Source organism: Talpa occidentalis, unplaced genomic scaffold, assembly GCF_014898055.3.
Source record: "Talpa occidentalis isolate TD23 unplaced genomic scaffold, MPIMG_talOcc4v2.1 talOcc4.12, whole genome shotgun sequence".
Classification (NCBI taxonomy): domain Eukaryota; kingdom Metazoa; phylum Chordata; class Mammalia; order Eulipotyphla; family Talpidae; genus Talpa; species Talpa occidentalis.
This window is the reverse complement of record NW_023601212.1, coordinates 8,333,591-8,396,854: the sequence shown is the minus strand read 5'-3', so window position 1 is coordinate 8,396,854 and position 63,264 is coordinate 8,333,591. Positions and strand designations below refer to the sequence as shown.

Here is a 63,264-nt window from a genome sequence, read left to right as displayed (position 1 = left end):
GGATTGCTTCACAGTACGGTACTTAACCCCTTGCGTCACCAGGGAGGCCCCGGAACTGGTCTTGAAACATTCTGAGAAACCTTTAACTAAGTCTCTTACCGGGTCTGCCAATGAGGTGAAAGGTGTCTTGAGCATGTGAATTTTTCACCTTTGGAAATGTGGGTTTTACCTCTGCCCTGGCCTGGGTAGAGGGTGGGGGAGCATGGCCCAAACAACATCACATCCGTCAGGTGTGCTGGACTTCCCTCCTGCAGGCAATGTGATGTGTAAATATTTCATGTATTTTCCTGTTTTTCTCCCACAACTCTAGGCAGTCTCTGCCATTATTCTCTTCAAGGTCCAAGGGACTCTGGAGATCAGAGAGGTTAAGGAATCTATCCAAGTTCACACAGTAACTCAATCTTTTAGACTCTATTGGGTTGCTTTTTTTTTAAGATTTATTTATGCATACAAGAACTGGGGTGCAGGCCAGAGGTGTGGGGGGCAAAAGGATTCACCAGAGACAGAGAAGGGAACAGAACAGGTAGATTTGCTGAAATACACTGCCGAGGGGAGCGGCAGGCAAGTCAGGAGAGGTCTGCTGCGCCATGTGGGTATCTTATCTCCATGGCCGGGGATCGAACTCGTGCTGCAATGGCTGCAGACAGCTTCATAGACAGCATTTTAACCCCTTGAGCCCTTGAGCCACCAGGGAGGCCCTCCATTAGGTTTTTAAAACCTAATCTACGTGGGCATTTTTTTGGTGGGGGAGGGGAGAAGGTAGGGACTGAGGAGTGAGGGTCAGAACAAATCTTTGCTTATCTCATTCTGTTTTCATTCCAGGAACAGGAGTGGGCATGGAGGCAGGGGTATGCCATCCTGGCTTTCTCAGGATGGACCCACCACCAGTCCTTCTGGCAGGATCCGGATGCCATATCCTTGCTGATTGTCCCTCTCTGGGCCTCGGTTTCTCCAAATGCAAGATGGAAATCATATAATCCCTGCTTTTTCTAAGGGTGTGGTAAGGGTTATGCCAATCTCTCAAGAGTTCCTTGCTCTTTCTGAGCTAGGTTATCAACTGTGGAGAAATGGTGTGGGATATCTGAGGCTGAGTGGAGATGGTGATGGTCCGGGTGGGGCGGGGAAGGGAATTAAATCACCCCTGCTCTGGTTAAGTGGGCAGAATTTGGTGGGGGGGGTGAGGGTGGGGGCAGGGAGTTAAGACCATTTAGGATAAGGCCCGAACTTCAGTTATCTGCAGGAATCCAAGCACAATCGGGAAGCCTGCAAATGGTGTTTCTATTTGGTCCTCCAGTGCCAAGGGTGATGGCTGGGTGGTTTAAGGAAGGAAGCAGGGTTCTGTCCCAGGCAGGGTCGTTAGAGCAAAGTCCCAGGTTCCACCCTCACCCTGGACCCACTGGCCCCTCCCTCAGTCCTTCCCACTTACTGGGGGAGCTGGTTTCAGGCTGCAAGTCCTGGGGCTATCACTTCCCTTCTGGGGGTTGACTGGGTTTCCCCTTGAAGTCAAATTATTATTACAAAAGCCGATTCAACTCGTTTGGGAGTTGAAAGGCGCTTTTAATATGTTGTGTGAAAAAAAAAAATGTTGTGTGAAGAGGCAATAAAGAAGTAAGGGGGAAAGCTTTGAAGTCTCAGAACAGACTGGGTCCCTTCACCGAGGCAGTGGAAGTTTCCTGTCTGTAAGGCGGTGGTGGTAATAATGACAATAACGATAAATAATAATAACTGTAATGGGATTAGATGCTAGAATGGAGGTAAACAGGACCAGGACAGAGCCAGTCCCTGGAAAAGCACTCAAGACACGGGAGGGAAAGCAGGTGCCCGTTCACCCCGTCCAAGGGAACGAGGAAGGGGAAACTGAGGCCGGGGCGCACCCCTCGCGGGCACCCGCCGGCCCTCCCCGGGCGCCTACTGTGTGCAGCGGCCGCGCGCCGGGCCGGGCCGGGCCGGGCCGGGCTGTTCTCACCGCTCGTCCCACCCCCGGCCCCGGCCCCGGCCCCGGCCCTCTCCCACGGCCGGGAGGAAGTGGGAGAAACGGACAGGGGAAAAAGTTGGGCTGAGCCGAGCCCTCCCCGCTGCCCACCTCCGCCCTCGGAGTCCCGCAGCCCCCGGCCGGCGGCCCGCGCCGCCCGGGCATCCGGGGTCGGTCCCCGGCCCGCCCAGCACCCCGCGCCCGGGTGGGGGAGCGCGGAGAGCCGGGAAAACAACCGCCCAGCGCGCTCCTCGCCAACCCCTTCCCCCGCGACGCCCCTGGCGCGGCGGGCGGAGGCGACTCCTTTATATAATCGCGGGCGGGCAGGTTGGCGGCTCCTCGAGGGACCCCGGAGCCCGCGGGCCCGACCCGACCCGCCCCCCGAAAACCCGCCCCCGCGGCCCCGCGCGGCCGGGCACCCGGAGGCCCGCGCCCGCCCCGGCCCCGCCCGCCCCCCGCCGCCGGGCAGCTGCGACCCACGCCCGCGCCGGTCCTCGCGGCGCGCACGGCCCTCCCCGCCCCCGCTGCCATCCTGCCACGCCCCGGGCGGCGGGGGCAAAGCCCGGGCCCCCCCGCGCCCGCCCCTGCGCAGAGGCTGGGGGCCTGTTTATCTGGAGGCCCCCACCCCCTCTCCACCCCGGGGGGCCCGCTCCCCCCTTCGCCCCGGGGAGCGCTGGGGCCAGATAAGCTGGCAAGCTGGCACGGCGCCGCGCGGCGGGGCGGAGAGGTCAGAGGCGGGGGGGCGCGCCGGGGGCGGGCTGGACCCCCCCCTAACTTGACAAAACCTAATAACAGCCCGGTCTCCCCCGCGCAGCGGGCGAAGCCCCACGGGAGGGCAGAGACGTGGCAAGAGGGGACCTGCCGAGCCTGTTCTGGCCTCCGAGGCCCGTGGGGGGGGCGGGCCGGGCGTGGGGGGGCCGGCGGCTGCGGCACCTTTAAGACAAGGGAGGACCCCTCTTGCCCTCGGAGAAACCAGGAAGGGAGTCGCGAGCATCATACGGGGCTTTGGCTGTACTGTACAGTTACTGTAGGGCAGTGACGCCGCGCCGCGGAGCGAGGAGCGGAGCGGGGAGCCGAGCGCGAGCGAGCGCCGCGGACCCCGGAGGCGAGCGGCCGAGCAGCCCCGTCCCGACCCCGGGCCCCGGCCCCGCGCGCCCCGGCCCGGCCCGGCCCCGCGAGGTGAGTCGGCGGCCGGCGCGGCCCCCAGCCCCGGGTGCAGGGCGGGGACCGGCCAGGGGCGCAGCGCCCACCCGTGCCCTCCCGGGGAGACCCGGGGAGCCGGGGACGTTCCGCAAGTTTCGGAGGTGGGGGTGGCTGGCAGCTGCCCGGAGGCTGGAGGCACCCTGGATCCCGAGCGCAGGGAGGGGGCGCCGCCCGGGAAGGGGGATTGGGGGCGAAGTGCATGGGCTTGTGCGCCAGCTCCCCCCGCCCCCCACGCCCGGTGCATGGCTTTTTGGGGCTCCCAGGCGCGCGGGGAGCGGGGGAGGGGAAGCGGGGCTGCATTGAGGGTGGGGGGGAGCCGGCGTGGGGAGATAGGGGGGCGCGTCGCGTGCTAAGTTTGCAGCTGGGTACTGGGGGCGCTCTCGCCCCCAGGGGCCTATTCGGTGCTGCGTGCATACGTTGGAGTTGGCCGGGATTGAGATCCGTGGGGGATGGGGGGGGAGGGGGCTGAAAAAACAGGGAGGGGGGCTTTGCAAGGGGGGGGAAGGGGTGGGGTGTCCGAGTGGGCGGGCGCGACCGCGAGGGCCTCTGGGCGTCGTAGTTCCCCCGCCGCTGGCGGCCGGCAGGTGGCTGGATGTGTGGACTACAATTCCCAGGGTGCCCCGCGGCGGCGGCCCGCCGCGGCCCGCGGGTAGGGGCGGTGCGGAGGAGGGGCGGTGAGCGGCGGGCCGGAGAGCCAGTAGATGTGGGCCGATCGCGCGGCGCGGCGCGGGGGCGGGCCCAGCCGGTCCGGAGGCGGGGCCTGCAGCCCGGCTCCCCTCGCCGGGGGCTGGTGGCGGTCCCCGGCTTCCGGCTGCGCGGCCCGCAGGCCGGCCCCCTCCCCGCCCCGGGGCCCCTCCCCGCCTGGTTGTGTAACCGTCCCCAGCCCCCCTCCCCTTGGCCCCCCGTCCCGGGGGGGTGTCACCCACCCGGCCCTTCCCGGGGAGGGCGGCGGCCAGGGCGGCCGCGCGGCGCAGGCGAGCCCGGGGATGCGCGGCCTAGTGCAGGCCGGGCCCGGGCGTGGGGGAGGCGGGCGGGCGGACCCAGATCCGGGGTAATTTGCATCGCCCTCCCCCCAGTCCGGGTGGGGATTGGCCGCCGGCGGCGGGGGGTGGCGCGGGGCCAGGCTCACTGCCGCCTCCCGGCCCCTCGGAGGGAGCCAGCCCTGCCGCAGCCTTCGCCGCCGCCGCCGCCGCCACCGGGGCCGGGCCCCTCGCCGTCGCCCCGGGAAGGAGGTAGGAGCCCCCCGCGCGCGGCGCGGCCCGGGGCCGGGGCGGGGACCGCGCTCTGCGGCCGGGGCGGGGGAGGGGGCCGCTTCCTGCCCCCGCCCGGGCCTGACTCAGCCCTGGGTGGGGGGACCGGCCTGTCCCTCGCCGGCCCCGCGCGGCCGCCCGGCCCCGGGCCCCAGGGGGAAGTGGGGGAGCACTTTTCTGTCCCGCTCGCGCCCCCAGAGCGCGTGACCCCGTCTCCTCTGGCCCGGACCCCCCTCCTTCCCCTTGACGCCACCACCACGTGCGAACCCTGAGCCCGGGCGGTGGAGGGCCGAGCTGGTGGGAATCCGGTCCCCTCCCTTGCTCTTCCTCCGGGGAACCGGCCCCTTCCCCCAGCCCCGGGCCCGGAGGCGGGCAGGGGCTAAGCGGAGCTCTCGGGCCGCTGCATCCCCGGACCCAGGCTTTTTGCGTGTTCTGGGAGGCGCTGCCCGCGCTCCCTGGCGGGCGAGTCCGTGGACCGCAGCGGGAGACTGCTGTCCAAGCAGGCCCGGGCACCCAGTCGGCGCCCACTAAATGTTTGGGGAATGCAGCCAGCAGTTGGCAGAGTGGCAGGGGCAGGCAGGCACTCCTCTCTCCCCAGAACTGGCAGCGGAAGTGAGAGAGGTGTTGGTGCCCCTTCCCCGGGCGTGCCCACCTGGCTCACCCATGGGTGGCGGGTTTGGTTTGCTCCTCCCTCTCTGCCAGCTGCCACTGGAGCAGGGCCTGCGGGAGAGGGCTCAGGGATTCCATGTCAGCCCCCCCAACAGGGCTAAGACACAACCATGAGTGTACCGCTCGGGACTGCGGGCCTCCCCAGCACCAGCTGATTACTTCCTATTGGCAAAACTGGTCTTGGGAGAGGCTCCAGGGAGTCCAGTTTGGGGCCAAGGCTGGGCCAGACTGCTACCCAGGCCTTGAGGGCTCCAGGCAGGGGACAGTTTCCCCCTGGGGTCACCCCCAGTGGGGCGCCTAGAGCACGCCCAGCCTGGCATTTATCTGCTGGGCTCGGGGCTCTGTTTACCACCAGCCATTGCTGTGGAGACGGGAGCCCAGGGTGGGGGGAGGGGGCAGGAGCCCATGGCAAGCCCTGGGATCCGCATGCCTAATGAAGGAAAGAAGAGCCACCAGGACACTGAAATTTTAATTCATGGGTCACTTTGGGGGGGTGTTTATTATTCAGTCCTGATTGGCTGTGGGGTGGCCAGTTAGCACCCTGGCCTGGGCCAGGAGCCACGCACCTCTCAGCAGAGGCTCTGGGAGAGACAGCAGTGGCTGCAGGGAGCCTGAGTGCCCTTTTTCCTGTGCAGAAGACTGGGACTGAGCACAGCTCATTCTTTACCTAGTTGGGAAGGTTCTTGGGGCAGTAGCTGGTTCTGGTGTTTGCTTTCTTTCTTTCCTTGTACTTGGGGTCTGCTGACCCATAGCAGATTCAAACTGGTAGAAGGTCCCACTGCCATATGAGGAAACCGAGGCCCCCAGGAAAGCCAAACACAAGAGTGACCCTCAGAGCAAGTTCTGTGTTGGGCAGGGGAGACTGAGGCCCAGGGACAAGCAGAGAGCAGCCTAAGGTCACCCCGCTGGAGCTCAGCCTGACCCCTATGGTCCTGTCTCCCCCCTTGGTTGTGTCCAAAGTCCTCCCTGTGGTCTCAGCTGAGAGGCACCTGCCCACTTGTCTTCCAGAGGGCCCAGAGTTTGATGCAGGCACCTGTCAGCCAAATGGAGGCTCCCTAGGGATTATCAAACTCTGTGCAAAGAGGACAGCAAGACTCAGAGAGGGCTGACCAGGTAACCAAGGTCACACAGCGTGAGCCCCACCTGCCTCCCAGCCTTCAGTGACCCTGACTGGCAGGCACGTCCATGTTGTTAACGCCGTCTCTGAGCCATACTTCTGTACCTTCGCCCCCAGAGACAGGCAGGGCTCTGGGTTTTATGACCCATTATACCTGAGGAGACTGAGGTAAACCTCACAAAAACCAAGACTCAGGTCCAGTCCTTCTAAAGCAGAGCCAGACCCAGGGGGTGGTACACTGGGTTTTTCAGTGCCTGCCCACTTAACTCTGACCTTGGACAAGCCCCTTGGTCTCCAAGAGCCTGAGCGACCTTCCCACACCTGTAAAATGGGGTTATAGGGTCCGCTCAAGGGTGCCTGCAGATCTGTCTACTTGTGTTCTCCTTCAGTCCCTTGAGGAGGAAGTACCGGCATGGGCTCAGGGCACACGGCAGGTATTCTGTGCGTTGGTCTGAGACACTCAGCACCTCCTACCTGTCACCTTGTGCTCCAGGCATCTGCCTGATAGAACATAAAATGCCCTGCAGCAGCTCTGGGCAGCAGAGACCAGAGGAACAGGCTTGGGTGGAGGCTAGTGTGGTTCAGTCCCAACCAGGCCTGCACTTCCACCTGAGGCCCACCTAGGAAGGTCACATCCCTTCTGCCAACCTCTATTTTCCATCAGTGCAATAGGGAGATAACCTTCAGGCCCCATAGTGTCTTCCTGAAGGTTTGCTTAGTGGTCCCCCAGGAAAGCTTGTTGAGTGACTATGCAGTGTCAGGGCCTAAGGGAGCCGTTCTGCATCTCTGTCTTGATGACCCAAGGGGTCGAGGCCCTTGCTTTGAGTTCATAGATGTCAGCTGGACTTGAGCCCTGTGCCGGGCTCCCTGTGTTACCCCTGGCAAACCCTTCCCCTTTCTGGGCCACTAATAAGCCATCTTCAACCCTCAGGCCCCTTGGGTGGGAGATTTAGTTCCTGGCTCCTATATAGGGGAAGTTTGTGGGGCCAGGGAGGGAGGAGTCCTGGGAGGACTAGTTAGGCAGGACCAAGCCAGATAACCTACGTTCAAACCCAGCTCTGCTGTGTGACCCTGGGCAGGTTGCTTCCCTATTCTGAGCCTCAGTTTTCTGCCTGTAAAGTGAGGGAATGATTACAAACCTTCCCTCCCAGAGCTGTTGGGATTGATGGGTGACATGTTTCTCTTGAGATGATCTCGACCAGGTCCTATAAGCCCCGCTGAGGAGCAGCCTTTGCCCTTGGGCCCCTGGTCCCTAGTTCAGAGCCCCAAAGCTCGGAAAGTATCCTGTTGCGAATCTGGCACTGGTGCGGAGCATGGCCAAAGAACCAGCCCCTCCATCTGTCCCCCCAGCAGGTTGTGGATGGCCACTCTGTGGAAGCGTCCCCACCCACGCCTTTCTGGTTTGACTGGAAAACAAGGCCGGGTCCCACCTCCCATCAAGATGTGTTTAATGGGAGAGAACTGGCTGGGTTTGTGGGCACAGGTCACTGGAGCCCCAGTGGGCTGAGTGCTCCTTTGTCTGGGCCTTCCAGGCTGAGCCCTCCACCTGCTCGGGCTAGGGGCGGAGGTACTGCAGGTGCCTCCAGGTGACAAACAGACCTCAGGGGAGGGAGGGGACCTGCTGGAGTTGAGAGGAGCAGCCTCCTAAAGGTCACCCAGGGCTCTCCTGGGACTCTGGGATATGCAGGTGTCGCCTAAGCTAAGGGTGGGGTAACAGTGATGGATTCTTTAAAGACTAGCTTTGCTTACCCCTGGTGATGGGAAGCTCATTCCTCTAGCTCCACCATAAATGTCTCCACAGAGCTTCCTCTTGGAACTTGGTGTTGGTCTGAACTTCCTGACTCATAACAGCATTCAGAGTGTGGGAAAAGGGTGGGCCTCAACCCCACCCATGAGTTTGGGGTCAGAAGGGATCCCCATGACCTCATCCTCCTTCCACCCCTCACATACTTCCCACTGGACCTTTGGCCTTTCTGCCTCTGGCCCTTTAAGGCCCTGGCAGGAAGCCCCTCCCCATTTAGGGCAATAAATGGACATGTAAAATGGCCGAGGACCCGTTCCGTCCACGTCTGGACCTACACCCAGAGGGAGCCCTTGCAGGGGACTGACAAACCCACTCTGGGCTGTTGCTGTTACCCCCACCCCCACCCCCACCCAATTCGGACTCTGCATCCTGTTCCATTAAACCCCAGGCCAGAGACTGGGCCAGGCGGGGATTGGCACCAGGTCAGGGCGGGGTAACCCAGCAGGACCAACCTTGCAACACAGGCTGGGAGGGGGCGGGGGCAGCTGGGTGCGGGCCTAACAGCCACACCTGGGCACCAAACTTGCTGTGTGACCTTGGGCCGACCGCCCACCCTCTCTGGGCTTGTTTTTTTCCCTTCCAGATGACGGCTCTGCTCTCTTGTCTTCCCTCTGGGGTCCTACCGCCCACTTCCTTGGCACATATGAGGTGGGAAGGAGGTCGAGTTCCTGGAATAGCATTTGTTGGTGAAGTGTCCAGCTCCTCCATCCACGAGAGAAGTGAACAGTGGTTGGGCCTCTGGGTTCTGGTGCTGGCACACAGAAGGGCCTCGGGCAAAGTTTGCTGAATAGATAAGTGTGGGCCTCTTGGCCTAGGGCAGCCCCAGCCCCTTGGCTACCATCCTGAGCCCCCAAGGAAACGGAGGCATGGAGGCTCTTGCCCAAGGTCATGCAGCAAGCAAAGGGGAGAGCCAGTTCAAGCTGGACCGCCCCGCATGGCACATAGTAGGTGGCAGGAGCCCGTCCTCTGGTTTCCTTTTATCCTCTTTTTGCTTTGTGAGCTATGTATGTGGAGGGGTCTTAACCCCTCATTAAGTTGCCCCCCCCACTTCTCCAGGAAGGCACCAGGTGGCAATTACCTGCCTACCCCCAGTGGCTACCCTTTCTTCTCCCTGAGGAGTGTGGGTGGGAGGAGGCCCAGCCCCAATGCTCACCTTGCATCTGACCTTGGGGAGGCTTCTGGAAATGTAGCCTTTTCCTTCCTATCCCTTTCTCCTAGCACCCACCTCCAGGCTTTTGTCTCTACTGTTCCTCATGCCCAGGGCTTCCCAGAATCCCAAGGTCTGTCCTGCATGACACCTGCTGCTTCTGGGGCCAGGTCAGGGCAGTCCTGACCTCACCAGCAAGTGTCCTTGGCAGTTGAGTGGTGGCAGCTCAGGTAGAGGGGTCTGCGTCTCTGCTTGGTCCGCCGCCTAGCCTGAGTCTGAGCACCTCTCTGAGCCTCTTTTCATATGAAAATGAAGGCACCCTGTTAGTTCCCAGAAGTCCCGGACCACAGAGGAGACAGACCCTCAGGAGAGCCAAAAGTAGACCTGAGTTCTGCTGTCTCAGAAAGCAGCTGCAGCGAATGATCCTAGGTTAGATCAGAGGTGGGCCTGGCCCTCCCTGGTATTGGGTGTGCCAGCCAGCTCTGGGTGGGGCCGGGTGTGGGCTTTCTCCAGCACAAAACTCTTTGGTCTTTGGCTCAACGGGTAGCTCATTTTGCTTTGTCCCTACTGTGTGCAGCTCTGCAGAGAAAATTGGGTGTGGGGGAGCCTGGCCGTGGCCCTGAGGGAGGAGGGCACCCACTTCCAGCCCAGGAGGAGCCTGCCGAGGCCTGCCCCTCGGCCGCAGTGTCAGCATCCAACAGCCCTGGAAATCCCACGGAGGGAGAACAGAGCGGGGGCAGGGCTGTGATGAAAGACGGCCCCTTGGGTGTGGGCCTGAGCCCAGGAGACCCTGGCTGTTCAGGGTGGGGCTTCTGGAAGAGAGACGTTTCTTTGGATAGGCATTACCCAGGAAACCACCACCTCAGGGGGCATTGAGTAGGTTCAGGTGCAGGTCTGGCCTCTTAAGGCAAAAGGAGCCACCAGCTCTGTGGGCTAGAAGATGCTGTGGTGCACAGTGGGTGCTTTTATTTTTTTAAAGATTTATTTATGCATACAGGAGCTGGGGTGTAGGCCAGTGGTACGGGAGCAAGAGGATTCACCAGAGACAGAGTGGGGAGCAGAACAGGCAGATCCACTGAAATACACTGCTGAGGGGAGCAGAGACAGGAGAGGTCTGCTGTGCCACATGGGTCACTTCCCTGGCGGGGGATTGAACTCATGCCGCAGTGGCTGGCAATAGCTTGATAACATTGTATCTTTAACCCTTGGGCCACCAGGGTGGCCCCCACAGTGGGTGCATTTTACTACCTGCCCCTCACAGGGTCTCCTGCCTCAGAGGGGGGGCCCCGAGAGGTTGGGGTGGGGGCACAGTGGACGGGTGTGGCAGGCAGGTGGCATGTGTTCCTGGATAAAGGGTGTGGGTCATGTGTCTACAGAGCCAGTTTCCAGGGCAAGGAAGAGGGGAGGGGCAGCCTGTGGGTCAACCTTGCTGGATGCTCTTGGCCAGAATTCTAGTTGTCTCTGGGCCTTGATTTTCTCATCTGCGAAATGGGAAGTCATGCTACTGTCCTTGGCTGGCACTTCCCCAGGCCTGGCCTCTTCAGGAAGGGTCTCAGAATTATCTGGGGAAATACAGGCCTTGGGTAGGAGAGGAGAGAGACATGGACTATCAGACCCATTTAGTCCTGTGCAGCAGGCCCAGCTCACCTAGCATGGAGACCCAGGCCCAGAACTTAGGGCGGCGTAATGGGTTAGGTTTGAGGTCCAAGTTTGCTTCTTCCTTCCCCTGGTGACTTCTGGCAGGCTGGAGTCTGGGCATCTTCATCTTTTTAAGTAGGACTCCAGCAGCCAGCGGAGGGGTAATCAGCTGGATCATCTCAGGTTCTGACCTGGAGGCCCCCAGAGACATTTCCAGGTTTGAGAGAACCTGGAGATGGCTATCTTGGGGCACTGGTCACCTGGGTCAGAGGTCTCTGCTGTGCCTGGGGCAAGAAGGGGCTGAGACCAGTCTGATCGAGAGCCCCATCTGCCCCTGAGGCCCAGGGCCAGACAGCAGATGGTGGCAGGGGGTGGCAGTCACCATAGAGGCCTCCTTCGAGGCTTCCAGTAGCTAGGCCTCAGATGGAGTCGTCTCCCCTCCCAGCAGCCACATCTGAGCCAAACCCCCCCCTCCCACCATAGAGGGCTTGTGGTGGGGGTGGGGGGGTGTTAGCAGCTGGTGTGGTTGGCGGGAAGGAGGGCAGGCCGCAGAGAGAGGCGTCCTGGGAAGTGTAGTGCAGCCTGAGTGGCACACAAAGGCTTCTGTGTCCGCCCTGAAGCCTGGACCCTGCACCCTGGGCTTAGGATAGTCCTTTCCTGGCTTTGGGTCTATGCCCAGCTCCCTTGAGGGGCTGGCCACTTGTGTCCAACTCAAGGCATAGCAGGAGGGGTCCTGCCGGAGAGAGCTGGGCTGGGCTACGGTGATGCTGGGGGTCTCGGGGTCCTTGGAAGGCCCAGATTGGGGCCTATCCCTGGAGACAGCCAGCTGGCCGCCCCGACCTAGAAGAACGTGGGCTGTGTTGGGTGGCTTGGGGCCCACGGGCTCCCCTGAGAGGGTAGAGGGGTGGGGACAGGAGCCAGGGTTGCACAAGTGCCAAAGTGGGTGGATGAGTCACAGCCCAGAAGGCGGAAGAAAGGATGTGGCGCGAGAGGGGTAGAACAGACAGCTGGATTCCCCCCAGCCCAGCATTTCTAAAGACCTCTGCCCATTTAACAGATGGGGAGACTGAGCCCCCCAAGTGACAGGGCCTTGTCCTGGGCAGACCAGCATGGCCAGAGTGACTAGAGAGTTGGGGAGGGGCTTCCTGGAGGGTCCGTGTGTAAGCACCATGTGGACAGGAGGCTTCGAACCTCTGTTCTTCCTTGGGGGATCAGCCTGGGCAGGCAGGAAGGTCGTTCCCCCATTACTCACTGCCTGGGTCCTGGGGTCTTTCCGGGGCAAGAAAGAATTTGTTTTACGGAGGTACTGGTGTCATCCCACCAGGGCACACCACAGCCCCAGTGGCCCCGGCCATGTCCCCAGGTCTTGGCTGAGCCCCCTCCTGCTGAATCTGAGTCTCCCAAGAGACCCTGACCCCACCAGGAGGCAGGAGTGAGGGACAGGCCTAGGTACCAGGTGGGGATGGATATGGCTCTTGGGTCAGATGCCCTGGGTTTGAGTCGTGCACATACAGCCCACCTCCCTGAGCCGATGGTCCCGCCTCTCCAGAAGAGACGGTGCTGTGGGGGCTCGGGTATGCCGGTGCACGGAGGGGAGGGCAGAATCCTGCCTTCAGACCCATGAGAAAACAAGTTTTGTTTTCTGGGTATTTATTGAGCACCTTCTTTGGAATCCCAGGCTACCTCAAGTAGCTCCTTGGATGGGCACCCTTGCGGGCCCTCTAGTGGCAGAGAGGGTGCTGGTGTGGCGTCTCCAGCACCCAGCGTGGGTTTTGCCGGCTAATATTGGGATAAGGTAGCATCAGACTCGGTGCTCAGTTGGGGAAGCAGGCTCGAGGAGGAGTGGCGGGGAGTGGACCGCCTTGGGGCACAGCCGGGGAAACGGGCTGGGGTGCTACTTCCAGAGATCCTCTCAGCTCACCACCGCCCCTTCCTCCCCGGCGCCGCAGGTCTCAGCGCGGAAGATGGCCGGCGGCGTGGACGGCCCCATTGGGATCCCGTTCCCCGACCACAGCAGTGACATCCTGAGTGGGCTCAATGAGCAGCGGACGCAAGGCCTGCTGTGCGACGTGGTGATCCTGGTGGAGGGCCGTGAGTTCCCCACCCACCGATCCGTGCTGGCGGCCTGCAGCCAGTACTTCAAGAAGCTCTTCACGTCGGGCGCCGTGGTGGATCAGCAAAACGTGTATGAGATCGACTTCGTCAGTGCCGAGGCGCTCACGGCCCTCATGGACTTCGCCTACACCGCCACACTCACCGTCAGCACGGCCAATGTGAGCGACATCCTCAGCGCTGCCCGCCTGCTGGAGATCCCCGCCGTGAGCCACGTCTGTGCCGACCTCCTTGACAGGCAGATCCTGGCAGCCGACGCGGGCGCCGATGCCGGGCAGCTGGACCTTGTAGATCAAATTGATCAGCGTAACCTCCTTCGTGCCAAGGAGTACCTCGAGTTCTTCCAGAGCAACCCTATGAACAGCCTGCCCCCCACAGCCGCTGCCGCTGCCGCCACCTTCCCATGGTCGGCCTTCGGCACCTCAGAGGATGACCTGGACGCCACCAAGGAGGCCGTTGCTGCCGCCGTGGCTGCCGTGGCTGCCGGTGACTGCAACGGCTTGGACTTCTATGGGCCGGGCCCCCCAGCTGAGAGACCCCCGGCTGGGGACGGGGACGAGGGTGACAGCAACCCAGGTCTGTGGCCAGACCGGGATGAGGACACCCCTGCCGGGGGCCTCTTCCCACCGCCCGTGGCCCCGCCGAGCGCTACCACACAGAACGGCCACTTCGGCCGGGCCGGGGAGGAGGAGGCCGCCTCACTGTCGGAGGCGGCCCCGGAGCCCGGAGACTCTCCAGGCTTCCTGTCAGGCGCAGCCGAGGACGGGGATGGGGACGGGCCCGACGCGGACGGGCTGGCGGCGAGCACGCTGCTGCAGCAGATGATGTCCACGGTGGGCCGGGCGGGGGCGGCGGCAGGAGACAGCGACGAGGAGTCACGGGTGGATGACAAGGGCGTCGTGGACTACTACCTGAAGTACTTCAGCAGCGCCCACGACGGCGACGTCTACCCTGCCTGGTCACAGAAGGTGGAGAAGAAGATCCGGGCCAAGGCCTTCCAGAAGTGCCCAATCTGCGAGAAGGTCATCCAGGGCGCCGGCAAGCTGCCGCGGCACATCCGGACCCACACAGGCGAGAAGCCCTACGAGTGCAACATCTGCAAAGTCCGATTCACCAGGTGAGCCGGTGGCGCGTGGCGGGTCGGGGGGGCCTTGGGTCCCTTGGCTGGAATGCACCCACATGCGCCTGCCCTCCCCTTGCACGCAGCCCGCCTCCATGTGTAAAACAAGGCTGCCTGCCCTGAAACAGCTCTTTCTCCACTTTGGGGCACCCTTGTGCAACCCGCTGAGAGCAGCCTTCCAGTGGGGACGGGACAGGCGTGCCTGAGAGCAGTGAGCCGCTGGCGGCGGGACGCTCGGAGCCCCTCTTTCCTCTGGTTTGGTTCTCAGGTGGGGGGAGGCGGGGGTTTGCCTCGTGAGAGGTAACAGCTCTGTGAGAAGCAGGGAGCTCTGGTGGTTGTCACTTTTAAGTCTCATGAGCCCGGGGAACTTGTGTCACCTAGCCTGAGTTTTTGGAGCACCAGCTGGGTGCCAGGCCCTGTTCTAGGCCCTGGAAATGCAGAAGTGAAGAAACAGGCCCAAATCCCCATGGTAGCGATGGAGCAAATGCAAAAAAAAAAGTCATAGAATCGATCAAATTCGTTGGTGAAATGCGCCAGGGAGGAAAATTGAGCAGGGGGCTTAGGGGGGTGCTTGGAGTCTGTGGGTGCTGTTTTAAACCAATAGGGAGGCCTCACCAAGATAGTGACATTTGAGCTGAGATCTGAGGAGGCAATGGAGGGAGCCTCCGTGAAGGGAGAAGAGTCGGTGCAGAGACCCTGAGGCCAGTTGGGCTTGGGGGATCCTGCAGTCAGTTGAGGAAAAGGGGGCGCACAGGAGACATGGTTTGACAGGTCCCTGGATAGGAGGAGTTTGAGGCCAGACTTAGGAAAATTTGTGGTTCGGTCTAAGGGTCCAAAGGTGGCTTGCTGGGCCTCTTGTGTCAGCTCAGTACTGGTGGGGGGCTGGCGTGCAGGGGCCTGGCCAGGCGAGTGACTCAGCATCACCCCCTGGCCCCCGCCAGCCCTGGGGTTCCCCCAGCCACACCCACCCAGGCTGAAGAAAGAAGCCATTGTCCCAGCTTCCTGGCCCCACCCTGTGGGTACAGGATCTAGGGGTTGACCCGGCCCAACCCCCCAGCCCCCTCCCCAGAAGACCAGAAAAGGAGGGTGTGGCTCGGACTCCAGGACCCAGGAGTGCCAGGCAGGGGCAAAGGGTGCTGGCTGGAAGTCAGGCAGTCTAGTTGATGGTAGCTTTGGCAGGACTGGGCTCCTGGTAATCTTTGGAGGTTCTGAGTCTTTCTCCAGAAGGGGGTTCTGAGATGACCCTGGTCTCTACCACTGGGGGGTTTCTGGGCCTGGGTGATAGAGGCCCAGTGAGCCAAGGTCAGGAGAAGTGACCATGCTAAGCAAAGGTCTGGGCCTCAACAATAGGCTTGAGGCTCAGTTTCATTTTGACCAGGGATTCTCTCAGCCACCCCACCCCACCCTCCAACCAAAGGTTGATCCTGTTTGGCAGTCAGGGAAACTGAGGCATAGAGAGGGGCATGAGGCCAGACTTTTTCCTCCTACACACCCACCTGTACTTCTCTGCCCCCCACCCCTCCAAGCTGGGGAGCCCATGGGCCCCTCTGAGTCACACATGAGAGTTGAGTAAGCAGGGCCTGTGGCGGCCAGAGCTATAATTACCCAGGTTGAAGCTTGGGGTGGTGAAACTGGGGCTGCCTCCACTCCCACCACACCTGGGCACAGCCCCCAACCTGCTGTGCAGCTCAGAGCAAGTCACTTCCCCACTCTGAGCCTCTGAGCATCATCTGGGCAAATCTGTATGGTGCTAGAACAGTCTGAGTCCCTTTGAGGCTGTATCCCTATGCTGAGATCTGGGCAGGGCAACTGAGAGACGTCAGCCCTGGTCTTTGGGGGAGGTAAGGGAGAGGGAAAGGTAGTTCCTGGCAGTTTTGTCCCCTCACTGGTAACAGACTCACTCCAGGGAGCAATGAGTTCACCGTAGCCCACGTTCTGTTAACTCACATAGGGGTAACACGGCCGGAGAGTAGGCAGAGGTCAGGTTGTAAAGGGCCATGCCTTGTTCCTCAGGACAATAGAGAGCCATGAAAGTTAGAGCTAGTAGGGACAGCAGCTCTGTTGTCAGTACCAGAGAGAGGGACCTGGGGTTGAGAAGCCAGGTACTTTGTGGAGGGAGGGGGACATTCGAGATGGGGCTTTGAAGGATAATTAGGAGCATGTCACTTTTGAAGAAACTCAGTCTGGTTGGTCTCAGATGGAAGAAACCAAGAATGGCTCAAGAGGCTGCAGCAAGAAGCCAGATAGATGCTGACCAGGGCTCTGTAGACAGACCTAGGGGTCCTCCCCTGCCCTGCAGGTTCCACAAAGGAATCCCCCCACTAGTACGGATCAGCACAGTGCAATAGAAATACCCTGTGAGTCATCTCTGTGACATTAGATTTTGTGGCAGCCACATCTTTAAAAAGTAGAAGGAATAAGTGAAAGTCATTTTAATGTAGTTTTCTGTAACCTACCGGATCCATTTCAACATGTAATTGATGTACAGAGTTACAAATGAGCAATTTACGTTGCATCAGGCAGATGAACTCTTCAAGAATTTAGGGTGCCTTTTGTGCTTTTTGGACAGACCAACATTTCAAGAGCTCAGAGGCCTCACATGACCAATGCCTTCTGTGTAGGGCAGAGTGGTACCTGGGCTGTAGTCACCCCAGAACTGATACGATGGTGACCAGCTTTGTGGACTGAAGGGCCCAAGCTGAGCTGGGTCCACACTGTCCCCTGTAGGGGGAGGTGAGCAGGGCAAGAGCCCTGGAATCACTCCCAGCCCCTGCTGTATCAGGTCATAGTCTAGCTGGGGAGACATGCGAGGAAACCAGTGTACAAATAGGAGAATCAGATGGTGGGGGCATAAAGGACTAGGGGACTCAGGGCAGCCTCTCCAAAGAGGTGACAGTGGAGCCAAAATTAGACTGTGAAGATCTGAGGGAAAAAATATGCTCTGGGCAGAAGGTACAGCATGTGCAAAGACCCTGGGGCAGATCCATGCTTATTAGCATGTTGGGCTGACGACCCGTGACCAGAGCAGAGTAAAGGGAATTTGCCAGGGAAGTCCGCGGGGCAAGGATTTGCTCATGCTTTCCGTTACCAAGCACCCCAGTGTCCTGCCTTGTTCCTTGCTGTAGTTTCACACCTGGAACGGGGCCTAGTACTCAACGGGTGCTCAGTCAATGCCTGTGGTGTCAATGGATGCCCCTGCCACTTGGCAGAGCCCCAGGCAAGAGGCATCTCATGCTCTGTGTGAGTAAAGGGTTCAGAGAGACTCAGCCATCCTCAGAACCATAAGCCTTGGCTCCCTGTCTGAATCAGTCACCGTTTTAACCTCCAGGCTAATGGGCAGGGGTGGGGTGGGTGGGACTTTGAAGGATGAGCAGGAGCTTGCCGTCCGCTGACCCTCACCCCCATCCACAGGCAGGACAAGCTCAAGGTGCACATGAGGAAGCACACGGGCGAGAAGCCATACCTGTGCCAGCAGTGCGGGGCGGCCTTTGCCCACAACTATGACCTGAAGAACCACATGCGAGTGCATACCGGCCTGCGCCCCTACCAGTGCGACAGCTGCTGCAAGACCTTCGTCCGCTCCGACCACCTGCACAGACACCTCAAGAAGGACGGCTGCAACGGCGTTCCCTCACGCCGAGGCCGAAAGCCCCGAGTCCGGGGCGGGGGGCTCGGGGGACCCGACCCCGTCACAGGAGCCCCCGCACCACCTGGTGCTCCTGCCCCACCTGGCTCCCCCGACGCCCGGCGCAACGGCCAGGAGAAGCACTTTAAGGACGAGGAGGAGGACGAGGAAGAGGCCAGCCCTGATGGCTTGGGCAGGTTGAATGTAGCGGGCGCTGGAGGGGGAGGTGACAGTGGCACTGGGACCACGGCCGATGGCACCTTCGCGGCCGGACTCGCCTGAAAACCAAAAAGAGAAAACAGAAATCCGAGAGAGAGAGAGAGAGAGAGAGAGAGAGAGAGAGAAAATCACCCACCACCCCCCAAAAAAAAACACAAAAAAAGAAAATCTATATACAGATATCTATATCTATATATATATATATACAGATATATATATATGAAGCGTCACAGAACCTAGGCTAGTGCTTTCTCAGATTTCTCTCCATCGTGTTCTCTCCCTCCACCGGGACCTTCACCTCTCCCTGGCCCCTTCCCCCCACCCCATCCATGGGTTTTGGGGCTTGGTTAGGGGTTTTTGTGGGACACAAGGATTCTGAGCACCGCGCCCCTCTCCTCAGGATGCCCCTGGCAAGGGGTCTGGGTCCCATCCCAGGACCGGGGCGGAGGCGAGGAGGGCCAGGAGGGGCCCGGGATTGGGGTGGGTTTTTCTTCTCTTCCCTCGCTGGTTTATACGAGTCTTTCAGACAAGACCTTAAATGCTTTCTGTCCGCCGTGAGCGGACGTTAAAATGACCCCCGTCCTTATTCCCTACCCTCCTTCCTCAGGGCACTTACTAAGGGGGGGTCTCCCCCCTCGATCTCCCCGTCAGCCTCCCCCCATTCCTGCCTGTGGTCCCCATATCTCCTGGCCGCTGCAACACAAATCTATTTATTTCCAGGCGTGGAGTAAAGGGGAGAAGGCTCGGGGGGTGAGGGGGGCGCCAGGGCAGCTCTCAGGGGCTCCCGCTGCCTTCATTCATGCACTTACAACTCAGCGGGACACCCAAGGGCTACTGCTCAGGGCGCCCCCTGCCACCCATGTCTGTGTTCCCCGACCCAGGCCGCCCAGACCCCCACGAGACATTTGGAGATTCAGAACTTCTTGTCATCACCCCTCCTGTCCCTCTGAACCTCTCCCAATTTTTTAAAGCACTTTTTAGATTTGTTTCCCTCTTTTCCTCCTTAAAAACAAAATTTATATATAGATATATAGATATATATATATATATAATATACTTTTCCTCAGAGGAGCAGGCACCAGTGTGGGGTGAACTACCCAGAGCAGAGGAAACCCAGGGTCTCACGGTGGCAGGGAGGAGGGGAGAGAGAGTCCAGAAGTTCCAATGTCACAAAAGCAATAAAAACTAGATTTTACAAAACGAAAGGAAAAAAAAAAGGCAACCAACCACAATAGAAGTCTTGGCACTTTGTAACAGAACGGGTACTACACTTTATCTTAATTCTTAATTTAAAAACATGTTTACAAGTTGCAACCAACTTCTATGAAAAGTCGAAAAGACAAAAAAAAATAGAGCGAGAGAGAGAGCGAGAGAGAGAGAGAGAGAGAGAGCAAAGAGAAATTCCTAAAAGTTGATTTATTTTTGTACAAAATAATAAAAAAAAAAACCCACCACAGACGTAGAATCCACTTCTGTTCCCCGAGGTGAGAGGGGGGCCAGGAAGGCACGGGCGAGGGACCGGAAGGGTCACGACACCTGCTTCCCCGCGGGAGCGCATGCCGGCAGGACTGGGGCTTTTTTTGTTTCTGCCCGTGTCCTCCCTCCCTCCCTTTCTTTCTCTTTCGGTTCTTTGGAGATGTCTCCTCCCCCCACTAGCCATACGATGGCCGCCCATGCCCATGGGTCCCTCCTTACTGACTCCCTAGCTCAGGGATGGGCCTGAGAGAGGGCTGGCCTTCCAACCAGCCAGAGCAACTTAGTCCCCATCTGCCCCCGCTCGCCCTCAGTGTCCCCCCACCCCTTGACCCTTGCCCACTTCGGGGCTTCCAGCCCTCAGGGCCTGTCCTCCAACATGGCCGCCCTTCCTTGTGGCCACCAAGGAGCCGCCATATTGGACATGCCATCCCTGTTGAGGTGGGTGATGGGGCCCCACCTACAGGGCCTTACGTCCCCCAGACACCCCTCTTTTTACTCAAAGGCACTGACTGTAATCTGGGGGCTGGCACCTGCCTCCCCCCAGCCTCTGGCTCCCTAAAGGCTCGATGTTGACCGAGCCACAGGCCACGGACAGGGGCCAGGGTTGGGGAGACCATGTTGCCAGAGGCCAGGGCACCCTCCCCCCGACTCCCTCTTGCATATGCAATGCCTAGTATGGGACCCTGTAAATAGATGCTCTGCTGAGCTGAGACCCTTCCTCGTCAAAGCCCAAGGTGCAGGGTTCCCTGCTCTCCCCCGCCCGCCACTGGCCCATCTTCCCCAGGCCTCTGTGCCCTGTGACGAACCCCATTTCTCGTCGTCTTTTTTTTTTTTTTTAAAGGGAAGCTTTTCAAGAAGGCAACTTTTATTATTTCTGCAGGCTAGTTTACCCTTCCCGCCCCACCCTGAGCCCATCAGCCCCCCAAATGTCTCAGGACCCCCCCCTCCTGAGGGGGGTGGCAGGGGAGCCCAGGGCCAGGTGGCCTCGTTCACACTCTAGTGTCAAGGGGCGAGCTCTTTTGAAACCCATCTGTGGAAGCCGAGCAGAGTGCCCAGGCCAGGGACCCCCCCCACCCCCAGCTCCCAGAGAGGTTCCTTGAGAGGAAAACCCTCTCCCCCCTCCACACACCCCCTTGCAATAAAACCAACTGAAAAATCACAACTGTCGTCCTGGCCAGTGGGGACAACCAGACTTGGGGGATCGAGGCCTCTGGACTATGGCGGATACACCGGCCGAACCCCTCCAAGCACACTTTAACACAAACCTCTTTGGGAATTGCACTAAATCCTTGCCCCTAGCTCCGAGCTCAGCTTCTGCCAGCCCTGCCCGCCCACTCCGCCTTAACCCCTCTCTTGCTGCCTGCCAGCCCAGCCCGGGTGCCGCAGCGTCTGCATGGGCCCAGAGCCAGGACCCCTGCCCGCCCAGCCCCCCACCTCCACGCAATCACATACTGTATATAGACATGGATCAATTTTATTTTTATTCTTTAAATTAAGGTCGTGATAAAGTGTTGCCAAAGATACTGCTGAATTCTCGCGTTTCAGGAAACAAACAAACAAAAAAAATATTTGAGGGGGAACGTGCTGACTGGTCAGAAAGGACACAGCAAAAAGTTTTTTTGTTTGGTTGTTTGGGGTTTTTTTTGTGTGTTTTCTTTTTTTGGGGTGTTTTTTTTAACTGCCTGGTACAAAAAAAAAAGAAAAAAGAAAAACAAAGCGAAATTGTTATTTACATCATCTTGGTGAAGTTGCGTGGGTGTGTGTGTGTGTGTGTGTGTCGGTGTGAGTGTGTGTGAGTGCGGTCCAGGCTGGGGGGGCTTCAGGTGGGGGCTCTGGGGGGCTCTGGGGTGCAGAGCCCTCACCTGGAGTGATTGCCAGCCTTTGGGCCTGGGAGAGAATTAATACCCTTTGCTGCTGCTCCCTGCCTACAGCCCTTCCCACCCCCGCCCCGCCTTTTGAGATTAAGAGAAAATTTTAAAAAGGCAAAAAAATAAAAAAAATAAAATAAAATAAAAACCAGTGAATGTAAAGTGCCAGACCAGGCCCAGACTGGCACGGGGATGGGTCTGTGCCCAGCTGGGCTCCAGCGGGCCATACCAAAGTCTGCCCCCCTCAGGCAGCTAGCCCAGGAGACCCCGCGCGGCCATCTCGTCCTGTCACCGTTTGTACATGGCTGTCCTTCTGCTTCCTTCCGAAGGGGAGTCCGGGGAGGGAGGGGAGGATCAGCCCCTTCCAGGGTCTTCTGGGGGGGTTTGCACTACTGAGACCCACTGACCATGGCGGGAGCAGCTCTGTCGGCCCAGGTGGGACCAAGGCCAGGCCCCCGGGACCCAGGCAGCCCAGGCAGCCAGGATTGTAGGAGGTGAGACAGAGGGAAAGGAAAAGCAAGAGGGGAAAAAAAAAAAAAGAAAAAAAAAGAAAAGCAAAAGTCCTATTTTTTTGAGAAAGAAAGATATTTATATTTGCAGTTTTATTTTAAAAAGTTATTTAAGCTGAGGAAGCAGCCTTCCTGGAGGGGGGTGGGGGTTGGCTGGTGCAGGACGGGTCGGGGCCTGGGAGGGTTCAGGGCCCTGGGAGCCATAACCTCAGAGTCAAGACTAGCTCGCACTAAAATACATAGATTTATGGGGTGGGGGGGTGAGGGACAGGGCTAGGAGATGGAGGGGGCTGGGGAGACCCCATCTCATGGCCGGGGCTGCCTGGAAGCCGCCGCCGAGGGTCCCAATGCCCAGGTTCCCCCCTGTGCCCCACACAGGCCCAGACAAGAGGTGCCTTGGACTTTGGGGGGCCAGGCCTGGCGAATGGGGAGCTGGGGCAGCACCTGCGGGGCAGAGCACAGAGCAGACATTCCAGACTGTATTTGAGAGTCTTTATAAAGTGTGGGAGATTAAAAAAAATCAATTGATAAAAATGCACTTTTTGGGGGTGGGGGGAGAAGCTTTAAAAAGTAATAATAAAAAAAAAAAGACAAAAGATGATGAAAAACCAGAAAAAAAAATCATTTTTCTTGTACATAAAGAAACCACTAAACGCAGCCTGTTACGACCGCTGCCGCCTCATTTGCCTGATTTTCACGTTCTTTGTGTTTTGTTTCGGGGGAGGCTGGGGATGGGGAATGGAGGGTTTGGAGGGCTTCTATCCCCTGGGTGGGCCCCTTGTCCACACTACTCGGGCCCCCTGCAAGTGGGGTTCCAGGGTAAGGACTCGAGCTCAGCCTGACTCTTCCAGCTAGTAGACAGGGACATGAATAATGGTCCCCCAGGGCAGGGTGGGTGTGCTATTTGCAGTGCCAGGCCTGGGGCCTCTACACAGGAAGTGACCCACTGCCCCTGCTCCTGTTCCAGGCAGGTGGCACCGGAAAGGGACCCAAGGGAAGGTGTGGGCACTGGCAGGATGGGTGGGGAGAACCGACCTGGCGGGCACCTCAGTCACTTCCATCTGGAGGGTTTGTGGAGGCCCTGAGCAGGGTGGCCTTGGCCAGGATCTCCCAAGACCCAAGAGGCCCCCCAGGGATGGCTCCACGCCAGGCCCCAGAGACATTATTAAGGATATGGAGCCAGAAACCCGAGCTGGCAGCTCTCCCACATCCTCTGGAAGTGGCTGGGGCCCATTCTGGAGCGGGAGCTGTAGGCTACAGCCCCCCACCTCTGCACAGGGGTCACCGAACACAGCCATCTCCAGGGTACTTGCCTCCTCCTGTCCCCCGAGTGGGACTCAGGCCAGCAGGGCCTGGGGTGGGGGTGGGGTGATGGGGGAGACACCAAAGGGGGTCAGAGATAGTCGCCACAACCTGGGAGAGGATAAGCCAGGTGGTGGCTCTCGGCCCCTCCTCTGTGGCCTGTGCTCCCAGTGGTGTCACAGGGAGTCAGTCTGGTCACCAGGCCCGAAGCTTGGGGTGGGATGCTGGGTGACGTTGTGGAGGTCCCCCCTCAGGGGCAAGGTCACTTACTTGTCTGCACTCACATGGTCATGCGGCGGCACATTTGAAGCCGGGCCTCCAACTTGGGCTCGAGGGGCACTGCCAGCTCCGCAGGAGACCCCAGAGGACCTGAGCCAGCCACTCGGAGACTGGAGGACCTTGACCAGGCCGGTCGGCAGCAGGTCCAGCCACTCCGCGAGCCAGGGCCTCGGCACGCATGCTCCCACACCCCCTCCACCGAGACTTGTTTCTGAGCTATACTGCACGCCCCGGTCACCCTTGGAAAACCAATGGTTTTAGCATATTTGAATTGTACAAGCGTCACCTCCATCTAGTTTTACAACATTCCATCGCCCCAAAAAGGAACCCGTCCCCACTAGCAGTCACTCCCGTCTGGACAACCCCCGGCCCACTCTCTTCGCGGATGTCCCTGTTGGGACGTTTCATGGAAATGGAGTCACACCGGGGTGGCCTTTCGTGTTGGCTCATTACAGGTCGTCCGTGCTGTACGCATCAGTTTCCTCCACAGGGCCGAGGACTTCCCTGTTCGCGTAGGTCCCGCTGCGTATCGATTCATCCCGCAGTGGACCCGGGCTGCGTCTACCTCTGGCTGCTGTGAATCACGCGGCTGGAACATGTGTGCGCAAGTTTTCGAGTGAGCCTGTGTTCACTTGCCCCGGGGTCTACGGAACTGCTGGGTCAGATGGAAACCCCATGGCTAACTTTGGAGGAGCTGCTGGACCGTTTTCCTCATCGGCGGCCCCATTTTCCATTCCCCGTCGCCACACACACGGGTTCCGGTTTCTCCCCACCCTTGCCAACGCTCGGGGCTGTCTGAGTCTGGCTGTCCTAGCGGGGTGACGTCTGCCTCCGGTGTGATTTGCATTTCCTGGTGGCCAATGATGCCCGGCACCTTTTGATAAGCTCGTGGGCCACCGGGCAGACAGGGACAATCCCAACTCCCTGCCCGCGCCAGCAGCAGAAAGACAGCAGAGCCCGAAGTTCAAAATGAAACCTCCCTCCTCTGACAAAATGTCGCTCGTCTCGAAGCCTGCGCGTCACACAGCAGGAGTGACGCCCACGTGGCGGCTCCCCTCCTCCCCAAGTCTCAAGGTGATGCCAGACACAGAAGAGGGGACTCCTTGGTGGCTTCACTTTGACCTTTTTTATTTGCATTTTTAAAAAACAATTAAATTAGAATACAAATACTAGAAAACAGCGGCCCTCAGCTGCCAGTGCAGACGGAGGGGGGACTGAACTGCGCAACTGAGTTTATACAGTAAAACTGAATTTGCCCTCGACCAGATTTTATGTCCCTTTCTTCTTAGACCTGAAGTGATATTGCTTCCTGACTAGGAGAGTTCTGTTTGTACAAAGGAAAATTATTCTGGGGTTTGGGGGGAGGGGACTAAAGCAAAAACAGAACTGTGGGCAGAGGTGGTTTGGAGAACCAAGCATCGCCTCCTGGGGGCAAGGATGCTGGGGGAGCGGGCAGGCACCCAACTGTGGGTTCCTGGAGGCATCTGGGGCTACTGTGGAAGCCCCCCCAGTCGCTGGACCCTCAAGGCCGGGGTCCACCAGGGGATGGGCAGGTTTGGTGCCTGGGGACTGAGGACAGCCCCCAGCCCAGCCCTATTGGAAGACAAGAGCGCCCAGGGGAGGGGGTGCCGGGCAAGCCTGGTACCCGTACCCGTCAGAAAACCCAAGAGCAAGAAGAGGGGAGAAGCCCCCCTCAAATCGAGAGCACGGGGAGGGACCCCTGCTGCCCCTCAGAAGTGGCGGGGCCGGCGCGGCGGCGGCGGCATCTGTGGACATCTGCGTTGTTCCGTAGGGAAGTTAACCTGAATTGGAGTTACCGAGGTAGCTGGCTAGAAAACTGAGACCCCCCACGCCACACGGTGCCACACCCTGGGGCCCTCCCACCTGCTGCAGGGGGTCCTGGCCACATGCCGGGTCTTCAAAATACCAAGTTATTGCACTTTCAAAAAATACAACACATCTGTGGCTAAACCCTCCCCAGACCCCCCACCGCCCCCACCGCCTGCCCAGGCCCACCCCACCGCCCCCCTCCCGCCCCAACCCACTCCATGGCTTCTTGGCGAGAACGCTTGCTGCTCGCCGCTCGGCGGCAGGCGCCGGGGCTCTGCGAGAGGACGTGCTCACAGAGAAGAGAAAAGCAAGGGAACAGACGGGGGTCGCGATGGTGGTCGGTGGTCTCAGGGAGGGCCCCGCCCGCCACCACCCCTCAGGCTGCAGTGGTCGCTGGAAGGTGGGGCTGAGGCGCCCCGAGGGCGCCGCTTCCTGGGCCCCGCCCGCCCAGCCCCAGGGTCAGCTGGGTCCTGAGGCTCGGCCTCCAGCTGGGGAAGCGGCTGTGGGGGCGGCCTGCCTTGTTTTTAAGAGTCTGAATTTTTTTTTGCAGGATTTCTTTTCTTTTTTTTTTTTTTGTCATTTTACTTTTTTAAACCCTCTGCCGGGAGAGTCCAGAGGTACAGGTGCCAGGAGCCAGGGAAAGGGGTGGAAAAACAAAATGAACAATAAAAAGGAAAAAAAAAAAAATCACTCCTCCCTCTGTTCCCCAAGGCCTGCCTGCGCCCCTCCGGTGGGTGAGCACCAGGAAAGTCGAGTGTCCGGCCAGTGGCGGCAGCGATTGGTCAGCAGGCTGACACCAGGCCCTTCTGGAAGGGGCAGCGGCGCTTGGGCCGGGGGCCCTCCTCGTCCTCGTCTTCCTCCTCGTCCTCCTCCTCCTCTTCCTCCTCCGAGGACGAGGAGCTGTCCAGCGTGAGGTCCACCACGTCGGCGCCCGGCTTCCCGTTCTCCGCGCTCCCCGCCGCGCCCGCCCCGCCGCCGGCGCCCCCGAGCACGCTGCCCCCGCCGCCGCTGCCACCACCGCCGTTGACGCTGGGGGTGGGAGGGAGCCCGTTGGCGTCCGAGGGGCCTGTGGGGACAGGGACAGAAGCTCAGGGCTGCTCCTGCCCGCGGGCCGGGAAGCCACAGCCAGCGAGGGGCAGGGCAAGCCCTGGGACACCCCATCTGTCTCAGGGCGCTGCCCCCGCCAGGCACACAGCAGGTGTCAACAGCCGCGCCGGGCCGCCCCAGCCGTCCTGTCCTGTGGGGGGCGGACTCCACCGGGACGCTTCCCTTTTACATCAAATTAATGCTGCACGGCAGAATGTGAGTCAAACCCAGGCGCCTTCAAGGCCCTGAGAGGGGTCCAAAGCCCAGGGGACACTCACCAAGCACGAGGATGGGGCACTGGGGGCTGCAGCTGCGCTCCTTCTCTGCGCGGATCGGGCACCACGAGCCGTCCACCAGGTACTCAATCTCGTCGGCGTCCTGACACTCACTCAGAATCTTGGAGAGCAGCCTAGAGGGGTGGGCGGGCTGATTCCTGGAGCCGTGTGCACCTTGCTCCCCCACCTGCTCCCCTGGACTTGGGCAGGATGTTTTCTCCATGCTCGCCAGGGCCTGGTACCCACCATTCTGCAGAGGGCCCACAAGTCAGCCCCATTTTACAGCTGGGGAAACTAAGGCCTGGTGAGAGTGTGGGCTCGCTGAGGTCTGGCTTGTCTCCCTGCCTGCTGGCTGAGGCAAGTGGTCATCTCCAGCAGCTGGGGTATCTGAGGAGCAGCCACATGCCCATCGCAGGCCTGGGCAGGGACACCATCACCACCGTGATGGACCCGCCCTGGCTCCAGCATTTATTCAACATCTGAGCTGCACCTGCCTCTAGGTGCCTTCAACGCCCTCAATCACAGGCACTTAGGATTGAGGGCCCGTTGCTCCCTGATACCCTGTAGGGCCAAGAGGTGCCTCCTACCTCCACCCTGAAGCCTCCTCGCTATCATGTCCACAGATCACCACTCCGGGTCACCCTGGAGTAAACACAGCTCCACCTGCACGCACCCCCACCCTGGAAAATACCTGCTCACCCTCCAAAGTCCCACTCGAAAGTTCCTCTTCTTCCAGAGCTGGCCCCCGCAATAATCAGTGTGTCTGTCTCTGCTCCTTCCCACCCACTCCCCATCCCCATGTCCTAAATGAGAGATCCCTAAGGTAGGATCACCCTTGGATCCCCCAAGTTCAGGCGAGGGCCCTCCAAGAATCAATGTATAAACGAAGGACCCCTTTTCGGAAAGCTTCCTAGCAATGCCCAGACCCTGTGGTTGCTGGGATCATGGTCTGTGTGGGTCACAGCTACACTCTCCAATCTCAGTCCTGCCCGCCCCTAGAGCTGTCAGAGCTGCTGGCACCCCGAGCCCAAGTGACCCGCTCTGGGCCTGTGGGGGGAGGCGGGTACTGGGCTGCACAGCTGCCAGGTCAGAAACAGAGCCACCATTCAGGACCAGCCCTTGCCCATGGCCCCAGAGGCCTTCTCACTCCGCCCAAGGCTGGACGGCATGGGGGTGTCAGCTTGCCCCTTTGAGAGGGTACCCTGGCTCAGAGCTGCATGAACCTGGGTTTGAGTACTAATCTGGCCATCTGCAAGCTGGGGGGCCTCTGGACTGGTAGCTGCCCGCTTCGAGCTTCAGTTTCCTCATCTGTAAAGTGGAGACAATTAAGGCCCCATCCCTTGGGACATTTGGGAGGGACAGTTGGCAAGACCCTGAGCTCAAGGAACCTGAACATGGGGACAAAAGCCTATGGCACAGGCATACATGGCACCTGTATGTTGGGGTTGCTCCCCCTCAACCCCAGCACCCACACCCACATCCTGCCCATGGACAGGCTGATGGTGGCCTATAGTTGTTGGTTCAGGGCAAGGCTGCAGGCATCTGCCCTGAACACTCTTTTGTGGGACATTCCTGCCCCAACCCCTCCACCCTGTGGCTCTAGGGACAGAAGGTGGGTGTGGCTGTGCCTGGCAGGAGCTTGTCAGTCAGGTGTTAGGCTCAGTTTCTGGAAACCGAAGACTCGAGCAGTTTCCCTTTAGGGGAGGGCAGGGGAATGGACTGGCAGCACGCTGGTGACAGCAAGGAAGGGGAAGACCGGGAAGCCACCAACTTTGGAGAGAAGTGCATTCCTTTCATCTTTCTTTGCTGTGCTGAGCCCCACTGGAGAGGCAGCTCTCTGAATAAGGGGGGGTTCTTGAGTCCCCTTGTATGTGGGGGAAAACAGACACATGGAGAGCACAAGGTCATCCAAACGCAGTGTGGGCCCTACTGGGTCCAGAGTTCAGTTTCTGGAGCCTAACAGCAAAGGCTCTAACAAGTCCTGCAGGGTGACACTTGCCTCCCTCTGCAGCCCAGGCTGCAGCAGCTCCCAGGGTCACTACAGGCCCTGGAAAGTCAGGAGCCAAAGAGGCCTCAGAAGCTCTACTCCTGGCTCCACAGAAAGGCTCAGAGAGGTGAGGGGTTGAGCGCAGGCAGCCCAGCAGGCAGGAGAGCGCCCTGCATAGCCAGTCACTCACCCATCGATGATGAGCTGGTCGTAGGGAGCTGGCTTGTCGCACACGGGGCACATCCAGGTGGGTTTCTTCTCGTTCATCTGGAGGTAGAAGACGGCGTCGAAGCACTGCAGGTGGGCACAGGTCTCCGCCCGGCAGGGCACCGAGAGCCGCATCTTCACCAGCTGAGGGGTGTGGAGGTGAGGTGTGAGCAGGCCCAACCCAGCACAGCCTGTCCCAGATGCCCCCACACTATGGACAGGGAGGAAGGGGACCTGGCCAACTCACTGGACAGATGAGGGAGACGCGCACGCCGGTGGTGGCAATCTCACTGTCGGGGTCCAGGCGCAGCTTCTCCTTGACTGTGGAGGAGGGGGTGGTGTTGGAGGCAGGCACCTGGGGACTCGGCTCAGGAGGTGGGTTCTCTGCAGTACCCACTGCTCCACAGGGGAAGTGGCTCACACGCCTGCATCCCCGAGCCCTGGCACCTGCTGCATTCCAGAGCCCAGGGGCAGACATGTCCATGGAAAACCCTGGGTGGCAACTAGTTATTACGAGGTGCTCCCTGGGTACAACCACCAGGAGAGCCGAGTCTCCAACCAGTCCACCCTGCTGGGGATTTTTATTATTTTTGTAAAGATTTATTTATTTATGCGTACAAGAACTGGGATACAGGCCAGAGGTGTGGGGTTGAGAGGATTCACCAGAGACAGAGCAGGGAAACAGAACAGGCAAGTTGACCGAAGCACACTGCTGAGGGGAGCAGCGGGCGAGACAGGAGAGGTCTGCTGAGCCATGTGGGTTGCTCCCGGGCTGGCCGGGGATCGAGCTTGTGGTGCAGAGGCTGCAGATTGCTTCATAGTGCGTTGCTCAACCCTTGCGCCACCAGGGAGGCCCAAGATTTTTAGACTTTTCTGGGAAGATTCATATACCACAGGTCCTCACCTGTGACTGTTAATTTCTCTGAGAACTCAGCGGTGAGAGATAGGGGCCTGCTCTAGACAGTGTCAGGGCTTCCTGTACCACACAAGGGAGGAAGCTGCGGTGCCCTGCTGCTGTGACACCCCCCTCTGGGAGCACGTACCGCGGACCTTGTAGGGGCAGCAGCCAAGCCAGACTGGCGCACCTCCTCGCACTACAGTCTGTCTTCTTAATAGAGGCGATGGCGGCCTCCACAACAAAGCCACGTGCAGCAAGGAAAATGTACCTAACATGGGAGGCCTCCCCTTCTGAGAAGGCACAAACTTGAAAAAAATCTGAAAGGAAGCACAGCTAGCATGCCCCGGGACAGCCTGCCCCGGGATACTGGGTCTTCCTCCTCTCAGTTTCCTAGGGCTTCTGCCTTGAGAGTGGCAGGGAGATCAGCCCACAAACCCAGAGGCACGTTCATCTAAACTGCACCCTCAGATAGCTCCGGAAAGGACTGACTTAGCTTTGCTGGCTGCAGGTTACCCTGCACGGAGCCTGGAGCCTGGAGCGGCCTCTCCCAACAGGACACTTGGCAGCCTGGAGGACTCCTGTCCCCTCTTCTGGGGAGCCTCCTCTCTCCCTTTCTCACCTCTCCCCACTAAGGTCACATCAGTCACTCCCACCTCAGTATGACTGTCTGCCCAGTGGCTCCCCACCCCTCAAAAAGACCCTGGGCAGCTGAGAACTGATGTACACATGCTTAGGGCCTTAAAGCCAGGCCTCAGCCTGCCCTGACAGGGAGGTGAGCTTGGCAGGAGGGTTTGAGTGAGAAGAATAGGACTCACTGCTGCCACTGGAGAAGGCTGGCAGTGAAGACAGCAATGAGGGCCTGCTCTGCAAGGCGACCCAGGGCTTGCTTTGGCAAGGAAACCTGACTATGTAACCAGGAGGGGCCTGGACTGTCACATAACCTCCATTCGCCCCCTAACCCCCCAATGTCACAGGTTCCAGGCCTCAGGCCTTGGCGCCTGACTGGTCAAGGTCATGAAGGAGTTAAGCTGGGCTGCCTCATACCCTACCCCCACCCTATGGCCTCATCCCTTGCCTCTTCTGGTCAAGCTGGCCATTGTCCCCACAAGGAGATGGGGAGACAGGCAGGTGGGGGGGTGGGGAAGAGTTGAAGAAAGGGCCCTTTGAGGGAAGCAGGCGGCGGCGTGGCTGAGCACACGGGTGGAGGCCCTGGGGGTCATGGAGTCCTAGTTCTGCCACTCTGTGTCTCAGTGTCCCCAAATGGGGACATCACCAGGCTGCAACTCCCAGGGTCACTGTAAGCATCAAGTCAGCAGTCACTCCCAAGGGTCCCCCAGTGACCAGAGAGGGCCAGTGACTTGCCTGAGACCACACAGTGTGCAGACACTGCTGAGCACGCATGACATGCAGGCCGTCCCCTTCCCTGCACTGGGAACCAGAGCTGCGGGTCTTGACCGTTAATTTTAAAAAGTGTATTCTGTGACTCCCTCCTTTTCTTGGTTGTTGAAAGTACAAAAAAGAGGGGTCTCCCTAGTGGCACAGGGGTTAAAGTCTCAGTGCTATCGGGCTGTCACTGGAGAAGCTGCGGCCTGAGCTGGATCCCCAGCCAGGGAGTTGACCCACACGGCGCAGCAGACCTCTCCTGTCTCACCCACTGCTCCCCTCAGTGGTGTGTTTCAGTGGATCCGCCTGTTCTGCTCCCCACTGTCTCCAGTAGGTCCACTCATCCCCTGCACCTCTGGCCTGTACCCCAGTTGTTGTGTGCATGAATATGTAAAATAAACCTTTAAAAAAAAAAAAGCACAAAAAAGATAACTGCCATTTCAGGTGAGACCTTGTATCTTCATCCTCATAGCTCCCACCACAGACCTGTCCTCTGCTCCTGCTCCTGGTCCCCTGGCCCCCCAGCCTCCCAAGTTATCTGCCTAGAACATCCATCACCTAGGTTCTGCACTGCCCCAGCCCGCCCCGCACTGGCCAGAAGCTCCCTCCACACACACCACCCTCAGTCTGCCCAGCCCCAGTGGCCCTTGCACTGAAGATTCTGCTGCTGGTTTCCCTTCTACTTCCTACCTCCTCCAGAGACCTCTGAGCTCCCCGACCCCCAGGATGACTAACAATCCCACAGCTGGACCCTGGGAGGTCCTGGTCCCCTGCTCATGGCCCATGCCTCACGTCTGACCAAGAGGGAGGCTCCTGCCCTCAAGGGGCAGCCAGCAGAGCAGGTCCCAAGCACTCACCCAGTGCCTTGCACAGCTCCGGATGCTTGACCCCGATGGTTTTCAACCTCTGCAACAGCTCCGAGGAGGTCAGTTGCCGTACCAGGTACAAGGCCACGGAGTAACTCTGGGAGCAGAGGGGTGGGCAGTGGGCGTCAGGGTCAGGCAGCCAGGCAGCTACGGTGGGGTAGCCAGGAGGCAGCACCTGGCCCTGCCACTCACCTTGCCGTAGTTGCCCCAGGTGACAGTGATGCGGTTGGTGGCTGAGGACAGGTACATGAGGTGGGTGAGGTTGATGGGGCGGCAGGGCCTCTTGGGCTCCACTCCAGGCTTATTTGACGGGTAGTAGCCCTGGAAGCACAGGTCAGCTCATGCCATGGGCAAGGACACAGACAGGGGAGACAGGGGATGCCCATGTGCCCCCCACCCCAACTGGGGCTGTCTGGGGTGCCCTGCTCACCGGGACCGAGCAATAGCTGTGGTTGACCTTCACAGCGATATTGGGTGGGTACTGGTCCTCCTGAGGGCCGCTGGTGTCTGAGTAGCAGATTCTGCAAGGACAATGGGACTAAGGGGATGAAGGGGTCTCGGCAGAAGAGGGGCCTGCGCTGCTGTAGGAGATCCGACACAGGATCCAGGGTGGAGGCCACTTTGATGGTCCAGGCAGTGGTGACAGACCCATGTCTGGCCTGAATTCCCACAGACAAGGACAAGTAGCACGACTGGCTGGGGAGTCAGAGAGGGGCTGAGAGGGGCAGCAAGAAGGGGAGGGGAGGTGTGGCAGGGCTGCAGCACCGGGGTAAGGGAGACAGGCTTGGCCAACAGTCCCGCGCTGGGGCACACCTGGGCTTACCTCAGGACAACCTGCACGGCCTTGATCCCGGGCTGCAGTTCTCTGTGAGCCAAGGGAGTCAGATGGGAGCAAAGGAGAGAGTGAGGTGGGAGCACCCAGCACACCAAGCTGACCCCTTGGGCCAGGAGACCATGGGCCTCACCTGGGAGGGCCAAGTGGGCTCACCTGCCACCTCCATTGGCAGCTGAAGGCCTAGAACTTTCTCTCCTATCACAAACTCACTGGTGGTTTAGGTAAATGACCAGTGACGAGAAAAAGGGGGGACCGGTGAAAATATGAAGTGGGTTGGTGGGTGTGAGGCTGGCCTGTGCTAAGTGTGCTGCTCAGCTGATTTTGGGCTCCACCAGAGTCGCAAGGGCCTTAAAGAGCATAGTCACTCTTGGAGAACCAGCCTCCAACCTCATCTGTTAGAGCCCAGAGGCTATCACCTGGGTGATTCTGCCCGCCCCTCCTCCCCCCGGGGAAAATGGGTGATGTCCAGGGACATCCACAGTTGTCAGAACTGGGGGTGTTCCTGGCAGAGTGGGCAGGGGCCAGGGATGTTGCTCAACACCCACACAGTCCAGGACAGTCCCTCACACAGAATGACCTGGCCCTGATATCAGCAGTGCTGAAGGGACAGACCCTATTCAAGGGGGACAACCCTATTCAGGGACACAGGGTCAAACACAGCAAGGACTGCTGACCCTTGTGCACACTGCCTGGCATACGAGAGCGGGCATGAAGCACGGGCTGGGGTGGGTGGGCTGCCCTCCCCTTCAGGTCAAAGGCTCGCTGAGGCTAGTACTCAGGCCAAGCACTCCCACCAGTCCCCAGGGTCAGCAGAGGGCCAGGGCACCACACACCTGGAGTTCCGGATCAGCTCCACCTGCCTCGGTGTCAATGCAAAGATGCACGGGCTCTCTTGGAGCTTCTCGTTATTCTGTGGAACTAAAGATAAACTCAAGGTCAGGTCCCATCTGGTCACCAGCAAGGGCGTGTCTATAAGTCTGGCCCTCTTGGAGGTGGGAAACAGGAAAGGGGAGACTGAGTCCCCCGGGAGGACAGAAGTCTCAGGTGAGGACTGGGGGGCAGTGGTCTTTCTTGGAGGTGCTCGCTATGGCCCAAAATTCAGGGCGCGCTCGCTACCAGGCCTACTGCACTGCAACTGAGGGCCCCAGCCTCACCGGCCCTCTAGAGTCGATATGTCTATTTCAGGAGACCGAGAACTGCTTACTGGGAAGGAGAGCTGTGCTGGGCGACAGGATGCAGCTCAGACACACCAACCAAAACTCTGTCCCTCCCTCACACAGCTGTTCTGGTGATCTAGTGAGCCTATGCTTGGCATGGGCCGTGCACTTACTGAGTCCTCATGAGTCCTTGAGTGGATGGTGACAAACCAGACAAGAGGTCCTGCCTCAGGCCCTCAGGGGCCAGTCTCAGAGAGAAGTGGAAGAGCAGTGCTGTCCAAGGGCACAAAGCAAGAGTCACAGAGTGGGCCGGCTCCCAGTGGAGGCACGAGGGTGCCACAGAGCCTAGCTCCACCACCCTGAAGCACCTACTGGGTGCAGCAACTGGAGGAATTCTGCAAGGGGACGGAGACTGAGGTGGTGAAAGTCAGCTCTTCACTCTCAATTTTAACTGCAGAGAGCCACAGGCGAGATTAAATAACGCTCTGAACTGAGTGAGAAAACACAGTGCTCCAAAGATGGGGTGGCCACCACAGACCTGAGGCAGAATCACAGCTTCTGTTCAAGAAAGAGAATGGTTTAAGAACAGCTTTCAAGAAAAGCAGGTTAAAACCATAGTTGTCAGAAGGAAAAAATTAAAGAACAGAAGTCGATGAAACAGAAAGCTGGCAACACAGAAAATCAACAAAGCCAAGCAAGAGTCCTTGGATCAAGGCCTAACTAGACTACAGTGAGGACACACAATCAGACGTGAAAGGCAAACTGGACAGTCTCTATAACCTTTGGGGTCAACAGGAAAATATAATAAGCAACTTCATGACAACCAATCTACCCACTTAGATGAAATGAAAAAATTTCTGCCAAAATATCAAATTACAAAAACTGGCACCAAAAGATAATGAAGGCTAGAAAAGCTCCTTATGTTAAAGAAACCGAATTTGTAATTAAAAACCTTTGCTGGTCCAAAGTGAGGCGTTTCAGTGATTAAAAAACCATACAAACTTTAAACTCAGAAAAGGTACAATATTCCTTGTTCATTTCACTAGGCCACTGTAACTCTGCTATCAAAACCTGACAAAAAAATGCACCAAGAAAAGAAAATTTCAAATATCCCTAATGAAGAGATGTAAAAATCCTTAACAAAATAGTGGCAAATGTGGGATTTGGCCCAGAATGCAAAATTGGCTAAAATGAAATGGCCGACAACGCCACGTGTTAGCAAGAATGTGAAGTAACTGGGTCCCTCTGCTGGGGGCGGGAAGAGGGAATGTAAAGTGAGTGGTACAACCATTCTGGAAAACCACTGGGCAGTTTTTCTTTTTCTTTTTTTTAAGATTTATTTATTTATTTATACAAGCACTGGGCACAGTCAGAAGCGCGGGAGGGTGAGAGAATTCACCAGAGCCAGAGGGGAGAGCAGAGCAGGCAGAAGGACCGAAGGACACTGCTGAGGGGAGCAGCGGGCAGCAGGAGAGGGTTGCGCGCCATGTGGGACCCTCGCCAGGGGCCGGGGATCGAACCGGCGCTGCAGAGGCTGCGGGCAGCTTCGCAGCCCAGTGCTCAACCGCTGCGCCACCAGGGGAGGCCCTGGGCAGTTTCTAATGAAATTGGACAGCAACCTCACCCTTGGGTGTTTGCCCCCCAAATAAATGGAAATATGTTGACAAAAAAGCCTCGAACAAGAACACAGAGGGCAAGCATATTCCTAACAGCCCTACACAGAAACAGCCCCAGCGCTACCAGCGGAAGAAGGGATAAATGAGCAGCAGCACATTCACGCGGTAAACGAAACTTGTGTCCTTCACAACATGGACAAATCTAGAAAGCACTATGCTGAGCCAAGGAAGTGTCGCATTGTGTGCGGTCACGTTCTAGAACAGGCAATACAATCTAGTGAAAGGAATGAGAATCAAGATGGCCTGTGGCTTCTGTTTTTGAGGGGCTTAGAGGTTACCAGACACACTAATTTGTTACAAGTCAAACTACACACTAAATGTCTTTAAGAATTTTATTGTATGTAAAAATTTTTATTGTATGTAATTCAGTTAAAAAATGTTTAAAATTGCACTGAGAAATCATCTGATTAGAACAGATGGAAAAACTGGACAGAAATTGAAGAAGCTGCAGTCATTAGGAGTGAAAACCTCTAGACGACCTGGCACAATCTTTCAAAATTAGCAACACAGGCCAGGGCAGCAGCACCCGGGGCTGGAGGCCGAGGGATGCACCTTACTCAGAGCACCTTCTATCAGTAAAAGGTGACCCACCACCCAAACACCCCCACCTGAGCTATACCCTTGGGATGTGAGAGGAGACGGAGACAGGGGACTCAGAATCCAGGGGCTCTGGGGCTGACAGGGCATGCTCTCCAAGGCGGGGTGTATGTCACACTGTGACTGGGACCAAGGGTGGGGGGGCGGTCTGCAGGTGCATGTTCGCATATCTGTCCAACTGGCATCTGGGGGCAGAAGAGGGGCCTCGGGAATCTGGCCTCCAAGGGGTTGGATAGAAAGACGTGTTTTATTTACGCTACGGGGAAGGGCGAACCGTTCCTATAAACTTGCAAATATGTTTGATTTCGGACAGCCAAGTGGTCTTTGCCTCACACCACGAAGCAGCCGAGGGGAGGCACAGACTACACCTACAGCACTTGGTTTAGGAAAACACGCAGCCAGACGTCACCCTTCCACCCCGGCCTGCCAACCCTGCTGCTGTAGAGCCTTCTGAAAGTCCAAACACAACAGGTACCGTCCTCCAGAATCAGACACGATTTCAGCTTAAAGCCAGCTGGGGCTCAGAAGTCAGGTGGGGTTCCAGAGCCCCAGCTCTGCCAGGGGCCCTACATCCCCCTCCCCAGCCCGGGACCCCTCTGTGCTTATGTCCCACTTCTCAGGGCTCATATGCGGGGTCCTCAGCGCACACCGGGAGGTGGCTGCCACCATTCATGCTTGTTTGTTGAGCGCCAGGTTGGTCCCTGTGGAGTCCTGGCGAGGCCCTTAAGGAAGAGGCACGGGGCACACTCAGGTCTCCTGCAGACACGCCCAGACCTGAGCAAAGAGCCAGGGAGCAATTATTTAAGGGGGGAGGGGAAGGGGCTGTCTCAGCCATCTGAGCTGGGTGAGAGATCACAAATATCCCTCACCCCAGTCCCGAGCAGGCTGAAGGACTAGGATTCAGGGACCTGTCCAGGGATGGTGAGCTGCCACCACAGCTAGGCCTTGGCACAACCTACACCACTGAGGGTGGAAGGTGTTAGTCGGTCCCCCAAAGTCAGGCCTTTGCCAGCTGCAAAAGGACAGCAACCACAACTCTGGCCCACCCCGCATAGCCTCTCTTCCCACCAACCCTGTCAGCTCTGCTTTCAAAGTGCACCCAGTGCAGTCCCGCCACCTTCCCCTTGTCAGATAAGTCTGCTACACCCCCTCCCTGGTCTCCTGGGTGCCCTCCTCACTGTCTGTTGCCATCCAGGTACTCCCCACCTGGTAGCACATCTAGCCTGGGGCATTTGCACCTGCCATGCCCTCACTGGAACATTTCTCTCTCAACTACCCACATGGCCCCGGTATTTTGTTAAGTCCTGCATAAGTGCCATCAGAATGGAAGCCTACCCCACGAGTTTTTATTTAAAAGCTGCAATCCCGGGACCTCCCCTGGTGGCGCAGCAGTTGAGCGCTGGGTTGCGAGGCTGCCCACAGCCTCTGCAGCGCCAGTTCGATCCCCGGCCACCAGTAAGGGTCCCAAAAAAAAAAAAAAAAAAAAAAAAAAAAAAAAAAAAAAAGCAAGCTGCAATCCTAGAGCCTCCCTGGTAGTGCAAGGGGTTGAGTATCAGCGCTATGCAGCTATCTGCAGCCTCGGCAGCATGAGTTCAATCCCCGGCCAGGGAGCTGATCCACATGGCACAGCAGACTGCTCCTGTCTCGCCCGTTGCTCCTCTCAGCAGCGTATTTCAGAAGATCCCACTCTGAAATCCTGCGCCCCACTTTGTCTCTGGTGAATCCTCTCACCTCAACACCTCTGACCTACACCCCAGTTCCTGTATGCATAAAAAAAATAAATCTTAAATAATAATAAAAGCTACAATCCCTCCACCCGCATACCCACACAATGTTGGCACCTCAAGGCTCCATGCTTCATTTTTTTAATCTTTACCTCTAATAATCAACACCATTCCTCAGTGATTTCACTTAGTTCTTTTTCTCTGGGCCACTCCTCCCACCCCCCTTCCTGTGCACACCCACAGGCCTAATGCCCCCTGGGGACTAAAGGGAGGGAAGCCCCAGTTTCAGGGTCCTCCAGGATCAAGGGGATCCAGGAAACTGGGAAGCAGCCCTGGGGTGAATGTGAGACACGGCGTTCGAGGGCATCTCTCTCCACCCGCCGCTGCTATGCAGCCTTGAAGCCGCTGGTAGAAACGAAAGACCTAAGAGGTCCCCAAAACACAGGGGGCGGGGACAGCAGTTGGGATCTAGCCACACTTCCCAGGATCACACACACACAGAGCAAAGAGGGGGGCTGCTCTGGTGACAGAGCTACAGTTAGCCTTTTCTGTTAACTAGTGTTTTCCATGATGAACATATACTTTTACAAAAATCTAAATTTAAAAACAGATAAACAGGAGATTTTAAGAGGTCACTCAGGGGTGCGTGACCACCATCCCACTGGTCAGAGCACACGCGCTCCAGGCTGGGGGCCCTCGCGCCCACCCCACCATGCAGTTCTCTATCCTGGGACTAGGACCATATCTGGCCCAACCCCCACCCTGCTGAGATTCAGCGCCAGCTCCCTCAAATTGAGAGTTGGGATAGCGCAAAGTTCAAGGTCTACGGGACTGCAGGGTGTGTTTAATGAGGGTGATGCAGGGGGGTTGGGGGGGGCATATGCTGGAGGACGCAGGGGCCCTGGCTGGGTGCAAGGGCCCTCACAGCAGAAAGCTATTGGGTACCACAAGACCTTCAGTCCTGGGCTCTGGGTTCAAATCCTAGTTCCTCCACTCAGGAATATGAGAATACTGAGTGCCCACACGCTCCTGACTTCCTATTTGTGGTGTTATGGGACAGGACAGGGGTTGGACCCTGAAGAGGGCTCAAGAATGACAGCAGTCCCCAGTGCTTCTCAGTTCCAAACCTTTGCCATCCCCCTGGGTGCAGTGGGGAACATGTCAGCCCCAGTCCTAGGCGTTAAAGAAGGCATGCAAGTTAATAAACAATGTCAGGGTTGGACGTAAGGCTATGGAGGACCAGAGCAAGAGTGTGATAAGACAACAGCAACAGCACATGCAAAAGTCCTGGGGCAGGATCATGCCTAATGGGGTAGAAGAACAGAGAGGAGGCCTGTGCGGCTGAAGTAGAATGAGCAAGGGGGAGAGAGGGAGGAGATGAGAGTGATGAGAGGCCAGGGCACAAGTCAGCAAGCAGTTCAGGGAAGAATTTTTTTTTTTTTTTAGATTTATTTACTTATGCATACAAGAACTGGGGTACAGGCCAGAGGTGCGGGGGCGGGGGGGTGAAAGGATTCATCAGAGACAGTAGGGAACAGAACAGGCAGATTAAAACACTGCTGAGAGGAACAGCAGGCGAGACAGGAGAGGTCTGCTGCGCCATGTGGGTCACCTCCCTGGCAGGGGATTGAACTCGTGCTGCAGATAGCTTCATACTGCTGTGTCATAACCCCGTGCACCACCAGGGAGGCCCCAGAGAAGCATTTTAAACAGAGGAGGGGAATAGCCAGATTTCTTTGAAAGCTATTTTTTTTTTCTAAGATTTTATTTAGGGCCTCCCCTGGTGGTGCAGCGGTTGAGCGCTGGACTGCGAAGCTGCCCGCAGCCTCTGCAGTGCTGGTTCGATCCCCGGCCCCCGGTGAGGGTCCCACATGGCGCGCAGACCTCTCCTGCCACGCCCGCTGCTCCCCTCAGCAGTGTATTTCGTCAGTCTGCCTGTTCTGTTGCCCGCTCTGGTGAATTCTCTCACCCTCCCGCGCTTCTGACTGTACCCAGTACTTGTATAAATAAATAAATAAATCTTTAAAAAAAAATTTATACAAGAGTTGGGGTACAGGTCAGAGGCACGGGAGGGTGAGAGGATTCACGAGAGACAGAGTGGGGAGCAGAACAGGCAGAAGGACCAAAATACACTGCTGAGGGGAGCAACGGGGAGACAGGAGAGGTCTGCTCACCATGTGGGTATCTCCCCGGCTGGCAGGGAATTGAACCCACGCTGCAGAGGCTGCAGACAGCTTCACAGCACTGTGCTCAAACCGCTGCACCACAGGGGAGGCCCCTGGCCAGACTTCTACATTCAAATCTGCTCTGCTGCTGGGGGAACAGTCATGATGTGGGAAAGAGATCAGGGAGGAAACTGGGCATGTGGGCAGGTGAAAATCAGGGACAGAGGGAAGAGAATCGCATGAGGCAGTGAGCAGGCAGGACCTGGAGTAGGCTGGAGCTCTTGCCTGGGTGCTCCCCAGGCCCCCTATGGACTTCCCTTGGCAGGTTATGGTGGGCACAACTCAAGGTCAGGGAGGCCCCAACCTGCCCAGTGGCAGGGCCCCTGCCTCTGGACCTGGGACACAGGACATAGCATGTCACAGACACCATCCAGGCTCCAGGATGTGGACTAGACCAGGAGATGCCATGGTCCCCACTCCTTCGTGGCATTTTCTGGCCTCTGCCACCAGTGTCCAGGCTATCCTCAACCCCCCTTCCTGTGTAACACCACATCCGGTCACAATGACCTCCATTCATCAGCCCTCTCTCACCACCAGGCCTCTGCCTAAAACATACTTCCCTATGCCACCTCTGCCTGGCTTGTTGCTACTCAGATCTCTGGTCTAGAAAAGAATTCCTCCTCTAGGAAGCTTTCCAAGCGCCACCTCCCCATAAACTCAGGAAGGGGCTCCTGGTACTAACAGTTGCCCCCTAGGAAGCCTGCACTCCCCTTCAGAGCATGTATTACCCAGCACCATCTTATCACCTCTAGTGCAACTTCCTGACAGACTGTTAGGGACCTCCAGTACCTTGCATGCCGCTCAGGCACTGCAGCCAAGGAGCAGAGGCGAGATGAGGGACAAATGTACATCTGGAATGCTAAGGCAAAGGTGGGCACTAAGCCAACAGCTCTCAACCAGAATCAGTGCCCATCACCTCCAGGGGACATGTGATGTGGAACCCAGGGGATATGATTTATCACAGCCCAGAATGACACTGGCTGCAGAAAGCTGGGGGCCTTGGAGCAGCACTGCACCAAGTCAATGTCCTTCCTTCTTTATGCCTGTGAGTCTCATGATGGCCTTGCCTCTCCCCCACACACCCTGACAAGGAGATCTGGGCCTCCTGGGATGGACTCTGGCCAGTGACACCCTGAATACCCTCAGGCCTTGAGATACCCCAAGCTGCAGTGGCATGACCTGAGACTGTGTTCCCTGCCCCCCTGAATTCTATTAAGGCCAGGAGGCAGGTGCCTCTGCCCCAGGGGTGCCAGCACCTCTCCCTGCTGAGAAGGGGAGAATGGCTGATGCAGCTTCTCATGCTAAGAGGGGTCCTGGGATGTAGAACCTTGCACCTCCACACAGGGGTGCAGGGCACGATGCCACAGAAGGGGGGGTCAGAGACAAGAAAATGGCTGAGCACATGGCCCAGAGCCCCTCACTCAGGAGGCTGTGTGACCCTGGGGCGGTCTTCTAACCTTCCTGAGAACAGCTCCAAACCCACCACTGATGCAATCTTCTGTCTCCAGAAGGCCTCCCAGTGCTGGCTCTATTACTCCCCTCCCCTCCCCCACCCCCAACACTGCAGATTTATGCCTCCTGACCGTCCCGCTTGGTCTCCACCCCAGCACCATCCATTAGCTCTTCCGGAATAACAGACTTAAGTGTTGGGCCTCATTCAGTCAGGGGGTCGTGGCCAAGGGTGAAGGGAAAGGGAAGCTGGTTGAGACAGATCTTCCTGAAATGGCCCTTGGGCAACACCAGTGCTGCAACATATGGTGGGGGGACCTGTGCCCAGGCGGAGGTGCGGGGACACAGAACGGCTGCTCTCAGAACAGCAGCAAACAGACTGCTCTGGGGCCAGGGTCTGTCCCTGGGAAGCCAAGCAACGCATGGGACTGCCTGACAGGACGGGACTCCAGGGGAACACGCCCCCTTCCATGCCCCGTAATGGGGAAAGAGACCGAAGTGGGAGCAGAGGCAGAGCAGGGTGGGCCTCTTTGTTCTGAACTGCCAGCAGAGTAATTCCTGGTGTAGACAGGGGAGCAGACTCTCCGGGAGAATCAGGTGACCGGGGTCCCTCGGGGCTCAGGGCAAAGTGATGCATTGTGGGATGCTAGTGACTGCATGCTCCCCCTGCAGGAAGGAAGCATGCAGTCTGTGCCTGGGAGGGGAGGCCTCTGGTCAGAGTTCAAAGTCACCTCCAGTCCTGTCCCCCCACCAAGCCTGCCTACTGCTTCCCAGTGAAAACTCAGCCTCCCAGTTACAAAGATCTCGCAAGTACCTGGACTGTCAGCTTAACCTTCAGAACCACCCAAACAACCAGATCTCAAGCCCCCAAGCCTGCTGGAGGACCCTTAGGGGTGGGGGGTGTGGATGGGTTCTAGACAGGTTGAGGAGGGGGGAAAGAAAAGACAAGTCATCCCAGACAAACCCAGGAAGGGGCAGGCGTCAAGTACTGCCACACCAACCTCATAACAGATGCTGCTGGGTCACAGGGCTCCCCACCCCCAAGAGAAAAACCTAGTGCCAGAGAATACAGTCAAAGGCAGGGCCTCAGGCTGGGGTGGGGGGCCCTTAGGCTACTTTGAGTTACCAGCAACTTCTTCCTCCACCTCCCTAGAACCAAAACTGCTCCTGTCCAACTTCACAAAGCCCAAGAGGAGTAGGTGTGCACCCCCCCTCCCCTTTCTCCCTGCCAGTCTCCGGAATGGGATAAAGGGGGCCGGTTGGCATTAGGCTGGAGCTGAAGTCTGTGTGGAGAGAAACACCAGGGTCTCTTGGGCAAGCAACACAGGATACTGGATCAGCAGGGTGGGAGGGAGGAAGCGGGAGGTCAAGGACCCAGCATGCAGCAGGGAGTCTACAGATGTGGGGGGATCGAAGGGGAGATGAGGATAGTTCATGGCAGGAGCCACAGTTCTGGCACAGGCTCAGAGCACCGCAAGGCCCCAAAGGGATGCTAGGATGTCAGTTCCAGGGGTCAGGGGCCTTAGTCGGCTCGCTGCTTTGCCCCAGGATGGCCACCCACCCCACAGGCACTCAAAGACTAACTGCATCAGTAAACGAACAGATGGATAGAGATGCAGGAGGAAGAGGACACAATGTGAAGGGTCTCCAGAAACATTCAATGACCTGGTACAACCCAGGGTCAACAGAGGGCAGAGCTCTCCACCCAGGAAGCTGACACTCATCCCTGGTCAGTGTCACCGAGGTGCTGGGGAGGGATGGGGGCCTTGCACACAGCTGGTACTCAATGAATGGAAGGACAAAGAACTGAGCAGAGGAAACTTGGAACGCTGGCATTACCTCCCCCAGCCCGTAATGTGCCTGCCTCCTGGGAGGTCACCTAGTAACTCCTGATTGGCCGGCCGACCTGTAGTTACCAACCTGAAGCCACTGACCAAGGTTCCTCCCGAAGGCCACCTGCCAGGAAATAAGCCTTTTAGGGGGAAGGAGAAAGGTCAGGTACAAACTTCTAGACCCTTTGCCACAGGGAGCAGGAATGCAGGAGCCATCTCTCGGGTGGCCCCTGGTTCACCTGCCTCCTGATGGTGCGGCCTGGCGTAGCCCCCTTGAGGACACTCAAGCAGTCTATGCAGAGATCCATGTGGCAAAAACTGGGGTCCTTGGCCAACAGCCAGCAAAGAACCGGTGCCCACCAGCAATTATGTAAGCCCACTCCACCCCCAAACTCTACTGCAACGGGCAACCAGAAGAGGCAGCCCTGGCCACCAACTTGGTTGTGATTTCATAAGCGAGTCCAGAGCCAGAAGTGCCCAGCTAGGCTCACACCTTGGAAACTGAAAACTAACTAACAGCTTCTTTGAGCTACTGGGTTTGGGGGTAATTTGTTATAGGGCAACAGTCACTAATACAAAAATCCAAAGGTGATTCTTTGTGTTTCCTGAGGGACAAGCCCCTGCCATCCCATAACCCCTGGGGCTGCCCAGAAAGCAAGCAGGGTCCTTTCCTGGCTGGCCTCAAACACTATGAGAACCCAGGGGGCAGGAGCCCGTGGGGGAGGGAGGGAACTCACCCAGCTCTGTCGGCTTCAGCAGCTCGTCCAGCATGTTAAAGAAGGGCAGTTTCACCAGGCGGACTTCTGGCTTGAGGGTCTTGGTGGGCAACCGTCCGAGTCCGTTTAAGTACTTCCCATAAAGGACAGGGTAGTCAATATTGGGGCCTGTGAGAGGAGTCCTGGGCACTGCGCCAGCCCGGTCGTAGGTTGAGTGCATGGTCAGGGGGTCCAGGGGCCGGTGGGGCTGAGGGACGGGCTCCGAGTTCTTCTTGGCGTAGCGTGTTTCGTAGAGTTCCTTGATCTTCTTGAAGAGCTCAGGGCTACAGTCAAACTGGACCAGCTGCAAGGCCCGGGTGACAAGTTCGTGCTTAAGTCCGCTCTTACTCCGACCAACGAAACCCAGGAGCATCTGAAGATCGGAGACTCGGAAACTCATCACCATGTTCTGGAGAAGAGCAACCACAGACACCGCTAGAGGAGGCAGTCAGAGTCAGGGGCAGCCAGCGAGGCGCGGAGGCTTCTCTGCAGCCTCCTGGCCCTGACTAGGGGCAAGGCAAAGTGAGACCCGGGCGGCAACTACCCAGCCCCACCCGCGCCCCTCTTCACTTCTAGGGTCAGTGCACGTCTCACTGGGCCCCACCTCCCTGCCTCCGACCTGGCTGCCAGCTTACCCATCCACGCGGGGCCCCTCCTAGCTCAGTCCTGCGCCCTTCCTCCTCCTCCAACCTTCCCAGCATTGCCAACGCAGCAAAAACTCCTGACTACCCCCACCGCCTTCTATTTTAGGTTCTCTTCTCCCATCTTCAAGCCTGAAAGCTACCCCAGAGCGGGAACCAGGAACAGTGCTTTACCCAGAAACAGCTTCTGCTACTCCCCAGCTAGGAACACGGGTCGCCTCTCTGACCCTCAGTCTCTTCGTCGGGGGAACGACAGGCTCCATGTCACAACGGCATGGGGCGATCAGAGAAGGGAACCCACCTAGCACAGGGCGTACGCCTACCAGCACTGGCCACGAACACGTCTTCCCTTCGGCCCAGGGATGGCAGCCACAACCACCTACCACCACCCGCCTGCCGGGGACTAAGCTGGATGTGTGATTACACACTTCACTTTGCTCCTTGAAACAGCCCTGCCGGGTTGGTGTGAAGTCCACTTACAGCCGAGATTCGACCCCAGGCCTGACCCCGAAGCAGGGGTGGTTTTGAGTCTACTATGCCCCTTCCTGGATCGACCCCCAGATGGGCACGATTGAGGCCATCAAAATGTCTGCTGCTCACTCCATCCGGCTCTCCCCCCCACACATGTGGGCAACGGGCTGGATCATTCTGTGGGAGAATGTCCTGAGCACCATAGGGTGTCTAGCAGCACCCCTGGCCAACCCCCAAACCTCAGCTGTGACCACCACAAATGTCCCCCAAACATCATCCAGTGTTCTCTTGGGGCAGGATCAGCTCCAGCTGAGAACCATGGCTCTGAGGTGGCAGCCCTGGGGCTCCTCGGCACCAGAGGCCGTGAGTACGCTGCAGGAATGTGAATAGGTCCGACAGGGTCTGGCACTTAGTACCTGGCAGGGTCCCTCCAGGCCCAGGTTAATGCCAATGTATTCTTTAGGGTTGTCTGGTGGTGTGGCCTGATCTCCACAAGACTCTGAGACACTAAGGGGAAAGAAGGTACCCCCAAATACGTCATAAGCTAAATGTTCTTGAGGGTTTCTGGGCCACCTACACTGAGCCCTGAAGTTGGCCCATGATGAATGAAATGTGGTGAGAAAAAGAAACTTCCAGGGAAAATGGGGTAAAAAAACTGCACAAGTAATGAGAGTGATTATGGAAAGCTGGCGAGGACAACACCCAAAGAAGCCAATAAATCACTTAAACTCAACTTGAAAGAGCCTGATGCTCACAGGAGAGCGGAAGCCCGGCTAGGGTGTTTACATATTGACCTCCATGCCAGGAGGCGCTGGTGTTCCTGGTCTTCTGGCTGCTTAAGAATGAGGCATGGAGTCTGACAGTGGCCCCCAGGGCTCTGGGCCCTGGGTCCAAGTCCAGACTCTGTTCTGGGTCCCCAGAAGACCCTGGGTCCCCTGTCAGGCCTCTCTGCACTTTGGGCTCATCATCTGCTGGCACAAGATGGAAAAATCTGAGATTCCTTTTAACTGTACAGTGCCAAGATCCTGCAGAAGGATCTGTGCTCTGTCCAAGCACAAAATGACAGAGACAAATGTATACGGCTGCCAAGCCTTGCCTGCACAACTTCAAGGGGAGCCTTCACCTGCTCCTTCGAGCAGCTGTGGGGTGTCTGCCACACACCCAGCACCACAAGGCCCTTCACCATGACGGGTCTCACGAGTACCCATGCCCATCATGCAGGTGAGGAAGCAGAGGCCCTGAGAGGAAAGCAGCTGGCCCAAGGCATCCCTGCAGGACAGCAGCAGAGCCAGCATTCTAACCCAGGCCTACCAGGCTCCTAGTGGCATTTTATTCCACTCAAACCAGCTGTCGGGGGACCCTATGCCCCATGCCCAGGAAACTAAGGGGTCTGGTGGCAATGCAGAGTCCCCAACATTCCTAAAACAAAGAAGCTTCACCTCCCTCAGCCTCCTACCTAGAGCAGAGAAAAAAAGCTTGCAGACAAGATGTTTCTTCTGGAAGAGGCCCAGGGACTCAGAGGGGAGAAGCGATGTCATGTGGACGCTAAGCATCCACAGTGAGCTAAGGCAGGTGAGTTCAGCTTCTCTGACCACAACAGCTCTCTGACATCAACCCACGCCTGGAAACCCCCAATTCCACTGGGGCCTAGCCCCTTCTACCAGGTGGGACATCCTAAGCTGCCAACAAGCATCCCACAGCACACCCCTCAAGTTACCATATGTTTCCGACTCAGATTTCTCAGCAGCTGCCACCAAAGAGTCTGCCCTTGACACTAGGCAAGGGCGGGTGGGGCCTTCGAGGGAGCCACAGACATTCAGGAAGAAGCCCCAAGCACTTGGCACATCACTTCCTGCCCTGGTATATCCCAACCTGCTTGTTATAAACAGCACCTGCCAGAGTCTTAACCTGGGGCTTGCTCTGGAGCTGTGTGAAGCAGCACAGGCTCCTCTGAGGCCTCTGAGCACTGGAGAGACTAGAGCCACCCTCTCCAGAAACTCAAGGTCTATGCAAAACAGTATCACACAGGGGTCACAGATTGGCCCCCAAGCCTTCTCAGGGGCCTCAGGTTAAGAGTATCAGACTTCCCTGTTTACCAACAAACAAGACCACATGTTCTGCCCTCAGACCAGTCCATTTTGCACCCTAAAAGACAAACCCTCTAGCTCTTGATATGAGGTGGGAAAATACATTAAAAAGGGGATCTCTCAATTGCACATTAGGCACTCTGAAGTGAAAGCATGAAAATGAAGGACAAAGAAGAGTCCTTAGTGTAGGAGTGAATTGTGCTGCCATCCTAAGCCCCCCTGAATGGAGGCTCACATTTTAGTTAAGTTGTAGAAAGGGTTGACTTGATTTAATTGGGGTGGGGGCACCCAGTCACCAGAGGGTCAAAAAGAGTTCATCAGATCATATTTCAAGGCAGGCCCTGAATTGTATAAGGAGTGCATCCTTGCGCTCTGGCTGGGGTGGGGGTGGGACACAGACTTGCAGCCCCACAGAGGAGGTTAAATTTCAGGGCTCCGAGGAATTGAGACCTGTCCTTAGACTTGTAGAGCTCAGACCTGCACATCTCCAGGGCAAGTCTCAATTTATCACAACTCTAGAGAGAGTGTGTGTACAGTAGGTAATGGGGAGTGGGGAGGTCTAGAGGAGGCAGGACAATACCACAAGATCACAGAACCCTGAAGGCTGCATTTCAGATCCCAGCAGGAGGGAAGGGAGTATTAGGAGAGTGAGGAGGGAGGGAAAGAAAACATTTACAGATCAGGACTTTGGTGAGAGGTTGGTGTCTTCATTCTTCAAGGGGAGACCCCCCACTTCCTGAGAGCAGCAGCTTGAGTCAACTTCACAGGGAAGAACCATAGTGCACTGAGGGGCTTGGGTTCTGAAGCCTCACCTGCATGGAAGGAACCTGGGAGAAAGTACATCCCTCGCAGGGGACAGCATCTGTAGGACAAGGAACTGAACCCCAAACTGGAACTTGGGGAGAGGCACCAGGAGCTATCCGAAACAAAGAAGCCTACTCTGGAATCAGTAGGAAACCCTCCAAGGATCAATATACAAGAGATTGGCAGGAAAAAAGGGGAGAGGCTCAGAAATCATATCAGGGAGACATACAAGGATCTAAAGCAGAGGTTCTGGAAGTTATGGTGGGAAGCCCAAATAATAGGGGAGAGACAGCTGGCATGGGGTATGATCCTGCCAGCATGGATTCAGAGTCCCCACGAGTGGAGTCCAAAACCTCACAGGCCCTGTCCTCGGGAAAGAGAAGGAAGAAGGCAAAGCCCAGGACCAAAGACTGAGATGAAAGAATTAGCAAGAACTTCAGACCAAGAACATGGGTCAGGGCTCCATGGTGGTGGGGGCCAAGCTCAGCTAACACGGCTTACTTCGGGGTGAGAGAGTGGGTGCCAAGAGGGGGCGGGGTTCTGGGACCAACGCGGTAACAGAACAGGGCTGGGTTCGAAACCGAGTCTTGAGGGACAGACCACCCACACACACAGGACACTCAGTATCTGAGGGCGGTTCATCACCCTGGAAGGTGGAAGAAGGGCCGGGGGGCCCTTATGAGCAGGGAGTCGACAACCCCAGCGTGGCCTGCTGGGCGGGGAGGCTGAGATCCAGACACCAACCATGGATGGCGGAGAGGTGCAAACACTCCCCCAGATAGGAGACTACTGACCCCCGCTCAAGACGAGCAGAGGACGGGCCGCCCAACCCGTCGTGCTCTCCTGGGGTACAGTGTCTCAAGCTGGGAGGCGCGGCCCAGTCCCGGTGTTTCGAGTGAACCGGACCCTAACCGCTCCGGCTGGAGGGGAAGGAAGCCCCGCCTCAAGCCCGGGGGCTGATCCTAGCAACTAAGGCTGGGGTGAGGTTTGGGGGGCCCCGCCCCCGGTCTCCCCGCCCCCCCGCCCGCACCCGGAGCCCAGGAGACGGGGGCGGGCAGGGAGCTGGGCGGCGAGACTCTGGCGGGCTGCGCCGCGGGGCCACAGGTTGATGGCGCAAACCTCGGCCCGCCCTTCGGCCCCAGTCCCCTCGTCCGACCGCGCGGGCCGGCGCCGCCGCCGTTCACTCACTTTAGCCTCCACCAGCTCCGCCGCCATCTTGGCCACCAGCGTCCCCCGCGCCGGGAGCCCCCAGCCGTCGCGTCACGTGACCGCCCGCCACTTGAGGGCGGGGTCGCAACCGCGGCCAATAAGCAGTCACGCGCCCTCCTTCCTTCTCCCTAGCCTCCGCGCGCGCTGCAGCGCACTACGCAGGCGCGCTCGACCTCCGCCCGGACCGGGGACCAATCAGGACTCCCCGACACCGTCCCCCTCCCCGCTCCGCTCGCGGCGACCACGCCCACCCCGGGCAGCGTCCAGTTTTCTTAAAGGGACACGAGCCCCACCAGGTGAGGGCGGGTGCTGGACCTGGCCTTTAGCCCGAACGAGGTTGGGGGCGGAGACGGCGATCACTATGTGCAGCCAGGTGCCCTGGCCCCTGCGTGAGGCGGCTGCCAGGTGCGCGACACCGGATGCCCGGCGGCGTCGGGGGAGGAGACGGTTACTCAGCCCAGCTGCCGCCAGTGCGTGAAGTGCAGCGCGGCGCCGCGCAGTGTAGCCTCCGGGGACTCAGCGCGCCGGCACTGCACATCCGGGTCCCGGCACTGCGCGCACTGCCTGGCCCCGGCCTAAGAAATACTGGCTCCCGCCCTCCCTGCCTGCGGCTCGCGCGGCCCACATTCCTCCCAGCCCCCTCCCGCCCCCGCTGGTCCCACCTCTGCGCCCGCCGTGAGCCGCTGGAATCTGCACCAACCGGACCCCCCCAGCCCAGCCCTCAGAGGCTCCCTAGTGCCCACCGCAGACTGAGGCGTTCAAACTGTGTCAAAAGCTGGAAACTAGAGAACAAAAAGGGATATCCCAGGGCCCGTTCCTATGAGATCATAATTCGCAGGGCAAAATGAGGTGAGAGCTAATTTTTTTAAAGGAATTTATTATTTAAAGATTTATTTTTGTACAAGAACCGGGGTACAGGTCAGAGGCGTGGGGGGGGGTGAGAGGATCCACCAGAGACAGAGCGGGGAGCAGAACCGGCAGACTGACGAAGTACACAGCCGAGGGGAGCAGCGGGTGCGGCAGGAGAGGTCTGCCGCGCCCTGTGGGTATCTCCTCAGCCCGCTGGGATCCAGCCGGCACCGCAGAGGCTGAGGACAGCTTCACCTGGGCTCAACCGCCTGCACCACCAGGGAGGCCCTGAGATATAATTTTGATTACACAGTAATGAAGACCAGCGCGTTATTGCAGATTTTTTATCCTAAAAATTCATGCCTCAGCAGACTTCTCCTGTCTCGCCGCTGCTCCCCTCAGCAGTGTATTTCAGTAGATGGGCCTGTTCTGCTCCCCACTCTGTCTCTGGTGAATGCGCGCCCTCCCAACCCCAACTCTGGCCTACAAGCCAGTTCTGGTATGCATAAATAATTTTTTCAAATCTTTAAAAATTTTTTTTTAAAATAAAAATTCATGCCCCCCCCCAAAAAGAGTTAAAGGTGTGATAGTTGTATTATGTTTTTATTTATTTAAAAAAAAGTTTTTTTAGATTGATTTGTTTTTAAAAAATATTTATTTATGCTCACAAGAGCTGGGGTACAGGCCAGAGATGCGAGGGGGAGGGGGGGAGGATTCACCAGAGACAGAGTAGGGAACAGAACAGGCAGACTGACTGAAATACACTGCTGAGGGGAGCAGTGGGCGAGACAGGAGAGGTCTGCTGCACCATGTGGGTTTCTCCCTGGCCAGCTGGGAATCAAACTCGTGCTGCAGAGGCTGTGGATTGCTTCATAGTGCGGTGCTTAATCCCTTGCACCACCAGGGAGGCCCTCGATTTATTTTTATACAAGAGCTGGGGTACAGGCTAGAGGCACAGGAGGGTGAGAGGATTCACCAGAGACAGCAGGCAGCAGAACAAGCAGAAGGACTGAAGACACTGCAGAGAGCTGCTGCACCATGTGGGAACCTCCCTGGCTGACTGGGAATTGAACTGGCGCTGCAGAGAGTTTCACAGTGTGGTGCTCAACCCGCTGCATCACCGGGGAGGTCCTATTTTTTTAATTTTTTAAAGATTTATTTATGCACAAAAGAGCTGGGGTACAGACCATTGGTTTGAGGGGGTGAGAGGACTTAACCAGAGACAGCACAGAGTGGGGAAACAGAACAGGCAGACTGAAATACAACGCTGAAAGGAGCATTGGGCGAGACAGGAGAGGTCTGCTGCTCTATGTGGGTAGCTCCCTGGTCTACCTGGGATCAAACTTGTCCTTCAAAGGCTGTGGATAGCTTCATACTGCTGTGTTTAAGCCCTTGCGCCACCAGGGAGACCCTTCGCTGTTTTTAAAAGTAATCTGTGAAATAAAATATATGAGTGGGCGTATTTGTGAAAGAAATTATATAGAATTTGCTTTAAAACAATGGGGATCGGGCCTCCCCGGTGGCGCAGTGGTTGAGCGCTGGGTTGCGAAGCTGCCCGCAGCCTCTGCAGCGCAGGTTCGATCCCCGGCTGCTGGGCAAGGGTCCCACATGGCGCAGACCTCTCTGCCACGCCTGCAGCTCCCCTCAACAGTGTACTTCATCAGTCTGCCTGCTCTGCTCTCCCCTCTGGCTCTGGTGAATTCTCTCACCCTCCCACACTTTTGACTGTACCCAGTGCTTGTATAAATCAGTCAATCAATCAATCTTTTTTAAAAAAAAAAACAATGGGGATCAACTCTTGGGTATAGACTCAGAAGTGGGATTGCTGGACTATATGGTGATTGTATTTTAAATTTCTTAAGAAGCCTCTATACAATTTAACACAGTGGCTGCACCATTTTACAGTCCCACCACCGTGCACAAGGTCTTCAGTTTCTCCACATCCTCACCAACATTTGTTCTTGTTACTTTATATTTTGTTCGTTTTTTTAAAATAATAGCTATCCTAGTGGGCGTGAAATGGTACCTTACTGGATTTTTTTTTTTTACGATTTATTTATTTGTGCATACAAGAACAGGGTCTAGGCCAGGGGGTGGGGGCGGTGAGAGGATTCACCAGCGACAGAGTGGGGAGCAGAACAGGGAGACAGACCAAAAGCACTGCTGAGGGGAGCAGCGGGAGAGACAGAAGAGTCTGCTGCACCATGTGGATCAGCTCCCTGGCCTGGGATCAGACTCATGCTGCAGTGGCTGGCAATAGCTTGATAGGGCTGACACTTAACTTCTTGCCCCACCAGTGAGGCCCCATGATGTTCCTGTTCATATGATGAAAAAACATGGTTCTGGGGTACGTTATCCTGGGTTTAAACACAAACTTCGGGACCTATGTGCTATTGGACCATGGGTGGGTTATTTAACTTCTTTCTTGGAGCCTCATTTCGTCAGCATTAAGGTGGGGCAGGAGCAGGGAGGGAATAGTACTTTGGTTATCTAAAACTGCCAAACAAATGACCACAAAGTTGGTAGCTTAAAACAACATTCGGGGCCTCCCTGGTGGCACGAGGGGTTAAGATGCAACCTATGAAGCTATCTGCAGCCACTGCAGCATGAGTTCAATCCCCGGCCGGCCAGGGAGTAACCCACATGGTGCAGCAGACCTCTCCTGTCTCACCTGCTGCTCCCCTCAGCAGTGTACTTTGGTCAATCTGCCTGTTCTGTTCCCCACTCTGTCTCTGGTGAATCCTCTCACCACCCCCCTCCCGTGCCTATGGCCTGTACCCTAGCTCTAGTATGCATAAATAAATAAATCTTTAGTGAAAAAAACCCACAACATTCAACATTTGTTATCTCGCCCAGTTTCTGTGGGTCAGGAATTTGCAGGTGGCTTAACTGAGTGTTCTAACTTGGAGTCTCTCATGAGGTTGTAGATAGGATGTTGGACAGAGTGGCTATCACCCAAAGGGTTAACTAGAATTAGAAGAACTGTTTCCAGTGTGTTTTGATCACATGGCTATTGGCAGGAAGCCTCAGTTCCTCACCACAGAGTTGCTTGAGCATCTTCCCAGTGTGGCAGTTGGCTGCCCCCCAAGAGATGATCCCGGAGGAGCAAGGAGGGAGCCATGATGTCTTCTCTAACTAGCCTCAGAAGTCAGAATCCACTGATTGAGAAAGGACAAATCTCTAGGTTATTAAGCTGTGTGGGTAATAAAACCGATTATAAAACTTCACATGCTTTATAATTCCATTAATAGAATATTCTTGATGACAAAATTATAGAGCTGGAACAGAGATTAGCAGTTTCCCAGGGTTAGGGCAGGGTTGTGGGGCGTGCAGTTGGTGTGAAAATACAGAGATAGCAGGAGGCAGATCTTTGTGGTAATGAAATAGCTCTGTATTTTGATTACAGTGGTGGCTTATAGAATCTGCACAGGTGATAAAGTGACACAGAACTAGCCCCACACGTTATACCAATGTCACTTTCCTGACTTTCATATTATACCAGTTACATAAGATGTGACCATAGATGGGGGCTGGATGAAAGGTACGTGGGTGCCTCCCTGGTGGCGCAAGGGGTTAAACACCACACTATGAGGCAATCCACAGCCTCTGCAGCATGAGTTCGATCCCTAGCCGGCCAGGGAGAAACCCAATGGCAAGGCAGACCTCTCCTGTCTCACCCACTGCTTCCCTCAGCAGTGTATTTCAGTCAGTCTGCCTGTTCTGTTCCCCACTCTGTCTCTGGTGGATCCTCTCACCCCCTGCATCTCTGGCCTGTACCCCAGCTCTTGCACGCATAAATAAATAAATCTTTAAAAAAAAAAGATACATGGGACCTCCCTGTACTTTCTTGCATTTGCTACCTGTGAATATATATAGGGACATCTCATTTTATTATGCTTCACAGATAACACACCTTTTATAAATTGAAGGTTTGTGCCAATTCTGCATCCTGAAAGGAGTCCCTAATGATACTGTATAAAAGCAGAAAAAAACTTAAAAAAAAGCAAGCCACTCCTGGTCAACCTTGGAGGTAACTAGTGCATCCACTGCTCTCTGTCAAAGGATTTTAAAGGAAAATAAGCATTCCTCCTGCCTCTACCCTACAAGCTATATTTCATTTTTTTTTTTAAAGATTTATTTATTTATTTATACAAGCACTGGGTACAGTCAGAAGCGCGGGAAGGTGAGAGAATTCACCAGAGCCAGAGCGGGGAGCAGAGCAGGCAGAAGGACTGAAGTACACTGCTGAGGGGAGCAGCAGGCGGCAGGAGAGGTCTGCGTGCCATGTGGGACCCTCCTCCGGTGGCCAGGGAGCAGCCGGGGATCGAACTGGCGCTGCAGAGGCTGCGGGCAGCTTCGTAACCCAGCGCTCAACCGCTGCGCCACCGGGGAGGCCCTACAAGCTATATTTCAATGCAATCAAATAATCTTAGCAGGTAAGGGACTTTGTTTTTTGTTGTTGTTTTTGCAGAATTCCAACTGATTGATGTAGAATTAAAAAGTTTATATTAGGCAGAATTAGAAAACTGCCATTTTGCAACTTCTAAATATATGATTGTATCTAGCAAAGATCATCAGTGCTCAATTCCAAAGGATGAAAGGAGAGCTTGACCCTAGAGGGATCGAGTTGCCATCACGTGGACATTCGGATGATATGCAACATTGAAAATCTTCTAGTACACAGCCAGAGAGCATATTGCACCAATATTTGAACTTAATCAATACTCCAACTCTAGGGCCTCCCTGGTGGCTCAGGGGTTAAAGACAGCGCTATCAAGCTATCTCCAGCCTCTGCAGCACAAATTCCATCCCAGCCAGCCAGGGAGCAACCCACATGCCACAGCAGATCTCTCCTGCCTAGCCCACTGCTCCCCTCAGCAGTGTATTTCAGTCAGTCTGCTTGTTCTGCTCCCCACTCTGTCTCTGGTGAATCCTCTCACCCCCCACACCTCTCGGTACACCCCAGCTCTTGTATGCATAAATAAATAAATCTTTGGGAAAAAAAAGGGGGGAGGGGATATTTCTCCATAGAAAGAGTAGGTCACAGATTTCCCTGTCTCGCCCAAGGAAGTGTGGATGGAGCAAGCTGAACATCTAGGAGAATCTAGAAAAGACGGGAGAAGGGCTTGGAAAAGAGGACTGGAAAGGCTAGGAGAAGACTTGGAGGAAGCTCATGGGGCAGAGAATTGGGAAGAAGCCGCGCTTGCTTCAGCCTTGAACTTTACCAGGGACTTGGGGGATGTGAAAGGAGACACTTGAAGAAGACAGAGATGTGGGTAGGAGACCTGTGGGGAGGCTGACAATGGCAGCCTTTACTGTGACTTGTATTTTGATCTTGCTCCTTTCCTTCCAGACTTGCTCCTGCTTCTCTCCTATGGGTCCCTGCCAGAAGGTGCCTTAGACTTGTGACCAGCTTTTGGGCCTCAGTGGTCCTGCTTTGGGCCAACCTTGTTTGGACATTCACCCACGAGGATATGGGTAACTTTGGGTGTTTCATGGGGAAAATATTTTAACTATAGTATTTCTCTTCTCTTATTCAGTGAGCTTTAATATCACCATATCGTAATTTAAAAATATTTCCATCACCCCCCCCCAAAAAAAAAAACCCACTAAAATGCTATACTCCTTAGCATGTACTCCCCAACCCCTGGCGACCATCAGTCTACTTCCCTTCTGTGGATTTGCCTGTTCTGGGTGTTTCCTATAACTGGAAGCCTACAACTTCCATTTGCATATGGCCTGTCTCCTGCAGCCCTAACATGAAACTACACCTCCAATCCTGAGGGCCTCCCCCGAGTCTATTTTAGGTGTCCAGCTACCCTGGACATCTGCTCATAGGCTCTCCTGGATGTCTCACAACGCTGAGCCTGTTCCTCTTGCTTCCTTCCATCTCAGTTGTTGGAAGTTCCCTCCTTTCAGTTCATCTATTCAAAATCTTGAAGTCAGCCAGAACTCTCTTCCTCTTATTCTTTACAACCAAAACATCAGTCAAAACTGTCTGCTCCATCATCAAAGTCTACCCTAAATCTACCCACTTTACATCTCCTCCAGGACTACCACCAGCATCAGGTTCTTATCATTAACACCTGGAGCAGTGCAGTCTCCTGGCCCTGATGGCTGCACTTGCCTCTGCCCCCCATAGTCTGTTTACCCCTCAGAGGGCACCTTTGAGCACCCAAGTCAGTTCCTGCCCCTCTGCCCACAGCCCTCCAAAGCTCCCACCTTTCTTGGGGTAAAAGCCCAAGTCCTGGCGCCTCCCCCGTGGCACAGCGGGTTGAGCGCAGTGCTGTGAAGCTGTCCGCAGCCTCTGCAGTGCAGGTTCAATTCCTGGCCGGCCAGGGAGAGACCCACATGGTGCAACAGACCTCTCCTCTCTCACTCGCTGCTCCCCTCAGCAGTCTATTTCAGTACCCACATTGCTCTGGCCCTGACCTTTTTGGGTCTCTGCTCTGATATCTCCTTATTCATGTTAAATATTTACTATCTCTTCCCTCAGTGTTTCCCAACCCCTAATTCTATATCACTTCCATCCACAGCACTTCTCATTTGATATACCACATATAGTTCTCATTTGTTGTCCTCCCTGCCATGCCCCACTATAATATATGTCCTACCAGGGACGCTTATCACATGTCCTTGGAACCTCAGTCAATGTCTAGTAGACAGGAGGTACTTGCTAAATATGCATTGGATGAATGAATACCATCTGCACTCTAAAATTTTGAGCATCTTATTTTAAAAAATAATCACACAGGGCCTCCCTGGTGGCGCAAGGGGTTGAGACGCAACCTATGAGGCTGTCCACAGCCACTGCAGCACGAGTTCAATCCCCGGCCTGCCAGGGAGTAGCCCACATGGCGCGGCAGATCTCTCCTGACTCACCTGCTGCTCCCCTCAGCAGTGTGTTTCAGTTAGTCTGCCTGTTCTGTTCCCCACTCTGTCTCTGGTGAGTCCTCTCAACCCCCACACCTCTGGCCTGTGTCCCAGCTCTTGTATGCATAAACAAATAAATAAATAAATCTTGAAAAAAATAATCACACAGAGGGTTTCTCCAACCTCAGCACCAATGACATCGATCCAGATCATCCTCTGTGGAACTGCCTTGGGCACTGTGGAGTATGGAGCAATATCCCTGGTCTCCACCCACTTGAGGCTAAGAGCACCCCCAATCGTGACAACCACAGGTGTCCCCAGACATCACCCAACATCCCCTGGGGTGGGTGGAATCACTCCCTGTGAGATCCTGTGATACAGGATGAGGATTACTTAGTTGTTCCATTTTATTTTTATTTTTTAAAGATTTATTTATTTATTTATACAAGCACTTGGTACAGTAAGAAGCATGGGGTGAGGGTGAGAGAATTCACCAGAGCCAGAGCAGGGAACAGAAAAGGCAGACTGATGAGATACACTGCTGAGGGAGCAGCAGACACAGCAGGAGAGGTCTGCGCACCATGTGGGACCCTCGCCGGTGGCCGGGGATCAAATCGATGCTGCAGAGGCTGTGGGCAGCTTCGCAGCCCAGCGCTCAACCGCTGCGCCACCAGGGGAGGCCCAGTTGTTCCATTTTATAAGTGAGGCTTACACCGAGCAGGAGTTACCTTAGGGACTCTTTTCACGGGGTCTCCACTCATACGCTTCCCTATTCCACAAGGACCAGACATCCCAGAAGCCTGGAACCAGCCTAGTTGACAGCCATCATCCTGGTGTAATTAAATTAACTTCCCCTTTGCTTGCAAATCATCCTGGTTTGCCCCTTGTAAAGGGGTTAATCCACCCAAGTAGGAATCAGGTACAGTGTATCACTCAGCAGTTCTACGCTTAGGTATGTGCCCATCAGAAATGCTGTCGGCTCATATGCTGGAATGTTCTATAGCATCTGGAATCATAACCACCCCAAGTGCTTACCAACAGTGAAGTGCATCAGCTGTGCAAGACTCAAAAGAAGACTACAGCGGTGAGAACAAAGGGCAGCTGTCAGCACCAGGGGCAAGTCTTCAGTTAAGTAACAGAAGTTAAGTTCAAGGATTTCCCAGCTGGCAGCAGCCACCTAGTAGGCCAAAATGGGTGCCTGCAAGTGTGAATAAGAGGTACAGACGAAGCCCTCTGATGTGACGTGATATCTTTGGGGAGGGAGGCGTTGCTGGCCGTGTCCCCAGCCCCAGTGCTCACAGTGCCCCTGCCCCACTGGCCCTGTGAAGCTCCAAGACTGGGGCATAAGGCCCAGCAAGGTTCTATCATGTTGCCCTCATGGTGGCTGCAAACATCTAGTTCCAAAGGGTGCAACTGTAACAGTGTAAGTTCTCTGCCCTAAGGAAGAATGGAGCTGTGCAGGAAGGGGGCGCATAGGATCTTAGCAGTGTGAAGCTAAGAAGGACTGGGAAAAAGGACCCGGGAGGGGGGCCTCCCCGGTGGTGCAGTGGTTGAGCGCTGGGCTGCGAAGCTGGTTCGATCCCTGGCCTCTGGCAAGGGTCCCACATGGCACCCAGACCTCTCCTGCCACCCGCTGCTTGCATAAATAAATAAATCTTTAAAAAAAAAAAAAAAGGACCTGGGAGGGAAGCAACAGCCGAAGCAGAGAGAGATGATGATGAGGAAGACTGGAGTGAGGCATGTGGAGCAGAGACATGTGAAGAAGCCGCACTTGCTCAGCCTTGGACTTGTACCAGGGATTTGGGGGGCATGGAAGTGTTACGGAGCAACCCTGATATAAAAAGGGTTGCCTGGCTGTGGGTCCTCACCTGCGAGCTTAAAAGGGACTTATGAATACTCCACTACAGGCACACACAAAAGGTTAATAAAAGGTTTATTTACAAGGGAAAGGAAATTAAGGAAAATGTACAACTCAGGGAGAAAATAGGGAAATAAAGTCTTTAATGCATCCTACCCGATCCGCCGACCTGGAAACCCAAAGGCACTCTCAGAGCTGGCTGAATGCTGTGAGCTGAATGCGGAGAGCCAAAAGGGGGGACCCCTCCAAAGCCCACGTGTCTGGTTTTACCAAACCTGGCTGCTTAACCCCGCCCTCAGGTTCCAGCACCCTTCCCTTTGGTGGTGATGGGATTTGGAGTTCCCAGTGTCTTTTGGCTTTGGTGTGGAGTCCACAAAGCCTGTATGGAATTAGCTTTAGGACATCCTTTTTCCCCTAACAGAAGGAGACTTGAAACAAACATTGGGGAGGCTGACAATGGCAGCCTTAATCTTGATTTTGCTCTTTTCTTTCTAGACTTGCCCGGTCCCTTCTGCCCCTCTCCTATAATTCCCCCAGAAGGTGCCTTAGACTTGTGGCAAGCTTTTGGGCCTCAGTGGCCCTGCTTTGTGCCAACTCTGTTTGTCTGGGCATTTGCCCATAAGGGGATGGGTCACTTTGGGTGCTTGATTTGGAAACTGTTCTTTCTCTCTCTTCTTTCTGTTGCACTGATTGTCTCTATTGCACACTAGTTGTATTGAAGTTCTTTTCTGTTAAAGGTCTTATGCACTAGAGTACATTTTGTCTTGATGCAGCAGGTGGCAGTAACCATTTAGAGTAGGCAGGTTTTGGGGTCCTGGGGTACCCCTTATTCTGCCCATTAACACCTCTGGCAAGGCCTGTCCATCATAGTGTCACCCAGATCTGCTGGAGCCTGTGATAAGACCTGCCACTGTATCGGGTGATGCAATGCTCTGCTGGTTTACTCTCAAGTGGCTGGTTTTGTTTGCTTTCTTTGTTTTTTTTTTTTTTTTTTTTGGAGCTGATGAAAACAAATTTAAGTTGGATTTTACTTGAAATGTGAATGCTATCCTAATGCTTTGTTGTGGTTATATGCAGAAAAAAAGAAAGTTAACTACATTTGTAGGTTTAGCCCAATATTTCATTTGTATAACTATTACTTCTGAAAAGACAGTTTAAAGCCACCATTTATTAGGAGAATTGAGTAAGCCTCTGGCAGGACTTGTTCTCATAAATGAAACTTCCGGGTTAACCAAAACAAAATTGACTCCATGGTGCTATTGTCCTCACAAACAGTAAAGGGTCCTGATTCAATCCCGTGACTCCAGGGAATATGTAGAATCTTATATTTTGTGCGAAGTGATCAGTAGTGGCATTTACACTGGTCTGTGTTGAAACTGATGGAAATTGAACATTGAGAAGGAAATTATTCTTAAGAATTATAAAACTAGAGGGCCTCCCCGGTGGCGCAGCGGTTGAGCGCTGGTTTGCGAAGCTGCCCGCGGCCTCTGCGGCGCCGGTTCGATCCCCGGCTGCTCCCCGGCCACCAGAGGAGGGTCCCACATGGCGCGCAGACCTCTCCTGCCGCCCGCTGCTCCCCTCAGCAGTGTCCTTCGGTCCTTCTGCCTCCTCTGCTCCCCGCTCTGGCTCTGGTGAATTCTCTCACCCTCCCGCACTTCTGACTGTACCCAGTGCATGTACAAACAAACAAACAAACAAATAAATAAATAAAAATACATGCCCCTTTTAAAAAAAAAAAAAAAAGAATTATAAAACTAGAATTCAATGCTAGGGATTGGGAAACCCAGTGGCCATCAGATTACCTTTCAAGTGTGAAAATAAAGCATATGTCAACTTTGATCAACATTTGTTAAATATAACATCTGTTAGACTAATTTGTGACCGTTAGGAAACTGGAGAAAATATGGGTGGCTTTATTTAAAAGTACATCACTGTTCACTCCAATTAGTCTTACAGGTCATCTTGGGTCAACCCCTACTGCCCACTCTCAGTCAGTTACTAGGAAAACTTGTGTAATGGGTGCACGGTTTCCCATCTAACCAGAAGTGTTGTCTGCAGTTATTTTTCTCATTCCTGATCAAACTACCTGCAAAAATCCTTACCATTCCATGAAATTGCTAGACCATCAACAGCCCAGCTGAACATTACATATACTGACTACCACAATCTGTTGAATTTACTTTGTTTTTTAAATTTTTTTTTATTTATGCATACAAGAACTGGGGTGTAGGCCAGAGGTGTGGGGGGGTGTGTGTGTGAGAGGATTCACCAGAGACAGAGTGGGGAGCAGAACAGGTGGATCTACTGAAATACACTGCTGATGGGAGCAGCAGGTGAGACAGGAGAGGTCTGCTGCGCCATGTGGGTCAGCTCCCTGGCTGGGGATCAAACTCCAGCTACAGAAGCTGGCGATACCTTGATAGTGCTGAGACTTAACCCATTGTACCACCAGGGAGGCCCCTGAATTTATTCTGTTTGCATCAGATCTTCCAGTAGAGGAGGCTTCTGTTTCCTGGGTGTCTTGGAAATACAGAGGAATTGCCCCAATCCTTACCAATTCTGGGTTTGCTGATTTAAGAATAGTTAATTCCCAAATTTAATTGCTGGAATCCTTGAAGCAATTTTTCTATTCAGGAGTCTTAAAATATTAAATGTTATCAAGATGACATGTACCAGGCTCAAAACTTCCTGAGATCTAAATTCTTCTCCACTCAGAAAAATCTTAATCATATATTTTGATTTTGAGTAGTGGTTTTGGACTAAAGGAATAAATGTTTATAAAAATTTGTAAAGCAAAGGGGCCTCCCTGGTGGCTCAAAGGTTAAGACGCAGCCTGTGAAGCTGTCTGCAGCTTCGATCTCCCCACTGGCCAGGGGGCTACCCACATGGTGCAGCAGACCTCTCCTGACTCATCCCCTGCTCCCCTCAGTATACTTCTGTCGATCTGCCTATTCTGTTCCCCACTCTGTCTCTGGTGAATCCTCTTCCTCCCCATACCTCTGGCCTTTACCCCAGCTCTTGTATGCATAATAAATAAATCTTAAAAAAAATTAGGAAAGCAAAAAAAAAAGGTTAGATGTCAAAGGTGCCATATGATATGACTCATCAGCTATGGAATTCAATAATACCCTTCCATCTGTGTTAGGAGACAAGATGGTAGGTATTTCTGAGATAGTAGTGGTTGAAAGAGAAACAAAGGGGTTGTTTGGGGGCTGGAGGGGGGCTAGCCCTATTCTGTATTTTGATCTTTATGTTGGTTATGGGGCGTGTGCAGTTTGCAAAAGTCATCAGACTAAATATTAACACTCTTTCTTATAGTGATTAAACTGTAATCACTTTACAAACAAAATATCCCTATTTGGATTATGAATTATTAGAGTATAGGGTCAGAAAAGTACAGCATAGAGGCCATATTCACCCCAGTGCCTGTCTTCTGTGTGCCTTGTGAACTAAGATTGGCTTTTACATATTCAAATGGTTGGGGGGAGGGAATCAAAAGAAGAATTGTAGTGCATGTCAAGGGAAAATTGTATGAACTCCAAATTTTGGTGCCCATAAAGTTTTATTGAAACACAAACCACACCCATATATGTGTTGTCCCAGCTGCCTTGGTGCTTTCACTGAAACTGTGTACACGCCCCAACCCCAAAGCTGAAGGTTTTCTGCTTGGCCCTTTTGGGAAAAAGGGCTGAATTTTTTCCTAGAATCAGGCCCTTGCCAGTCCATCCCATCTGTAGAGTAAGTGAGTTAATGAGGCTTTTTACGCCAGTAGCCTCTGTGGCTATCACCTGAGGCCTTGATAGTGCTAATGAAGAAGGCCCTTGGGAACATGCGCACAGGCACATGAGCCTGATAGTGGACACTTGGGAGTATGGGTGTGCACACATGTAAGTGTGCTAGTGAGTAAAGAACTGAAATTAAACTTAGGATGTCTCGACCTATGAAGCCATCCGCAGCCACTGCAGCACGAGTTCAATACCTGGCCAGCCAGGGAGCAACCCACATGGCGCAACAGACCTCTCCTGACTCGCCCACTGCTCCCCTCAACAGTGTATTTCAGTGGATCTGCCTGTTCTGGTCCTCACTGTCTCTGGTGAATCCACTCACCGCCCATACCTCTGCCCTGTACCCCAGCTCTTGTATGCATAAATAAATAAATCTTAAAAATAATAAACTTAGGATGTCTGGGGCCTCCCTGGTGGTGCAAGGGGTTAAGCACTGCACTGTGGAGCGGTCCGCAGCCTCTGCAGCATGAGTTCTAATCTCTGGCCATGGAGCAACACACATGGTGCAGCAGACCTCTCCTGTCTCGCCCACTGCTCCCTTCAGCAGTGTGTTTCACTCAGTCAGCCTGTTCTGTTCCCCACTCTGTCTCCGGTG

At 55.9% G+C, this 63,264-nt stretch overlaps 2 protein-coding genes across 5 annotated transcripts; one reads left to right on the top strand and one right to left on the bottom strand.

The window, feature by feature from the left end:
- Nucleotides 1-3,097: 3,097 nt before the first annotated feature.
- ZBTB7A (zinc finger and BTB domain containing 7A) lies at nt 3,098-21,156 on the top strand. Of its 2 annotated transcripts, none has more exons than XM_054693056.1 (3): nt 3,098-3,151; nt 12,750-14,029; nt 17,444-21,156. In XM_054693056.1, the coding sequence occupies exons 2-3, from the start codon at nt 12,765-12,767 to the stop codon at nt 17,937-17,939; spliced, it is 1,761 nt and encodes a 586-aa protein (XP_054549031.1). In that variant the 5' UTR covers nt 3,098-3,151; nt 12,750-12,764; the 3' UTR covers nt 17,940-21,156. The 2 variants fall into 2 exon arrangements, with proteins under 2 accessions (XP_054549031.1, XP_037360979.1); XM_037505082.2 differs by lacking the exon at nt 3,098-3,151 and adding an exon at nt 4,358-4,407.
- A 4,194-nt stretch (nt 21,157-25,350) lies between these two features.
- On the bottom strand, nt 25,351-49,364 carry PIAS4 (protein inhibitor of activated STAT 4). Of its 3 annotated transcripts, none has more exons than XM_037505080.2 (11): nt 49,284-49,364; nt 44,075-44,501; nt 33,511-33,595; nt 32,666-32,707; nt 32,273-32,363; nt 32,035-32,163; nt 31,834-31,939; nt 28,943-29,016; nt 28,679-28,839; nt 26,505-26,635; nt 25,351-26,206 (listed from the first exon to the last, which is right to left on the bottom strand). In XM_037505080.2, exons 1-11 carry the CDS (start codon nt 49,308-49,310, stop codon nt 25,923-25,925), a joined length of 1,557 nt encoding a protein of 518 aa, XP_037360977.1. In that variant the 5' UTR covers nt 49,311-49,364; the 3' UTR covers nt 25,351-25,922. The 3 variants fall into 3 exon arrangements, with proteins under 3 accessions (XP_037360977.1, XP_037360976.1, XP_037360978.1); XM_037505079.2 differs by lacking the exon at nt 49,284-49,364 and adding an exon at nt 48,597-49,007; XM_037505081.2 differs by lacking the exon at nt 49,284-49,364 and adding an exon at nt 48,104-48,586.
- Between the last annotated feature and the right edge of the window lie 13,900 nt (nt 49,365-63,264).

What these genes read in the sequence shown, in the direction of transcription:
- ZBTB7A (XM_054693056.1), top strand. Translation starts at nt 12,765, where the DNA reads ATGGCCGGCGGCGTGGACGGCCCCATTGGGATCCCGTTCCCCGACCAC. An exon ending in TGCAAAGTCCGATTCACCAG is followed by an intron (nt 14,030 to 17,443) that starts GTGAGCCGGTGG and finishes CCCCATCCACAG; the next exon opens with GCAGGACAAGCTCAAGGTGC.
- PIAS4 (XM_037505079.2), bottom strand. Translation starts at nt 48,842, where the DNA reads ATGGTTGGTGTCTGGATCTCAGCCTCCCCGCCCAGCAGGCCACGCTGG. An exon ending in GCTGAAGCCGACAGAGCTGG is followed by an intron (nt 33,596 to 44,074) that starts GTGAGTTCCCTC and finishes GTTTATCTTTAG; the next exon opens with TTCCACAGAATAACGAGAAG. An exon ending in GACCAGCTCATCATCGATGG is followed by an intron (nt 26,636 to 28,678) that starts GTGAGTGACTGG and finishes CCACCCCTCTAG; the next exon opens with GCTGCTCTCCAAGATTCTGA.